Source organism: Puntigrus tetrazona, chromosome 14, assembly GCF_018831695.1.
Source record: "Puntigrus tetrazona isolate hp1 chromosome 14, ASM1883169v1, whole genome shotgun sequence".
NCBI lineage: Eukaryota > Metazoa > Chordata > Actinopteri > Cypriniformes > Cyprinidae > Puntigrus > Puntigrus tetrazona.
The window spans coordinates 9,694,977-9,767,065 of record NC_056712.1 but is presented as its reverse complement, the minus strand read 5'-3'; positions in this window follow the sequence as shown (position 1 = coordinate 9,767,065).

Here is a 72,089-nt window from a genome sequence, read left to right as displayed (position 1 = left end):
ATTGTAATGAACTAATTTACCCCTAAATGAAACATGGTAGTACATTAAAGGTATCACAAGCATATAAAGCATATAAATGTAAAAGTAGTACATAATAATGGTTCTGCCATTTTTTTTCTGAGAGTGTACCAATCAGTTAATTCTATTAGTGTAGCTTTAAGAATGGTTCACTTTAAATTATGAGTAGCTTTTAGCTTGGCAAGCTACAGTTTCAAAGTCCAGCACTGGAAAGTAGTCTGCCAAATGCATAAATGTTAGCGTGTTAGCGTCAGCTAGCATCTGCGTCCGTCTCGGTTCCCCATCTGTTCACTAAACTAACTGGTACTGTTCTGGACCTTGATCAGAAATCTGCAGACAAAATATGATGCACTGATACCAGAACCATGATCCTAATTAGCTCAGTGGAGCATTTAATGTCTGAAACCGTCAGCCGAGCAGTATCAGGACGCTCCGTAAGAAGCTACATAAAAGTGCAGGCTGTAACGCTAAACCTGGGAAAGTCTCACTATCGTCAGATCTGAGCAGAACACGATAGGTGTACAGATGGTGCTGAGCCGCGGTGGTTGGTGGTCGGTGAGCTGTTGCAGTACAGTGGGATGGAGAAAAAAGTGCTGGAACCAGCTGTCAGCCGCCTGCGTCTCCTGGACCGAATTCCTGAGATTCCCCTGCACCGGGCCGTCTGTGTTGTGTGGCATGAACGCCGGCCGAGCGCAGGCTGAGCTGGCAGACCATGAATAGGGTTAGTTAGATTTCAAATATCTGCTGATGAAAAGGGCGAGAGCTGAACCCAAAGACACAAGCACAAAGACACGCTTTCATAGAGAAAGAGAGAAGGAAAGAGAAAGGAAACCACAGGCTGAGAAAATGTAAAGTGATTCTTAGATCAATAATAATAATAATGCTTCATAAATAAGCAACTGTGTACTATTTGTGCACTACTATATGTACTATGTACTTTTTTGTCCTCTTTGCAGGACTTTGATATAAAAACTGAACAAAGTAGCATGCAGTATCTTTAGGAATTGTTTTAAAGGGGTCATATGGCATATCCTGATTTTGCTTATATAACCTGGAACAACATTTTAATCCAAAAGTTTTGTCTTGACCATATCTTTACACCTAAATTAACCTTACCCATGAGTACTGTCTTACTATAAAATCATAGGAAATTCTAGATGAATGACACTTCTGTACAAGCGCCAGACATTGATTGTATGCCTAAACTTCACAAAAACTACAAAATGATACAAAATCACAGATTTGTTCCAGGGATAACAAAGATGTTGATCCAGGAACAGCGTCGCACTCAGCAGAATCAGATTCTGCGGGTCATATGATGTTTTTTTAAAGATCATTATTTGGTGTAACAGAATATGTTCACATGCTTTAACTTTCAAAAAACTCCTTGTTTTTCAAATACTGTACGTTATTGTAGCTCCTCTATGCCCAGCCTTTCTCAAGCACATTGTTTCCTCATTTGGGATGCATTATGTAAATATTACCACATCTTGACGTAGACGTGCGGGGGCGTTTTTTTAATGAGGCATTTAAGCCTGATCTGGATCAGCCTTCTCTTTTAGATAGAACGGATCCTTTTGTGGGAGACTTTGAGCTTTGCACCAACAGCTACACAAAGAAAAGAAAAAAATTGAAATGGCATCATATGACCCCTTTAAAGTGAACAGCAGGTAATAGGCACAATACTGGGATAAACATAGATGTCTGTCGGTGCTATATGCATCACATGACTAAATGCATCATCTCAGTTTTCACACTTTGCCTTATAATGAAAAAAACAACATTTTAGTGTTGACAAAAGACATTTTTAAATAATAATTCAAGCCTAGTCCACTTGTACATTAAGTTTTTGCATAAACTTAGCATAGTTTAGTCAATCCAAGACATGTATGGGGAGTTAAGAAACTAGGTTTACCTGAAATAGTGCAGTCTGTATCATTTCTTGATGACTGTGAAAATAACTACAATTTTTGTTATTTCTGATTGTACAGAAAATAATAGGTTATTGTTTAAAACTGCAATGAGTCTACTTTTATTTGTGTATAGAATATAGTATATTATAGTAGTTATTTTTTTCTTACTAAATTGTATTTTTTTTTGTATGCACCTGGTCATAAGCACCCATGTGTGCGAGGATGTTTATTTACAAGTCATGGCAGTTTGACATTTAAATTCGGTCAACACAGTTGTTTAAAATAACTACATAGACGGACTGAACTCAAAAAGCCATGCAAGCTGTCTATTTCAGTTTTTAAAAAGTACCACGAACATCCAATGCACTCTCATTTTACAGTTTATAAGATTTAAATGAATTTTAAATTTTGGTGAATCCATAAAGTTTAATTCACTTTCACTATGATCTACCTTTCGGTTTAGAGATGGACCTTCATGCTTTAAATTTCTTTTAACCACGCTTTTCTTTATAAACAATATCAGACAAATTCAATCGCCACCTCGTAAAACAGTCACGGAATCAGGTTGGGACATTCATTTTTTACAGCATGATTTCAGGAGAAGAGTGCAAAATGTGGGAGTATGGAAGAAGAAAGAGGGAGAAAGATAGTAAAAGAAGAAAGACTGACATGGAGATGGCAGTGAAACGCTTGTAGGAACAACTGAACAGGTGTTAGATGGTGTAAGATTTCAACTGCACAGAGAGAGAGAGAGAGAGAGAGAGAGAGAGAGAGAGAGAGAGAGAGAGAGAGAGAGAGAAAGTAAAGATATGTTGATCTTCACAGTTGACAGAATCGAACAGGTCATGGAGCAATCTGCTTTTCTCCGGGAAAATATGTCGGCAGTATTCATCTTTACAAGAACAGAAGAATGAAAACAACTCATTGCTTTAGCATAAAAAAAGATTTAGTTTTTCTCATTCCGTATTCATTTTTATATACCGCAGACTTGTGGAAACTCGCATGTCTTTGTAGCAGCACTTTCATAGCTTATAGTTTGCAACAGGAATAAAAAATAATATATATATATATATATATATATATAACTTTTTTCAGATTTAAAATGGATAGCTGCTCTGATGAATAAGAGACTGAATATATGTATATTCACTGTAACATAAGATATAGATATAAAATCTCTGACTTTTGATCACAGGCTGTAGTACTTTATGCTGTAAAATCAAGCAAAGTTTGAGATACTTATGACATTTCCTTTCAAACATGTCCGCGCATGTGTGTGTGTGTGTGTGTGTGTGTGTGTGTGTGTGTGTGTGTGTGTGTGTGTGTGTGTGTGTGTGTGCAGGGTAACATCAACCGGAGACATAATTTGCTTTCAGGCTAATCTCTTAAAAGACCTCATTTGTGATTTTTCTTTTCTCTCTGAAGACTACAAGCAGTAAGACTTTTAAATGATTTTGAACAGTGCTTTATTAGTCCCTGCAGCTTTTAAGATTCAAAAAAGTATAATTTTTTATGTTGTACAGTTCTACACTGACATAATAGGTTCCTCAGATCTGTGCTTTGGTTTCTGGGTTCTTTTAAAGCACCAAACATAGATGTTTTCTACACAACGCTCTTAAATCAATATTTCTCCTTTGACATCAGACCGGAAAACCCTTTTCATTTCTAATCGTGGCTTTTATATCGAACCTTGAATAAATCTTTTATGCTCAAAATAAGAGCCAATGGCTTTCTTCCATAATCAGTAATTTGTAAGATAATCAAAAGCAGCTGTAGGAGTGAACTGTGAGATTCGGTGCATGTATTCATGTGACGCATATTAGAAAAGCAAGAGATTTACTGGCTGTTTGTAACATGTTCACAGGAATCCATGCCCAGATCTCAAGATGCTCAAGACACAATAAACCCAGGAAACACTTGACAGGCTGTGTTTGTTATACGGTGCAATATTTTTTCCATTAAAGTGGTTGGATACAAAGAATGTGAAAGATTTGAGGTTGACCTGTCTGCTACAGAAAGATAACAGAGGTTTTAAAAAAAGAAACCCATCAAGAGGTGGTCCATAAACACTAGCATCACTAAAATATACTCCATGACAATACCTTAGAGGAAAGTTTATAGACTGACACTTGGTTCTTTACACAAAATGTCTCTCATTTGACTTTATAGAAGTCATTTTCTGGTTCCGTTCCCATTTTTCTTCTTTATTGCAGTCTGCTGTGATAAGAAGAACCTTGTTAAGCTAAATTGTTCTTGCAAACATTCATGAGTAGTGCTGCAAAGAATCTGGGAAGGAGCAGTACTGATCTGATCTGAAGAACATGCAATATAACATAAGGACATTTTTAAATGTTCAAAGAACCATAGAAAAACAGTCTGGATCTTTGCTGAGCCTGATTTGAGAACTTTATCTATCAGTAATGTTTTTCAGTTTTAATATTACTTTTTCAGAAATATAACCAGTAAGCCATCTGTAAATGCTAGTGTCTCTATTGTGGTATCAGAACATTCATCTGCAACTTTATCTTAGGACCTGGTTGTCTGACCAAAAAAGTTCTCTGCATTTTTGTAGGTTAGCATCACCCTGGTTCGCTTTAATAAAGTCTAATAGGAATTTCCCATTGTTAGGATAACTGCAGAAAATAAGATCTGTGACCAATAAAAGTTTATGACTGATTACACACATTTTGTTCATCAAGATAACTTTCACAGCGGAACAATGAAACTTAATGATATTTTTTCCTAAATACAACTGGGGAAAAGTAAAAAGCTAAAGGCTGTTAATAAAACCATGGTCACTTGATACCATACAGCACAAAGAAATAAAGAAAGAAATTAAATTGAAAATGTAAAAATGACAAAAGTAAAAAAGTTTTAAAGTTTTTCTAACAATCATATATATATATTTTTTTGGAAAATTGTAAAAAAATTCCTTAAATGCGATCTGAGTTATTTATAATTGTTAAAGAGTTCTTGCTAAACAAAGTAAAAACAAACAAAAATAAATTAATTTAAATTAATTTAAAATATTATTATATTTAAACATTAAAAATGAACAAACTCGAATAAGTAAACATATTTAATCAGACTTTTTGTTGGTTGAAAGAAACCATATCTGTTGCCGTTAGGCCCAAACTTAAGTCCAACTCTGTTTATTGAAATAAAATTGTGTTTTATTAGGACCAAGAAAATGTCGATCCAAGACTTCCAACTTCCGATATCACCCTTGTTTTTTTTTTTTTTTGCCATGCATTGCTACAATTTGCATGACAGCGATTTCACCGTGATTAAGCCTCTCAAGTGCTTAGGAACACCATCTGAACTGCTGCAAATTCGCAGTCTAGCGGTGCATGTTGGAAACAAGTGCGATTTACAATCTCAGATTCCCCCGACCATCCCAGGAGGTACAGTAACAGCATGCATAACGAATGCGCCGGCCAAACACCTTGAGCTGCGGCGCTCTAATGACCCGCTGATGAAAGCGCCTGCAAGATGATTCTCTTTGCTTTTTTTTGTCCCCAGAAGCAGAAGCGTCACCTTGCGTTTGCTGACTCATCAGTCTGATTTCATGGGCAGCTGGACTCTGATCCCCCCCAACCGGCCCATCTGCTGGAGCGGAGTGTGTATGTGTGTGTATGTCTGTCTGTCTGGTCTGCTGGGAAAAAATGAGGAGCGCTGCTCTGGGACTGAGAGAGCTCTGTGTGTGTGTGTGTGTGTGTGTGTGTTTGGCTCTGATGTTCAATCAATGGACAGTACTGCTCGGCCAACTCACTGAACAGCTGCTGCCCTCAAAACCACCAACACAATTACAACTCACACAAACACAAACTCCTTTATAACCCGCTACACTTGAAGAGTGTACATATGAAGAGTTTATTTGCAAAAGCATTTTCTGTTTTATTGTGTTAGTTAGCCGTTTCTGTTTTTGGGGTCAAAGTGCAGTTTGATTGAGATAAACTGGAAAGCACAATAAAAAAAAAATGTTAGTATGTTAGTTTGTTGTCAAGACATTTAATAAAGTTACAACAATAATATATGCAAAACATTTCAACGTTAGGGAGAGATATAAACAATTTTAAAGGAATACATTAAAGAGTGTAATCTAGTTAACCCTAAATTATAACTTTCTTTTTAAAATTAATATTATTATTTAAATCGTGTGTCTGTTTAGCTTTACTTGTTATATATTTCCACTGTAAAGTACATTTTCATCAAAAATAAAATTGAGTATATGTCACAAAAAAAAATTATTTGGAGCTTGACTTTTTTTGTAGATAATCATAAAATTATTTTATAAATATGACAAAAACAAAGACTCTAAAAGATGCTATACTATCAAAACCTGTGTGTGTTATGTCTCCTTTAAGTTGACATTTTAAAATATTTATAATTAATTTGTTAAATTGCAATGAGCTCAAATTAAGTGGATTTTAATTTAAAATGTATTTATCTTACATTTATTTATGCATTCATATATGTGCACCATACCTCTGTTTATTTTCTTTAATCTTATGAGTTTGCTGAAAATGTTTGAAACAGTAACATAATGAAAGTTTAACTAGCGGTATAGTCTGTTGGCAAATGTAACCGATTTCAAAGTTTGTAGCTTAAACTGTGGTTGATCCAAACAGATTCCAGCGCTGCCTGTTTTAAAAAGAAAGTTCGAAACATCTTTACATCATATCGCTAATTCTCTCGCAGCAAAGCCTCCACTAACGTCCAAAAAAGCTTTTTAGCTCCGTAAAGCGACACCTGGAGAGAACCCAGTGAACTCGGCTCGCTGATGTCATGTGCTGTAGCATCAAGCGGAATCTGACTCAAAACAAGAGCGGAGCGTGCACGGGGAGTCGTGAGGCGATCCGAGGAAGCTCAGTCACCTGAGAGAAACGCTTGATTGTTTTGACGTCTGAACCGGATGACTTCAGTGGCTGGGAAGTCCCTACAAAACCACCCATTACCTCCCCGGCTCGAGCAGTGCATGCTGGGAAAGAGCGCTCGCATTCACACACGCGGTGAGTCTTGGGAAGATCAAAGGTGGAAGTGGACACTGATGCAGATCTGAGCGGATTATGGCCAGATCAAACCGCACTGGAATTTCAGCACTCAAGTCAAATCCCACGTCACACTGAGTGACAGACAGAAGGAGGGGGACGCAAACACTCATTATGAGTCTGAACACCTTCGGTTTCAATTAAATTATCATGTTACATGTCAACGACGCAATTGTGCAAATTCAAAATTAAACATTATTTCTTTTATTCCTGTGGAGGACAGGTGGATGTTCATTAATTAATTAATTAATTAATTTTGAAAAGTAGTAAATATTGTATGACCTGTAAAAACTATTTTTGGTTACTTTCAATTTACATTGTTCTAGTCTGAGACAAAAGCCCTGAATCATGCCTCTTTTGTTTTATTTATAACACTATTTAAAATATAAATAATTTACAGTAAGTCCCAAAGTCATAAGTCATGAAAGAAGATGACTTAAAAAAGAAGGGGAGAAAATTCATGTAGAACATAAGTACATAAAGAATATAAATTATGTGACAGGAAAGATAAAACTCATGACCAAGATAAAATACAGATAAGCACACGTATAACTTAAGATCTTAAAATCCACTAGTCCACAAGTACAAAGTACAACACGATCCGACCAAAATTTTATTGTCCTTCTGGTAGCGGTGAAAATATTAGCTGTATAAGAAAACAAGTTCTGCTGCAGCATAGTATACGCTAATTTATTCTTTTGAGAATGGACTATTTTTCAAGGTGGAGGAACTTGTTTATTGGCATCTGCAGCATTTCACTGGCCTTGCTGTCATTTAGAAAAGGCCTTTACTTTGTAATTTTCTCCAGGAATTTCTTGAAGGACACAATCTTTAGAGACACTGCAGACAAAACAAGTATTTTATGCCACTTATGGAAGAAAAAGAAGAAACACTTCTGTGTCCTTCACTGTAAACACAACTGGATGTGTGTGTGTGTGTGTGTGTGTGTGTGTGTGTGTGTGTTTGAAAGAGAAATTTAATTTGGGAATTTTTATATCTGGTACAAAGAATCAAGAGCAGATGGATGGTTTCAACTGTTTGTTTGAGAAGTGGTTGATCTCTAACAGATTACATGAATGAAAAAAACTAATCTTTCTATCTGAGGCAAAACATAGCTCAAAGCAGCAAGAACATAATGAAGATATGACAGCTGGGGACTGCACTTCACAATCATGATTATTATGCATATTGCTTTAGGTGCAAAAGTGACTCAACTTTTCAAGGATCTTTAGTTCTGAAATGCATTTCCATTTATTTTCTCCATAGACATTTAAAAACTTTAAGCCTTGAACCAAACCAACAGACGCTGAAAGCAACGTGAATCCAGATAACTTAGAATACATTTAAAGCTAGCTCAGTTGCTGTGGATCAGTTCAAATGCTGCTTGTTTGCAATTTTGACAGCATTGTCTGGTAATGTTACTGCTTATACATTTTGGAGCATGCAAATATTCTTTATTACCATTTAATACCTTAATAGTTCACCCAAAAATGTTAATAGTTTTAATAATTACTCAACCTCATGTTGTCCCAAACCTGCAAGACCTTCGTTCATCTTCAGAACACATTTTTTTAAGAAATGCGAGCGCTTGCTGACCCTATAATGCAACTACCACATTCAAGGCCCAGAATAGTACTACAGATATAATTCAAATAGTCCAGTGATGTCGTTGTTCAAATTTAATTTTATGCAGCTAAAGTACAAGAATAGTGCACAAATAAAACAAAAATAATGACTTTATTCATCAGTTCCTTCTCTTCTGTGTCAGACTTCAACACACGTTCACAACAGTACCATGATGTGTGTTTTTAATATGCATCAAACTCTTTTTTACACGAACCTCTATAGTGCAAATCTAATCTTGTACGAAACGATACTCAACAGCGGGTCTTGTAACGCGTTCAACTGTCCGAGTCTTGACCCTGAGCAGATGTCACGGCTTTGTGTGATTACTCTCAGCGCTCACACCAGCAGGGCCTCAAAAACCGGCCCTGAACCCATTCGGAGCCTGCTGATCCGTGAGCTGAGAGCCGAGCGGGACGAGGGCCGAGTGCTCCGCTGCCTCTTTTACACGTTGTGACAGGCCCTGATGGTCAGAGCCTCCGGGGGTCTGTGGATATTTATCTGAGCCTTTCAGTCCGTTGTCCGGCCTAGACAAACATCATGCCAGGAGCTCGGAGAAGTGCTGACGGAGTGAATACTTTTCTAGCTTGGATTAAAAGCTGAAGCGCACACACTGGCCTGAGGATGCCGTGCCCGGGTATTGAGATTGTTTGTGCGACTTCAGGATTCACAGAGGTGAGAGTGGTCACACGCTCGCGCCGGTTTTCCAGTTGACTTCAGGTGCAGTGGGTCGCAGACTAAATGGTTGTGTCAATGCACTGAGAGTGAAGGAGAATAGAAGCAAGAAGAGAATGGTGACAGCTGCTAAAAAAGAAGAAGAGGAGAGGTAATGAGAGGGAGAAAAAAACCAGCAGCGCCTCTCTGAGGGAATACAGGGCAGATATTTCAGGAAAGTAAGACTGCTGTACAATCAAAGGTGAAGGAAGTTATTTCTTCCTCTCTTACTTTCTTGCCAAAAGACTGACTGATTTTTGGGTAAAGCCACAAAAGAACTGTGGGAAAACCTTAAGATGAGTGTTTGAGTGAATATGAGCCAGATGAGATCAGTATAACCAGCTCTTTGAATGACATTGCTCTCACAAATGTTTGTGTTTACCACTATATAAGATATTCAGTTCATTTGACAAGGCAACTTTTGATAACACTTTATTTGAACAGTCTACTTTAGACATTCTGCTAATAGTAAGTGACTTTGTAACTACTTGTCAACTAGTAGACAACTAGTAGACATTAGATTATTAGTAGACTGTCTGCTTGAACAACACTGACTGTCAACTTATTCTACAAACCCTAAACTTAACAGTCTACTCTTACAGTTGCACGGGATTAGTATTACCTGGCGACTTCTAGTAATTTGTAATCATTGCAGAGGTTGTCTGCGATGTTATCTTCTAAAATTGCACACAAGTTGGTGATAAGACATTTTAGCAGGGGCATTGTTGGTGGACTTAACACACCATTTTCATTTTGCATTGAAATGCCTGAAACGAGGCCCACGGTGAGCACAAGCATAAGAGATTTTCACATTTTATTCTACAACATAAAATACATCCTTTGTGGCCCTTGTGATTTTTGAACGTTTTTACTTGTTTCATTTTTTTAAGGCAGTTAATAAATATTAAATAGGGCCACAGAGGTTTTTGGCAACTTTAAACATCATCGAAACAGGAAAACTGGCTAAGACTATGCTTATTGGAAGGTTTTACCGGCTAGTTTTTCCTGTTAAACAGCATGTCTTTGATGGCTCACCTATTAGAATAATACAAACCAGAATACACCAGCATAATCTTTCAGCAGCTTATATATGCACTGTCTAATATTTTGTTCAAAATGCATATTTATAGTGTACAATATTTAAGTTTATATAGCGTGCATTCAGTTTAGGAGTGCAGGGCTGTCATGGAGGTTCAGGTGACAGAGGGGAAGAGAAAATCAAGTGAAAACAGGCGAATTAAATCTTCAGAGGAGGAGGTCATGACCCCTGGTTGAGGAGATGCCTCATGACGGGACACCCCACAGAGTCCCTCCCCTAGAGCAACGTCCAGAGCGAAGAGGGGTTAATCGCTTCCTCAGCCCTCCTACAACACTCAAATATCTGCTTTCTCTCCTGCCTCCCTCAGTATTTTTCTGTCTCTCCATTTACTCCTTTTATTTCATTCTTTTCTTCCTCCCACCTTCTCCCTCACTTCATTATTTCTCCTGTCACTGTTTCACCCCTGTCTTCACCTTCTTTTTCTCTCGCCTTCTATATAATTTCATTTATTTGTCTTTCCCATCCCCCAGCCCTCCAATTTCTATATCCATCTCACCTCAATCCAGTTAATCAAGAAATGGTGGAGAGCCTCTCTCACTTTCTCTTGATAACTCAACCCTTTACCTTGATAACCCGGCCTCAAGGGATATTTTTGCGAATAGGTGTGTGTGGCTTTATTATTTATTTTATGTATATTTGTGGGTGAATGTCAATGTCTGTCATTTTACCCCAAGATTTTCAATACTATAATTTTTCATTAGACAGTTACAATAGTAAAATGTTAAAGGTTAGAGAGTGTGTGGTCTGTCTCTCTGTTTTTTTTTTAATCCATTAGCAGGTCAACATGAAAAAAATTGCCAAGGGCAACTTCCTCTACATGTCTTTACATTGCAACATCTGAAGAAATGTTTGTTCAGGTTGAATAAACACACTTTAGCTTTTTCAATGCATATTTTCATTAGTTAAAGATTATGCTTGCAACAACAGGTTGGAACTGCTGTGTGAAACATGATTTCGCCAACATTATGCAAGGTTCAAAGGCTACTCCAAAGTAATATAACTCTTTCATTTTTGCCCACTTACAGTAATCATCTTTAACTCTGAGTAACGCAATAGCAAACCTCTACTCAATAGTATTTTAAGCATCATCTATCACCATAGCTGAAATGATGCAGAATAAGTCCAGAGGTTACTTTAAGGACAAATGCAATAGCGCTTCTTTACCTCATGCGCTAATATTTCACTAGACTTAAGAGAGATGCTGTTTGAACTGTATTTTATTTTATTTTACTATGTCATATGAAATATCAGTTTATTAAGATTTTACAATTTGGTTTTTTTTTGTGTATTTTTTGTGTAATACTCTACATAAAACCACTTTAAATGAGAAGCAGAAACGTTGTTATCAACCTGACAAGCACCCACTGAATGTATAAATAGCTTGCACTGAACAATTTTTTTCTGCTGCAGTTCTGTGCATGATCACAAACAGATCTAAATCTCAGCCGTGCTTGTTCACTGTTCATTCATAAATCTCTAAAGGACAGAGCAATCGCAGACACCTGGAAGCATTTATTCAGCTCCTAGCACACATAACTTCATTACTCTTCACGGCTCAGATCTGGAGTTCTCTGCAGCTCTGTACATGCCATGAATGATTTGCGGATGCACCAAAGAGAAGAAAGAAAGAGAGAATACAAAAAAGTGAATTCAGCTGTAAAGCCTCTTGCGTTCCACATGTGGAGCTTATTATATGCAATAGCTTTCTCCGGCAGTTCAGCCTCGACTCAGATAATCTCCACAAAATCACTGTCTTTAGCAGTTCCTCTTGCTCCCTCGCCTCTCTTTCCTCATATCCCCAGTTTTATCTGAATCTTGATAATGATCTCTTGTCTGTGGCACTGCCAGGCCTGTTTAGGGCTACTTTTCAGACTTTAACAATTCTCATCTGTGCCACCAGAAATCCTCCTCTGCGGCGTTAATCAAGAGCAGTTCCTCTGTGCCACCCAGAGACATGCAGACAGAAATATATTGCTCCCAGAAAGACCATTGTGAGTGTGTATTACAACCTAAATCTTTTAATGCTAAATCAAATATTTGTTATACATCACATTTTAAATCCTTACATCCATATATACATTCTTTCTGTCTACCTGTTCATCTATCCATCCATCATCTGTACATCTTGTTTTCCATTTATCTTTCTGTCCATCCATCCATCCATCCATCTAACCCTCCTTCCGTCCATCCATCAATCCACCCATCCATATATTCATCCATCCATCCATCCATCTGTCTGGTCATCAGTCCATCCGTCCATCCATCCATCCATCCATCCATCAATCAATCCAACCACCAATCCATCCATCCACCCATCCATCCATCCATCCATCCATCCATCCATCCATCAATCTAACAATTAATCAATGCATCCATCAATCCATCCATCTATTTGTCCACCCATTTTACCAATAATCCATGGATCTATCCATCCATCCATTGGTCTGTCCATCCATCCATCCATCCATCCATCCATCCAAGTATCAATCTATCCATCCGTCCATCTGTCTGTAACCTACCCATCCAAGCAGTGCAATGACCAAGCAAACACATCAGTAATCTCAGTAATCTTGCTAAAACCAAGTTTTTAGTTGAGCTTGTAATACTTCCTGATATTGTTTCCCTCTCTTTCTCTATATAATTCCTTTTTCTTTTATCTGTAATTATGAGGCAAAAAAAGTCATAGCCCACAAGTAAATTGTATCTCTTTTCAACTGTAGAGGCCTGAAGTAAAGTGATCGTCTCAGTCTGTTCATATTCCACTGAGGGCACAACATGCCCGCTGAGAACTCCTGCAGGGAACTGGGAACTGAGCCGGAGTTGCAAAGATGTCCTAAACCACATTCGACAGACTGTTGTTTTATTTTCTAATTTGTTTTAAATGCAAATCAGCTAGTGTGTTGCTCTATAATAAAGTTTACAGAAGAGAAAAATAATGTTTTGAATACTATTAACACTTTCAAGCTAAGTTGATTTCTGCAATGCACTGGGGACAGATTTGATGGAAAAAATGTCTCTGAGGCAGGATTTTTTCCCAGGGGCCCAGCACACTTGAGACCCAGCAAAGTAATTGAAACCAAATTTATATATGTAAATATAAATATTTATGCATTACCATTCAAAGGTTTAGTGAAGATCTTTAATATTTAAAGATCGTCTATGCCCACCAAGGCTGCACTTATTTAAAATAATAATGTAATAATGTGAAATGTTATTACTATTTAAAATAGCTGTTTTCCATGTTAATATATTTTAAAATGTAATTTATTCCTGTGATGCAAAGCTGGATTTTCAGCTTCATTACTTTAGTCTTTAGTGTCACACCGTCCCTCAGAATGCATTATAAAATGCTGATTATTATCAGTGTTGAAAATAGTTTTTTTCAAAATTCTTTAATAAGTTAAAAAAAAAAAATTTTTTTATAACATTATTAAAGTTCTAACTCTTGCACTGACCCAAGCTTTTGAACTATTGTAGACACTGAATGTGCATAAAAGGAGAAAAAGTTACAGCTTGTCTTCATTAAAAAGTGTATAGTTATATGAAATGAAGGTGAAATTCACTATAAATATGATACTGTGTCCATTCCTTAAAAAGTTTTTTTTTTTTGTTTTTTTTTTTATAAAGTAAAAGGTTTTCTTTAGACTAAGAAAAAAGGTTATTTTATGAACTGTTCTTTGGTGATCCAAAAGTCATTCTTCCATCAGAACCCTAATTTTGGAAATATTTAGTTGTTTAGATGTTTATGCCAGTGTCATCATTTAGATGCTTGTAGAACGGCGTGTGTTTAGACATTCCCCCATCTGCTAGGTTGATCCTCACAGCTCCTATTTGTCTTCGATTATAAGGACTGGCACAGGGCGTTCTCTGTTCATCCCCTGGAGGGCATCTCCAGCAGGTGTTGGCGTCTGTTGGGTTTTTAGCTGTGATTGTGCTCCAGGCGCTCCGTGAGGCTGCGCCCGCTCCGCTGGGAGTTGCTACTGCAAACGGGGCACTTTGCTAAATAGGTTTCCAAAAGTTGCTCCTTGTCCTCCCTTGGGAAAGAACTGTCATAAGCAGGCTTTTCATCGGGATGTCTTGTGTTGTGTCCATTTTGTTTAGAGTTAAACTGCCACAGCCTCTCTGGAAGTGTGCTTTAGCTGAAATCAGAAGCCTAGCAGTGCACACAGGTCAATAAAAATCTTGTGTAATTAAGTTTCAAAGAGGACAACAAAAAAGTTTTACCAAGTTAAAATAACAGGTTTAATGTGAGCTTATTGATTGTTGAAGTCAGAATGTACACTGTGAAATAATGTTGAATGACATTTAATAAGAAAAATATATATTTTATTTATTCTGTTAAAAAATGTTTTATATGTGTTAAAGGCTGTTTTATGAAATTTACTAGCTGACATTTTTTTCAAAGCAAATCCTGTCGCAGTAAAAACAAAAATTGCAGAAAAGAACGCAGGTGATCAGCTTAAACAGTTAAATGAAAATACTTTAGATACGGAATAATTTATGTTTAGGACCAAATTTATTCTGTTTGTTTTTTCTTACTCCAGTGCAAAATCCCTCTCTTGAGTGTCATCAAGAAACACACAGACTAAAAGCTTATAATAAACACTTAAAATCAGGAATGAGCTGTGTATTGTAGCAAATCAACACTATTAATCAGTCCTCTCAAGCATTATTCTGGATTTTTCAGTGATTTGGGCTTGAGAGAAAACACTTGAGGACGTGTTCCTCTTTCATTGCCATTTTCAATGTTTTTTCTCATAGTGATAAATTAATTGAACCAGCTGCTTCACACACACACACACACAAATAAATGTAAAAAATATTTTGCACACATAGCTCAAAGTCAATGAAAATCCTGAAAAGTTTAAAATCTGAAATGAGTCATTTTGAAAACAAAACAAAGCCTCATGTTGATGTCGACATGAAACATTAGCATATTTCCCGCCCACTTGTTTTCGCGTTGGTCTAAATGGAAATAAAAAAAAGTAATTCTTTGCCTTGTTTACTAAAATCACACGGCTTTGGCAGTTTGATACACGTTCCACGATCACTTGTCAAAACAAATTATTTGCAAATGTTTTGAAGCTTTGCGATTTAATAATTTAATGTTAGTAAATTGGGGTATCATGCTGTTCACCAACCTATTTAGCAGCTCAGATCGGCTCTCTCCCTTGTTGAGGCTGCATGTAATCCTAGACGCATTTGTTCTATTTTTCAGATGTCTATTAAAAGCCTGACAGCTGATTTGGCATGGATCTGCAGTGACGTGTGCACACAGTAGGAGAGGGAATGATCATCAAGCCCTTGTTGTGAAAACGCACACGTTAAGATAAAGTTTAGGTTAGAACTGTCAAAACATTTCAGAGCCTTGCAGATACTTTATATGTTTACATTTGACGCTGGTCTACTGGGAAATGACATTCCAGTTCCGGCATTTTCCACGTCTATGGTTGAGGATGCCATAAGTGATACTGCGCTGCGGTAGAGAAAAAGCCTCCTTTTGTTCCCTTGCAAGAACCACATCCTGATTTTGCTGAGTTTGACGTGTTCCTAGATCACATTAGTCGACCAAGGAATAGCATTTTAATCCAAAAATGTTGTCTTGAGCATATCACCACACCTAAACCTAACCTAAAAGAGTATTGCCTAAAATCAAATTTAATAATAGATGAATGACACCGCCGTACATGCACCAAACACTAAACTGGTTCTTCAAATCTGATTGGCTAATCATAATGTTGTTCCAGGGTCAGCAAAGATGTTCTTAGTTATTAGTTATTTTTTAATGTACTATTCTAATGCACCATATCTTAATAGAAGTCTCTCACTGCAGGAATGACCAAAGCGGTGGTCTCCTCGCCTTCAGGGACGTTGAGCGAGGAGAAGTGGATGTCAGCTAACTGCGACAACTGCAAGGCAATTAATATTTTATCACTTGTCATCATCCCCTGAATTTTTGAGTCTCTGTTGGCACATTTTGTTTTGTAAAAGATATAAAAACTGGGGGGAAGGATACGGGGTGACAGAGATCATGGTGAATAATTCAGGTTTACCCACTCCAGACGGATTTGATTTCATTTATTAATTAAATTCCCCCCCTGCAGTTGCAAAACTGAATCACTGCTGTCAGCGGACTCGAGTCCATGCCTGCTACGCTCTCGCCGAAAGCATTTGAGCGCTGGCTCCAGACCCCAATAGCATTTGATTTTGAACGTTCACATTTAAGCTTGAAAGAAAAGAATCTCCCGAGGGATTCAGAAATAGAGGAAGACCCATCAGCTGTCAAGAGGAACTTAATAAACAAAATGAAAGGGGCTCAGGGGCAAAAGCAATAGAGAATAAAGTCCTTTACGCCTAGAGACACAATCGTGTAGCTCAGGACTGTCTTCTTAAAGGAATAGGACACCGAAAATTTAAAATCAGAATTTACTAACGTCGTTCCAAAGTGCTTGTTTTTTTTTAAGTTATCCTGGATTTATCACCAGGATTCATTCTGTAAATGACTTTGCATTACATCCATAAAAGAGGTTGTCTAGACCGTGAAATAATTGGAAGAAATAGTCATGAAATGAACAATTAGCATTTTGTGAGATAGCATTTTGTAGGTGAACTGCATTTTGTGATCCGGAGAATCATTTTAATGCAATGCAAATCTCAGTCAAACATGCGTTTTTGTTCATGAAAGGTGGTTTTCGTTATGCACAAAATAAAAAAAAATTATTCGGATATGCAGGAAAAATGGAAGGAACTTTATGTCCCAAATCAGCTTTCTGCACAAAATCCTAAACCTAAAATTAAGTTCTGAAAAGCATAAAATTAAATATGCAGTTGTAACCGGATCCACAAAACTAGTCAGATTACAGATGGCATGACATACAAAACTGGCATGTATGATTCACAAGTATTCTGACGCCATACGATAGCTTTGTGAAGAACAGACCAACATTTACTTCTTTTATATTTAGAGCCTTCTGTGTTTCAGGGAAGAAAGAAAGAAATTCAAGTAAGTATTAGATATATTAGAAGATAGATAGATAGATAGATAGATAGATAGATAGATAGATAGATAGATAGATAGATAGATACATAGATACATAGATAGATACATAGATAGATAGATAGATAGATAGATAGATAGATAGATATCCTGCAGGGTTAATGCTTCCTTTAAATGACATTAGACCTTTGACCTCACAGCTGTGTTACAGCTTTGGTGCATAAACATAAGTCTGACCCTCTTGGCCTTGAAGCAATGATTTCTACCTGTTCAAGTCCTCTGGGAAGTTCCTACTTACGAGTTCTGAAATTGTAATGTGGCATGTGTGCAGAGTGATTTTCATCAGAGAAGCACAGACACATCAAAATCAACATCACAATTTCACATCACTTCCAATATTATTCAGTTATTGACAAAGACGTTAAAAGTTGGGTCAAAATTATCTATTTTATTTTTTTTTAAATAAATGATAAATATATATATATATATATATATATATATATATATATATATATATATATAAAAGTAAATTTCCTACTATAAATATAATTTTTTTTGGTTCTGTGGCAGAAACAAGCTTTGATGTAAAGTACAGTTGCAGCGATTTGACTTTAAAAATGACAGATAAAAGAACAACATGTGTCATTTACTAATTTGATAAGAAAAGGCTCGGGATAACATTTAAAGGGAATCAAGTTATAGTGAACACATTATGACTTTTCTTCCCATTTCTGCTTTCCACATAAATGACTAAAGATATTAGCACTGCTGAGTAGTGTGACCTCGGCCGTCCTCCAACACACGGCTTCCTCCTCTGATTTCAGTGTTTCCATGGCACAGTGAGCTGAATGAGGAAAGTGCATCGATGAGAAAGAAAGCAAAGAGAGAGAGAGAGAGAGAGAGCGCATACATATTCACTAGAATCCGCCTCAAAGAGAATCTATTTGCAAATCCCCGACTGCTGCCTCCTGCACGCAAGACCATGACATTTCAACAAGAGGAGGGTCCCCACGGCTTTCAAGCTCGGAGAAAAATGTATTTTGAGAGCCATGTGTTTGTGCTGTTTGTCTCGATACATCTGTTAGAGGAACTGTAAATTAACTTTTTATTATTCATCCTTCCACGGCACGTCACTGGGTTCGGGAGGCCTGCGGTTTTCTGCGCTATTATTTAAATTTGTCCTGTAACGAGGTGCAGAGAATCAGCTTTCCTTTATCTTGTTCAGACCTGCCTGACACGTCTTTGTTTTCTCGCTGCTGGGAGGCCGCGTCCCATCTCACAATCCGGTATGGATGACACAGAGTTGAAATGTTCAGCTCTTTGAACATTCGAAATAGCTGGAGGTCTTTGATTGCGCATGATGTTTACATGGATTTGGAAATGAGCAGCATATAAACAGTTTAGTAAAGACCGCAATAATTGATGCATTTCATATTTCAGGCCCCATATGCGTGATTGAGAATGAAAACACTCGTGGAGGAATGAATCTTGCTCTCGGCAGCTTTGAGCTTTTTAACTTTATAATCATATTCAGTGAGGCCTGATTAGATTTATTAGATTGAACATGAGACGCTCTAGAGAGGACAGGCTAATTAGATTTGATTGTAATAATGGCTGAGAAATTTCCATGTTTATAATAAAACAAATATAGATTATGTTAATGCTTTGTTTCGGTGCGAGTCAGCATTTGAATTTATAATTGTGGATTCAGCACCACAGGATGTTTTATGTGTGTCTCAAGATCATGTCTAGGCTAGTATTCATTTATTCGTTAATATGCATGATATGTTTTTTATGTTTCCATTTTGACACCATAAAAATTACAATTTGTTGTAATTCATTTTTATGCTGATTTCAACGTTAGAATTATCGTAGGCTATTTCAAAGAATGAATGAATGAGTGAACAATATAAAATGAATAAAATACTTTTAACAATTTCCTATTACTGTTAAAATCAAATTCTTTCCTTCTTTCTAAAAATTAGATCTGGGCATGTTTGATATTGTATGTCTTCATGTATTTAGCTTTTATATTTTATCTTCTTTTATATTATGTATCTTACATGTATTTAGCTTTTATTTTTATATCATCCCCCCCCAATAAGACTTTCATAGTAATTATTCCTCCCAAGGCCGAATCAAACTCGAGCCTCACACTGCATGCAATTAAAATAAATGAACTCGCTGTGGCTCACGGGTCAAGCCAATTAGAACAATCAGACTCTTATTTGGAGCGGTTCTCCGCTGTCATGTTGAAGTACTGCGAGGTTTCCGGGTTTCAGTGATAAATGTTCTCCTCAAGAGCAGTTTCATGCTTATCTGCGTACTTTCATCTTATCAGTCACACACTAAACCAGCACATTCTTAAAGTCACTTCCTTTTCCTGTGTATGGCAGCAGGTGGATGTTAAGAGCCGCGTGTGCTTGTGTTTTTGGCTGGCCCACTTTACTTTAGCCCAAAAAAGGAGGAAAGCTAGAAAGAAAACACAACCATCCATCATAAGCACTGGTGTCAAAATTGGCCCAATAAAACAGAGGTGTAAATAATATGTGAGATATGTGTGTGTGTGTGTGTGTGTGTGTTGTGTGTTTGAGTTATTGTGCACCATTGGGAGATGTATGCCATAAAAACAGCAGACATTTCCTTCACGAGAATATATGGGCTGTTGTTCTTTACCCATAATGCTGTGCTTCAGTTAATGGAGAAGTGGGTCTTAGCTAACGACCCATAAACGGCACAGGCCTGAGAAAGGCCATCTCCAGAACACACAGGCACACACACACATACTCAAAAAGACAATAAAAGAAATGAAATCATTTCCCTGGACTTTCCAAATAGGCTTTATGTCTCTGGAGTGCTATTCTGGATTTTAATTTCTCTCCTCTTGCGCTGAAATCATTACAGCTGCATCTGAAACCGGTTCAGACATTACTTATGGATATAAATACAGCCCACTGGATGTCTCTCTGATGTCTAGCTCTCATTAGACCACCAGAGGATAGAAAATAAAAGACAAGGTGAGAGGAAAGTGTATGTATCCATCCTCTCGCTAATGAAAAGAACTAATTAATGATGACAGCTGCACTCTGGCTCGTAAATAACGAAAGCAAGGTCATCTCGGTACGCTGGTGTAAAAGGCAGAGCCCTCGGCATTCAGAAAGGCTCATTTGTTCTTTGAACGGTGGTAGTTCACCTCTAAGTTCGGGGAAAGTCTCCAGTAATGGTATTTTCCCGTGTTTAAACTCGGAGGAAAAAAGCGCTATTAAAAGTGACCTTTGACCTTTATTGGTTAGAACAAAGAACAAGCCAGAAAATGGTACTCTACAAATGTCGGAAGACAGAAGAAAACATTCGAGGAAAGACTTAGCTCCTTAATTATATTAATAATTTTATTCACCAGGGAAACAAAAGTAACAGTAAAGATATTTATGATGTTATGATTATGATAAAGGATTTCAAATTAATGTTCTTTTTTACTTTATTTATTAAAAAAAGAATTCTGGAAAACATTGTTTCACAGCTTACACAAAAATACTAAAACAATTCAATCGTTTTTAACGTGATAAGAAAAAGAATGAGAAATGTTTGTTAGGCAGCAAAGCAGCATATTAGAATGATTTCTGAAGAATCATGTGACATTACATACAAATATCTTATAGTTATGTTTTGCAATTCTACAGTTTTCTATTTATATTTTTTCAGCATTTTTGATCAAATAAAAGCCTTGGGGTATATATATAAAAAAAATGAATAAAATAAAAATGAAATCTTACTGACCACACACCACAGCAGTATAATGCAATTGTAGGCCTACAGGTCCTGAATGGTTGCTAAGGTATTCTAAAGCCCCGTTCACACCAAGAACTATAACTATAAACATGACAATATTGTCTGTTCTATTCTTAGCGCACATGCTTCTACCTCTTTAAATTCTTAAGCTCTTGAGAACAGGATGAATTCTGATTGGCTGTCAATGTTCGTATAGTTCATCAGCTGGAGACAAAAAAATTAAATCACACTGAAAGTGATTCCAACGATATTGTTGTGATTTTATTGTTATAGTTGCGCTGTGCACTTTGCTATTCTGTAGTATAGTGAGCACGATTTTTAGAACTATATCTTTATTGCTACCTTTATAGTTATAGTCCTTTGTGTAAATGGGGCTTTATACTGTACATAGTTCTAGGTGATTTTAAAGAAAATATGAGGGCAATTGTCACCTCTTTTGCAAGTTTATGTCATGCACTTCTGATGTTGTACTTCGCAAATTGCAAGTTTCAGTCAAGATGGTCTCACGCATCATCATACCTGTTTTCAGTGAGAGTTAAATAATGTACTTTGTGTGTGTTTACGTGTAGTTCAGCATGCTATAGTTTACGAGGCTCATAAATCAGACTAGCTTGTGTTTTACTGTCCGCTGTATAGACCTACCGTATGATGATCTTACAGTGCAAGAGCGGCTCTTCCTCACTGCCTCTCTCTCACCTGTAATAGAGTCATCCTGCATCCAGCGTCTGTCTGGTATACCAGCAGAGACAGACAGAGAGAAATGACTTCATCTCTGTTCTCTGGCATAAGCTCCGGCTCTCTTAATCAACACCCCCTGTGCTCCCGAATTAGATTCACACCTGTTTTGAATCCATTTGAAAGCCTCTTCTCGTTATTCTAGAAACGGACTGCTGTGCGCGCGCGAGTGTGTGCGCTTTTGTCTACCTTGTAAGCGCCAGCCAGTCGTCCCCATGAGGAAAATGGCTTAATAAATACACTAAACAACATCTTAATGAAAATCTAAAGATGCAGAATGGTTTGTGGGAGAGTTAGGGGATAGAAAATACTATTGGCTTTGTAAAAACAACAGTCTCTTAAATAATAGTGTGTGTGTGTGTGTGTGTGTGTGTGTGTGTGTGTGTGTGTGTGTGTGTGTGTGTGTGTGTGTGTGTGGTGTGCTGTGGACTGCAGAGCTGGATGCATGATGCACATTATTCACAAACATGAAAGAGCATGTTCAGGCAGCTCTCTTGGAGGAAGTTTGCTGTGCTCTTCAGAAACACTCACTAAACGGCGTCCTTGTGTACCAGACCAGTTTACATCAAATAAACACACCTGGGCAAATATAGCTGACCCGAGCTGAGGGCAATTTGCCTGAAAGCATTTGGAAAGTGCTGTTTGTAGATGTTCTCAATTTCGGTTCTGATACTTTCCTCTCTTGCATATAATGAACAGATGATTGTGTTAGAGGTACCTATAGAACATTTTCCTTGAAGCCATTATATATAATGCGTTCTTAATGCATTAAAGACACTCTTAATGTTTTATAATAAATTATAAAATGCAGTATTTTAGTATTTAATATTTAATTTTGCTTCCTCGCTAGATTTCCTTTTTTCATCATCTAATATGCACTTAAATTATTCAAAACACATTTTGCAATCAATAGCAAATTTCAAACAGAGTTTAGTATTTAGTGTCTCCTGAAAAACTGTGACATTACAATCATGAAATATACTGCAAGCTTAAAATACTTATTTATTATTAATTGTTCAAACAGTAAATAAAAAAAAAATCCAATATGTTATTTCAATTTATATTGGTATATAAATGGTATATTTATTATGCATATTGTTTATATTTTAGATATTTAATATAATTTACATAATATATATATATATATATATATATATAATAATTATCTGTATATATATATATATATATATATATATATATATATATATATATATATATATATATATATATATATGTAATAAACATAACACAGTACACATACATATATATATATATATATATATATATATATATATATATATATATATATATATATATATATATATATATATATATATATATATATATATATATGTAAACTACACATACTACACATAAAACTACACAAATTTATTTTAGTTGCAGGATAAAATTTAATAAAAAATACAGGGGTGTCTGAAAAATATATGTATAATGTATATTCATTTTAATGCATTTAGCTGTGGTTTCAATTATTTACAAGAACATATAAGGTATGAATGTATTTTATTGCATTTCTTTATAATGCATACGTATGTCTGAAGTAAACTATTTCTGAAGTGTTTCTCTAAGATGTCACAGTGTGTTATATGACTTTGTCTTGAGCTCCACTTGCTACAAAAATGCCCCGAAGTCTCATTTAAAACTCAGATGTACTCATTTATTTCTGCACAGCTGGATGGAAATGGAGTTGCCTCTATCCTGAACTGAAGTGCTGGACAGACCTCCGCCAGAGTTGAGAGGAGGATTATGGGTAGGCGCTCAGCCTAATACTTAAAATTTTGCCTGATGACATTGAGATTTAATGTGTTTAATAAGCTTGCGGGAACTGTATCTGGTACCCAGGGGAGCTGTGGAGAGCAGCTATGTGTGTGAGCAGTACAAGGTCAGGCTCTATTCTTTAGTCAAGTAGCCATGAAGAACAGTAGGAAATCCCTTTCCATAACACACTGTAAATCTCCTCAAAAACTCAGTGTTACATACAGAGAGAGAGAGAGAGACAAGCATACAGCACACAAATGCACTCAAATGTGCAGCAAGTCAACTTATTATTGTTTAGAATACAGTAAAGTACATTTTTTGTGCACATGAATTCATATTATATTATTTTTTTGTTTTGCTGCTTGACAGTATAATTGTAATATGCACATGAATGAAATTTGTAACAATATTAAAGACACACTAAAAATGATTTTTTTTTTTTTTTAAATGTATTTCTTTTTTTGCCTTTTCATTTTTGTGTATAGGCTTGACTGTTAAGTGGTGGGTGTGTGTGTGTGTGTGTGTGTGTGTAACGTGAGTGTGAGCGAGCAGAAAGGAAGACAAGAGTGAGAAATGTCCACTTAAATGGCCCTAGAATGATGTATGAGGTGGTGCGTTAATTGTCCGGCCGTCTGAGGTGATAAGGAGGAAGTGTGTCCTTTCTCTCTCTCTCTCTTTCTCATCACACACCGCTGTGTATTTATGGCACGAAGCAATTTTAGTGATGAAATATTTATGGCAATCACTCTCAGAGTAACATAGGCAGCCGGTCAATCATGAGGGCCCAGCACAATGTTCATCTCCTGAGGGGAAAAAAGACACATATCAGTGTCTGCACAACAGCGCTGTGAGTGTGTGTGTGTGTGTGTGTGTGTCTGAGAGAGAGCGAGAGAGAGAGAGAGAGCACCGCTTGAAGACCTCAGAAATAAAAACATCTCTAATTTAAGAGAACGGTAACCTAATTTGAAGGAGGAATTTCCTCTGTTTATACAGTGTCAATACTGTTTTAGCTCATTTGCCTGGGCTGTGTGGCTGAGGGACGTTTAGCCTGGATATTCCGAGCACAAAAGAAGGTCAAACACTAAATATAATCCAGGCTTCTGCCTCAAACAGTATCTGTCACTGCTGTGGCACAGGCTCTGTATAACACTCTGTTTGAACCAGGCTTGACGCAACAAGCTTTCAGCGTGAAGCAGATTATCCGTCTACAAGGAAAGTGAGAAAAATGCAAGGTCGAAACAGCAAATCAGAAAGATTGGCATGCAGTTTAGAGTGTGGTTTTTAGATCAGCTGGGTAGAGTTCATTGAGTGCAATGAAACAAAATGCATCCCACGATACAATGCTCTCAACTTGACCCTCTATTTTGAGTGTGAAATCAACCACACATGTAGCAAACCGTTTCACATATTATTTGTTGTATAAACATACATTTTTCAGCCTGGTTCTCATTAGAGCACACAGAGATTTGGTTTAGTTTATATAGTATATGAAATATTACTAGAAAAAATAAATCAAAAATAGTGATGATAATAATAGTATTGTACTTAGTTATTTTTAAATAAAATAATAATGCGTGACAATTTGAAAATAAAAAGGAATACTGAATGAAAGCTAAATTATTTTGTAGTTAGCCTAAAATTAAATGCTAATATTTATTTATTTTAATTGTTATGAATTTTCGTGAAGTTGTTTACTTCAATATCAGTAAGCTTTTATTTTGATAGTTTGCCGTGGCATTTTATTTTATTTTATTTTGTCTGATCAAACAATTAGGCAAAATCTTGGGAATCATTACTGATTTTATAAATCCACTTCAAATATAAGGTCAAACTGAGTGCATTGCCTCGTGATATACATGTTTCTGTGCAAGGTGTGCAAGTTTTAACTGCATATTTTGACCTGCAGCTCAATTAGTAGAGCGCTGTGTTAACACCACTAAGGCCATTGGTTTGATTACTACAGAGAATGCATTAAACAAGCAAACAAAAAGTAATGCGGTGTGAGTTGGCTTAAATAAACGAATCTGCCAAATGCATAAAAGCATAAATGCAGTTCAATCAGGCATTCTATCAATACATAATATGTGCACGCTATGCGCAGTGTGCATACTACAGTACGTGAAGCGTATGTGAAAGAGAGAGATGGTGAAAGGGGTGGTTTGGAGTTCAGTTTTGATCATCGGGCCGTGGTAATGCCTCTGGCTTTTTGACACTGCCAAGAGTTACAAACACATTCCCCTCACGAAAGCGGACACTCCTGCGGACGGTTAGAAAGAGGCCTGGACTCCATCTCAGCTCCTGCTGGAAGGTGTGTGTAAGTCACGACCGCCGGCGAGCGCTCGGCCAAACCAAACTCCACCGAAACAAGAGAGGGGATTGTGAGGAGCGGATGAAATGCACATTCGTGGAATTTTCGAACTCATACGTTCCCGTCCGCACAATGCCTGCTTTTCACACGTCTCCTCTCGGTCCCACCTGCACAAACCGCAGCGAGATCAGCCTCTCCCAGCCCGAGCTGACGGAGCTAAATAAACACACAGCTGTCGGTGAACGAACACGGGGCCAGTAATGGGTTTTAATTGATTTGTAAGGTGGCTGGATTGCAGCGCTGTTGCATTATTGATCAGGCCGAGGCCCAATCGCGGGTTCCACACCGGATCGTTTGAGCACGCTGATACAAAGGCTCAGGCAGTGAACAGGAACTCCAGATGCAGTATTTTTCCACCGTCTTCAGAGAGCATATCTGAACAGCACATACAGAAAATACAGTTCTTTTGGAGACTGGAGGCTTTCATTGTACGGCTGAGAAACTATAGAGAGTAGTGAAGGGAAGCGGCATACTATGGTGTACTGTATATTCAGAGGGGAAGCAATTTAAAAGCTTTTAAAGAGTTCTTCATCTGCTTGTTGTATAAATGCTTCACGTTTTTCTGGTGCTTGCTAAGAGATTGGGTTTTTTTTAAAACTCATTCCTTTTACCGTTTGAGACAACACTCTCAGAAATAAGGTTTAAAAGCACTAGGGCAGTACAGTACTTTTTAAAAAGCTACTAATAACAGATGCTATATGTAGGTTTATGATAGCTTTTGGACTTAATTGACCCTAGGCAGGAAGCTTGATTGACAGGTGATCTGACCAATCATATTGTTGATGCTGCCATTTAGTCCAAAAAAAATTAATCAGACAGAAGAGTAGATTAACAAGAAACAAGATACTTTATTTCATGCCTTAACTAGTAAATATAAAAAAGATGATCGGTTCATATGCCATACTGTGATCTATCAACACATTAAAGAGCAACTGAACAGTATTTATTGATTGTCATTTTGTAATTGTATTTTTTTTTAATATATCTTTGTATTTTTATTGTATTACTTTTTTGATACATTTTGATTATCGTATGCCCAAATTAGTTTATACAAATGAGGATGTCCCTAGATGCAAATTTGCTCAAATGTAGCACAATTCTGGAAACAAATTTGTCCCCAAAGAATAAATAAACTCCCACAGACATGTCTTGAACACACTTTAATGCATAAATGCTCCCGATACCATCAGCCATTCTCTCTCTCTCTCTCTCTCACTCACACACGCACAAACAAAACACACACACACACACACACACACACACACACACAAATCCTGCACCATATGGAACATTCTGTGCTTTCAGTTATAACTTATTTTAAGAGTTGAGCAAAGAAAAAACTTGTTTGTTTGTGCGTGCGTGCATGCAGGTGTGTGTAAACTAGAGTGCTGTGAATAATGATAAGGCACATATGTATGTGTGTGTGTGTGTGACAGAAAGAGAGAGGGAAGGACTGCTTGACTGCTCTAATCCCTTCATTCCTTTTGTTTGCCACTGCAGATAGAGTTCAGATGTTTCTTCTCATTTGTCTTGGAGCTGAGCATAATCTGTCTCTCAGGCTTTATTCTGTCTCGGCTCGTCTCTGGATCACAGAACTGTGAGCTCCTCCTCTCTCCAATGCTGTCAGATCACCACAGCATGAGGTTAGTCTCTTACACAACCCTCATCCCTACTTAACTTTACCATCGCATCACCATGCTATCAATCAACACACCTGTTTTTCTCTCTGACCTCTTAGAGGAACATTTTATTGCTTTTTAGAGACTTTTTTATAGCTCTGGAGACTTAAGTTGTTGGTTCTGTTTTACTGAAGTATCAACTTTGTCACCACAATTACCTTCTTAACATAAAGATGTATAAATCAATGTGAAGAGCCGCTGAGATATGACTGATGGTTGCGAAATTTTGCTTCTTTTGAGCACAGGTTGTTTTCTCATGTGATTTAGTCCAATGTTTCCATTTGATCCCATTTAATATCATTGCTATCTGAGAAACAACTGACATACGAGACATATGTTGCATTTTCGCTCATATCAAGATTATTTGAAGAAACATTTGAGATAAGATAAGGGTCTCCTGTAAGAAAAGACCTCCTAGAGGTATGTTTAAGTGTTAACATGTTTTTTTATTATTATTTAGATGTTTATCCTAAAGTTCAAATGTGCATATAACATTCTGATCATTCAAGTGTAGTAGATATTAAAGACTGCAATAACAATCATATAATTTGATTTTAAAAGAATTGTGTGAGAAACGTTCATATTGATACCTTTGATGGCAGACATTGGTGTCTTGGCAAATCTGAGCGCAGTTTGAGATCTACTCAGGAGAAAAAAAATCTCCATTTATTCCCTGTTTAATCTCATTGACATCAACTGTGAGATTATTTGGGATCTGTCATCTTGATGTAGTTTAATAAATATCCAATGATGCTTTCAGTTACAGTATGTTTAATTTAGAGATCAGTCTCGACTTGCATCTTTTGTGTAAATTTAAAATAAAAACAGACTGATAATTTGTGCTACGATATTGTCAAAAACACAAAATTCAAGGAGACTGATTTGATTTCATAGTAAGATCTCTAACATTTGATTGAGGTCCTTGAGCAAATCTGAGCACAGTTTGAGACATGTGAGATTACTGTGAGGTCGCTTCTCAAGAGACCTAAGCAAAAGTCTCCTTTTAATCCCCATTTAATCTCATCACTTCCTATGAGGAACAACTGACACACAGGATTCAATTTGTTTTTGTTCCTTGTTTGTTTTGTATTAAATTACATCTTAAAAAGTGTGAGAATGTGGTGTCTCTTTGAATGTTATTGCTAGATTTCATGTGCTTTTCCTTAAGTTTTCCTATCAGACAAAATCACTTCCAGAGGCAAATTTATTGATCGCTCATGTTTCATTGATTTAATGATCAATATCATCACAGACGTTTCTCCTAATGTCAACCTGGTGTTATAAAAATATGTACCTCTGTGCACTTTTCGTGCAAAACACCATTTTTACATGCCTTACTGTACATTTTGCCACAGTTTAAAAAAAAATGTCCACTAAGTGGCGCTAAAACAAAGATTCAATGCGTGAAACCTGGCACAGTTGTATTATGTTAATATAGGCATGTATTGCAGCAGTTCTAAAAGTTAATACTCTATTATGTTGCTCTAAACCAAAACTAAAATGCATTTGTTGATGCAACCGTGCCATTGCAACTATCTTTTACAAAGATCTGAATTGTTTTGATTCAAACCGGAGCTCCTCTCAAGTACATCTCTGTACTCCGTGAACTACCCAACAAACCTACCTCCTACAAAAACCAATAGATATAAAACTGGATATGTGGGATGCTAACGTTCAACAGCATCAGTTTTCAAATATCCAAGCATATTAATATTGTTTTGAAGTCATAAGTAATTCAAGCAAAAACAATGCTTTAATTAATCAAAACTCTGTACATTTGTGTAAAAAAAGGAATAAAAGGTGTCAGAGTTTTACTGCCTCTAGTGTTCATTTCTTTTGAAAACTGCAGTGATATGTATTTGTACCTGTCAGAAACCAAAGAAGAACTGGATGAGAATTATTAGAGTTCATATGGAGACTTTTCATTGCAGACTTTCTTGGCAAATATGAGTACAGAAACATGTCATTACTAAGAAAAATCCAAGAAGTGGGAAACTTCTTCATTTGATCTCATTGCTGTCTTGAAGAAACAACCAAAGACTAAAAGAGCTGGGGATTTTTCGCAGGTGGGAACTCTCCCTCGAGTCTCAATGTGCAGTCATTCTCTCCTAAGACTCTTTCTACCTCACATGCCTTTAGCTCCTTGCAGGAGGCGCAAGAACTCCGAGAGCCATAAACCTCGACATTGATTAGATGAGTCTGTGCGGCGGAGGGGAGATTGTTTCCTGATGGGCGGCAGAATCAACCAGGAGGAGCCGGCAAACCGGGGACACAGCAGCATCCCGAGCTGCCCTTTGATGTGCCTGATGAATGCGGATCAACAGGGAGTCCGAGAGAGAGAGAGACAGGCAGGGAGAGCTCTACCTGCTGGGGATCTCTAAAGGATTGATTCCCTGTCGCTGCTGCCTGGATGGTCGGAAAGAAAAAGGAAAAGCAATAGAGAAAAAGTGAGCTTAAAAGAACCAACAAAGGCCGGCCACTTAGCGCAGTTCACCGCTGTGCTCCGGCTTCTAGAAAATTCGCTCTTTCTGTTGGTGTCACCAGGTGAACAGAGAGCATGCTGGGAGCCGCAAACATGTAAAGGAGTCTTTCAACGCCACACAATTACAAAGAGAGGATTTGTATTGAGTGAATGGTGGTGGTCTGTATTTGTTTTTCTGAAAGATATCACTTATCAATCTGTGTGTAGAGGTGAATGCCGAGTGGAGGTCGGGATACTTGAGCAGAGGTCACACTCACTGGACTCTGAAGAAGTGTCGTGAGGGTAAAAACCTTCCCTCTTTGTCTCAACATACATAAAGCAGCTGAAGTATAGAACTCTCAGATAAATGTAGTTTTAATATGGCAGCCCATTACTGGCATTTGTTTATATGCTGGTAATTTTAATAACCTCACTTTCAGTGGCTCTCTTTCCCCATCTGACTCTCCTTGCACTTCTGTCTCCATCTGTTGGTCACTTTTTGCATCCCTTCAACTGAATGGAAATTCACCATTTGAAACGAACCCATTCTCCCACACTGCAGAGTCCTTTCTTTTTTCTAAATCAAAGTTATGTCATTACTGTCCCAAACCCAAATCGTATGTATTGTATCATTAATATATTTACACAGAACTGTGAATGTATAAGCCAATTCATTAATTAAATAATAATGTTTAATTAATTAATTATTTTGAACAAAATCCCAGATTTTTTTTTCTGTGCAGTGAAAATGAACAGTGATGTGGGCTGGCTTTAGCTTGTTTATTTGGGGTTTTAAAGACACTAAATAATACTTTCATTGGTTTTACACTGTCAAAAAAGAGCAAAAGTTGAACTGAATTGAGCTGAGTTGTTGTTCCATCCGACTGATTCGGGCTATTATTTTTTCAGCTTGTTGCTGAATTGAACATGTTTCATCATTTATGAACTTTACACAATTATAAAACTGAACTTAATCAACACTGGCCTTAGCAGAAAAATTCTACGCTATTTAATTTCAATTAGTATGTATTTTACAAGGTAAGTAATAAAATTGTACGATTTGGTTTAGCGGCAGGTTAGGTGTAGGTAATTTTTACAAATTCATCAAAAATTGTGCCACTCATAAAATTGCGTGCACTATAGCAAAAATTGTATGAATTTGTATGTGCGCGGGCATACGATTTAGCCACCTCATAAAACATGTGCGAATTGCTGTGAGATCGGACTGGAACGTTATACTTTATTTATAAAACTTGTATCACATCTCTTTTGCATGAATTAAAATTTGCACAATGCACCATTGTCGACATTATTAACTTCATTGGCTGCTAAAACTTTAATTAATGAATAAGTAATAATGCTTAGTCGAATAAAGTAATGCGCTATTATCTAATCAGTGACTATTTTTTTTCATACAAGCTACTAAGGACATCTGTATGCATGTTCATAATTAATATGAATAATGCATGATGTATAATTAATATAATTAATCATAATTACTACAGTTATTGATTAGCTATTGCTATTACTTACTAAATCATTAATCAGAGTTTCCTGTTAGGTGATAGTAGTTACTACAGTTTTACTCCCTAGTAATTACTAAAGTCATTATATGCTAAGTTTTTGTAAGGTTGTGGTTAGTAATTCATTTTTGCTATATTAGGTCATACTTGAATCACTTCTAGTGGGTTACTGTGATCTTCACTTTATAATACTGATCCAGATAACTAGTAGTTTCTTCAGAAGGATGTAGTAGTCATTACTATCAGAAACCTCACATACATCTCAAAAGCTTACACTGACGTCAGCCAATATTAGGTAGTTATTAGGTATGATGATTTTCACTTTAGGCTACTCATCCAAGCAATTAAAAGGATTTGGTGATACTTGTGTCATTGCTAGTGGGTTACAATTTTAATATTTTAGAATAAATTATTCACTACGCATCAATTATGAATCTGTATACGGTGGTTTTTAGGAGTTATCCAAGTTATTGATTAGCTAATACCAGTTTCAGCTGAATGCTATTACTTATTAAATCGTTGATCTGAGTTACTTATTAGGTAACAGTAGTTACTACAATATTAAGAGTGCATTAGTCATTTGTTCCAGTGTAGTTATTCATTAACGCCATAACAGTATTCTAATGTTACCGAACCCATCAGTTTCTTGCATGTTTTGTGCCATAATATTATGCTGTAATATTCAAGCTCCCTGCTAAGCAGTCTTCAGTTCCAAATATCCTGCAGGTGAAAACATGTAGTTTATATACTGCAGCAACATGTAGTGCAGAGAAACCTTTGATGGAGCAAAACATGAAAAATCCCCTCAGAGGGAGAAACCAGGATCAAGGCTGGTGTTCATACACGCAGGCCCTGGCGCTCCATAAAGAGAAAGGAATCTGCCGTCCTCGCTAACACAGAGAGAGGTAGTGAAAGATTTAAGTGAGGGGGAGCAAGAGAGGAGAGAGGGAGAGAGATCTTATGCTCTAATAACTGAGGCACATCAGGCTCAACGCTGAAAGCCAAGCATGTTGATTGAGGTGGACAGGTAGTTTCAAGACCTCTGATAAGAAACAGTGTTCATGGCAGGTAAAAATAGCATGTCAGTGTGTGTGTGTGTGTGTGTGTGTGAGAGAGAGAGAGAGAGAGAGAGAGAGAGAGAGAGGGAGGGAGAGATTCCACAAGCATATATGGCTCTGTCGCCTATAGTGAACTGCCAAACTAGACAGCATTTTAAGGCATCATAGAAGGGTACGTTTGCTGACAACAGTGAAAATGGATAAGGGTTTCCTTTGCATTTTTGAAGTTTTGAGTATAGATGACAATGTTGTCAAAATGATTTCCATCTGCAAAAACAAGTAAAAAAATGCTGTATTATGCATGCCAGGCCGGCAGTTGGTGTGATAGCACATATCTAGAAACTGAACACATAGTATGCATGTGTATGATGTCATAGTTTTCGCTAATTAGCATTTTTTTGTAGACGGAGATGAAAGCAACATCCTTTTGAAAAAACCTGGCATTTAAAATGATCTGAAATGCTAGTGATGTATGAGTTAATGCCTACATAAAATGCGTAAGTATTCAGTGTTTAGCTGAAAATAGTGTGGCGTGAAAGCTTTTTTATACATTCTAGTGTAAATTAAACTGCCTTTTAAATTCCTTCAAAGACAGCAATGAAGCCTGTAAGCCTATAATACGATGGCAACGTAACAAGAGCATTATATATGATCTTCTCTTGAAAGAAGTCTCAGCAAAGTTTAATTTGTTTGATAAAAAAAATACAGTTAAAAACTTACAATTTTAAAATGTAATGTATTTCTTTATGCAAAGCTGTATATTCAGCATCATTACTCATATCTAGCTTTTTTTAGGATTCTGTATACAATTTGAGGTTCTGTTTTATCAAGAAAAAGCCCTTAAAAGGTAACTTCGCATGTAGACGCCAGACAACAATCCCTGCCACTGGTTTTGAAACTCTTTTACGCTTAGTTTGATTTTCTGTTAAACCAGAAGATCCTTGTATTCGTAGCTTTTTCCCCCCTAAACCTCATGAGAAATATATTGTAAAGTGTTATTTCTACAGCAAAGTGGCTAAATGTGCTAGAATAAGCAATCGTCTCAGCAAAGCAAACATCCACCCCATCGTTCACAACTCATTCACCTTCTCTGAGCTGTGAAATGCATCCTCAACATGAAAGGACAACAATCTTTTTCCTTTTCAACCTGTAAAAGCCGTAGCCCTCTCATTCCCCCGGCTCTCCCTCTCCGTTGTGCTCTAAGGAGCTTTTCCGTCTCAATGGTTTGTATTTTTCTTTTAATAAAACGCAGTCAGCAGACAGCTTGACTGCCAACTTCAATGCATCTCTCAACAGGCTCCTGGTCACGTGATGCACTTCAAGGACTCCTGATTGGCTCTTGGCAGTTTCCATGGATACAGGTTTTGGTGCACCTTCCTGGGAAAATGTAAACAGTGAGTAGACACAGGAGGATTGACAGAAACTGCTTTCTAATCCTGTTCTTCATTTTAATGGTGGTGTTGTAGAGAGAGAATGTGAAAGAGAGGTTAACACACTTTTTACATGCTGCTTCAGCTCTTTTTCATCATTTAATCATCTTGAAATCAAAAACATTAAATGCACATGTTCATGAGCTGGACCAAAGCCATTTTCAGGATCACAAACATCAATGCAGAGTTTTTTAATTGGTATTAAAGTATTATCCATTACAGAATAAACAAAAATAAAGGTAACTATGACTTTTCAGCTTCTGAGAGATATATATATATATATATATATATATATATATATATATATATATATATATATATATATATATATATATATATACTCAATACTCAATCAAATCATCAGCTTTTATTTCATTGTGTTTTGACAGAGTCATCCAACAGAACAGCAACACTTTCAGGATTATAACTGGATCTTGTGATGAGCCATTTCTGATGCATCTTCATTCAACTATGAAACCCCATACTAAAACAAATTCTGTTGTTTTCTGTTAATGTTTTTTTTTTTGGAGGTTATCATGAAAAGCTAATTCTTTTGTTTTCTGTTTATGTTAGTGTTACTGTTATCATGAAATCTGTAGCCTGGGATGCCAATTTTTGGGATTTCGGATTATCATCCGGAAGACGTTAAGCATTTCCATGTGACACAGATTACAAGTCAGTGATGTGTGAAGGGCAGGAGAAGAGAGAAGAGTGGACACACAATAAAAGGAAGGACAGGAGGCTGGTGTGTGTGTGTGTGTGTGTGTGTGTGGCTCTTTCTCATTACTGTCATTAGGAAGAGCTGCATCGTCTTAAGCGGTCCGCTGAGCTCCTGTTGAGTGAGGGAGACCCATTTATAACTCATTATGATAAAGTGCTAAAAATATCTGAGCTGGGAGCTCGGCTCTCTCATATTCTCATTTCCTCTCTTATTACTTTTGTAATATAACCGAATGTGACTAGCTCTTAAACAGACAGCATAGAAACGTGTCACAATGTGCATAATTAAAAGTGTGTAAATCACCTGTTAATGTTATGTGTGAAAAGTATTTTGACACCAAGACAAGTGTCTTAATGTCAATGCAAAATCATATGTGTGTGTGCGCGCAAGTGTGTGTGTGTATATATATATAACTAATTGAAATGAAAACCACTGAGCTGAAGGAAAATCTTTAGAGTAACATTTATTTTTTAAATTAGTATTAATAGACCTTTGGTATCCAATTTTCTAGATTCAGTAGCTGTTTTTTGGCTTTACAGCATATGTAGTGGTGGAAAGATTACTAAGAACTTGTACTTAAGGAATAATTTCCTTGAGCACAAGTAAAAGTATACTGAAAAACAATATGACTCAAGTAAGAGTAAAAAAGTCACTGAGTTACAAAGTGCTTTAGTGTTATTTTTCTATTTCTACCCAAAATGAGATGATGTGAGCATTATGGAGCAGGGTTACTCTAATCCTAACACCCATGTACTGTAATGTCCGTTTCACAACTGAGACCCAGGAAATCCCTTATATGGACACATTATTGGTTTAAAAGAACCACAATTTAATCATACTCAGTAAAGTAGAAAAGTGTAAAAAGTCCTCAAGTTGTACAAAAGTATTTGTTATTGTTATTATATTTGTAAAGTATTTGCAATTAGTTCCTTCAAGTTAAGTTCATATCATCAACGAAGCAAACGTGTGGTTTATGGAAAAGCGTAACTCATAAAACATTATCACTCTCTGTATTTTTATAACAAAGCCTCCAGCTCGTTTTCAGGTTCGATCTGATGTGAGTTTTTTCCTCTGCTGTAAATTTATAATAAGTTACAGTCAAGACTTGACGGTTTGCAGCGGCAGCAGCAGGTCCTGTGGAAAAGTCTGACTCCAAAACCTTAAAAGGTGAAAGCAAAACAGCCACAGGACAGGAACATTTCCACATGCTTTCCTTCCTGACCTTTCATTATACAAGAGCTGCAGGCTGCTTCTATTCTCAGCCTAATACATAATCAGGTGAACAATCTTGATGATTTTTTCTTTCTTTCTTTTTAAAGAAACAGAGTTAAAATCTCTGAGCAACATACTGGAGTCTAACGCGTTTGGAAGCATTTTATTTATTTCTTTATTTATTGGTGGGTGGGGGGATGACTGGAAATCAGCTTTTTATTTATTATGAAAGGGAGCTTTAATGAACAGCTTTGGCTCCATATAAAATTATTTGTGGATTATTGTGGCATTATTGACTTAAAAAGGCGCTGAGATCAATGAGGCCAAATAAAAAGCATATAAAAAAATCCAAGATTTGGCAATAATATAGCATAATGAGAGATTTACAAGCAGTTTTGTGGGCCAGTTTTCTTTTATTGGGAACACCGCAAACGTAAGAAGGAGTGAGGGGTAAATTTTTCTTGGAGAAGTAAGTTGAGCAAAATCAGCAAGTTTTAGTTCAGTGTGATAACAATGACTAGCAATTTCAGGACAAACTAAATAAAAGGTACAAAAGCTGTCACCTTAAAAAGGTACATATCAGTACTTTAAGTGTACAGATTTAAACCTATTAGGTACAAAAGTGTACCTTTTGAAAAGGTACTGCCCCAGTAAGAGATTCTGTAAGTTTATTTCTGAGAACGTGTGGACTATATGCCTTTATGATTTCATTCATAACCACAGTGTGTATACCGTCCTCCCAGGCAATATGATTGGTTTTTCTCAGCTTTGAGTGTTTGTTTCAGTCGGCTTCTCCGCCACGCTCTTTTGCTTCTGTGAGCCCCACGTTAAAATGACTCCAAATCACCCTGACAGAAAAAATCAATTATGATGAATTGCTTGTAAATGCGCAAATATTCATTTACATATAAATTTGACAGAAACTTAATGCCGCATGCAAATACAAAATGCTAGTGTGGTTTTTTTTTTTTCCTTCATCAGCTATCTATCTTGATAAATAAAGCTCGCGAGTAAACAGGAAGCCGCAGCACGGTGGCAGAAGTGATTAATTAGTGAGCAAACATGCATGTGTGCTTTTCATTGTGTGACACAAGCCATGAGTGAAAACATTGACTCTAGCTGATCTCACAAACTGCTGGAGCCGAAAACGCTGGTTATTTAAACAGAGATTACGCTTTTAAAACAACCCAAAGGCTAAAATATTGCCAGGATTTGAGAAGAATTAGAAGTCATTTCTTAAAACATAATACTTTTACTTGATTTATGTTTCTTGTGCAGTAAGTGCGTCAACAATGCCAAGGTTGTAAAATGCGCACAAGTTGAATTTAATAAAAGTATGTGCTCCATGAATAAATGTACACTAAACAACGTATGTGTGAAAAGCATATTGCGATGATTAGAAGAGCTCATATTTTAACACCTATATATGATTTTTACATCATTTTTTTTTCATGAATATCTTTTTGCCAATCATCTGCTGTACTTGTATTGACTCAGAGATTTAGGATTCATTCACTAATTCTGATTCTGAATCCGTCTGAGATCTGAAGGTTTACTGTAACGTGAGGAATTTTACTGTTTTCAGAACAAACATCCGAGCACTTTGATGTCCTTCATGCCTCTTGAATCGAACATCCTGAAAATATCCCAAAGATTGATGCTGTTGATCTCAAAACACAAGCCAGCATCGACTGACTCTGCGCTGAGAGTAAACTGAGAGAGTGCTTCTAAACCGCAGAAAACCCCTTTGGTCATTTTTTGTGAAATATTACGAGACAGAAGATCAGTGAAGACAAAGGAACACGCGCTGAGATGTAAAGAGAGAAATCCTCACTTTGGTGAACTGGGGCAAAGCTGATGTCTGTTCAGACGAGCTCTTTGATTCAAGACTCACTACTATTTCTCAGAGGTGATCCTCAACAAGTCAGTTCTTTTAGACAGAACAAACTCCTTTTTTCTGTTGTTTTCTTCATCTATTCATCCCATAGGAAAGAAATCATAATTGCGATCTCTCTTTCAACATGAACTATCTCTAAAAGCAATGAAGGGTGAGATATAGATATTTGTATATTTATTACAGTCTACTTACAGACTACAACATAAGATAAAACATAATTCTTACCTACTGATATCCAATTGCATGTCTTTACTGTATAGGAGTTCTCTTACAAATACATTTACAATCGTTTTAGAGAGTACAAGAGGACTCTGAGTTTAATGTGTGTTTGCGTAGGTTATACCAATATCCAGGCTCATCTTGGGTGTTTTTTATACCTCAGTTCCATATGGATCCACAGCACCCAGCATAACTAAAAGGATCACCTTTAAAAACACGCATACACTCACAGGAAATAAAGATGAGGGGGGGAAACATTATGGAAATAAGTTAAAGCAAATGTGAGATGTCTGAAATGGAATATATTAAAAATGCAATTTAAATTTAAATGGCAATATTTCCAAAGGCTTGCCGTCTGCACAGTGAACTCATTTCAGACTGATTATCTGGTTAATGGCAGAGCTAAAGAGACCTTAATGCAAAGGAACTGTCAGTCTTTGAAGTATATGTGCACGGCGTTTCAAAGAGGCGCGCTGTGATACACAGATGTGGTAGAAGTGTGATAATAACCGGCTACGCAGAGAAACAGATTCACAACGGTGTGTGAGGTGCTTTTACTTCACATCTGTGCTGCAGTGTTTTTTATGTACATGCTTGAAAAAAAAAAATTGTATTATACATACATGCACATATACACATATACATACATATATGTTTAGAATCCTTTGCCTTAAGTCTGGAACTCTGGACATCACCAAAATTGGGTTTCCTCTTTTGCAATGTTGCAGTTGTTGTTAGTTTGAGTCATTTTGCTTTAGTTTTGTCTTCAGCGAGTGAAATTAATGCTCAGTCGGGTTGAGATCAGGAGATTGACTTGGCCATTGCAGAATATTCCACTTTTTTACCTTAAAAAAACTCAAACTGGGTTGCTTTTGTTTTTTTTGTTTTGGGTCATTGTCCAGTGTGAAGTTCCGCCCCAATCAACTCACTGATTTGCATTTGGCTGAATCTGGAGAGACAAAATATCCCTATATAGTTCAGAGTTTACATTTACAAGCACAAAACATACATTTTGCATGTTTCATACTAAAGCATGCAGATGTACTTGAATATTTAAAATGAACAAATCCCTACATTTTCTTAATTACATAATATAATTACTTGTACATATGCATTTTTATGGTTTCATTAATAAGCCATTTTTAGAGCCTGTATCCTACCTCCAAATCTAAACCTACCCATCTTATAGCATATGCATTTTTATTATTTTATCAATAAACAATTTACCAACCCCAACCTTTACCTATTTAATAGCAAATATGCATTTTTATGACTTTAATCAATAAGTGATTTAGATTTTTAGACCCTGAACTTACCCATTTTATGATCCTCCATTATCATCCACCACCGTATTCCTCTGTGGATATAAAGGCCTTTTACATTGCTGTTTTTTGTTTTTTTCTCAGAATGTAGCAAACTGTTGATTTGGTCAATCCTATCGTTCCTCTCTGACGGATTTGTTTTATTTTTAAAGCCAGACATTGTCTGTTTCGCCCCCATGGAGGCCTTCCAAATGCAAACGAAACGCTTAAAATCAACTCCAGAACTTTTACCTGCTTAATTGATGTAGAAATAGCAAAGGAACAGACCATCTTTCATATCATAAACATTGGCTGATCTTATGGGAAATATATAAAAGACAGCCAGAAACCCTGATTAGTTGTTTACTTTAGTGCTTTCTCATAAATGACTGTCTAAACCCATCTGAGCTGCCAGAAATAAATTCCCCAGGGTTTCTGCTGCTAATAGCATAAGACACAGAATTAACTGAAGCTGCTACAAAGAGTCAAAACATAATTTTCCAAGCACAAAAAAGGCAGAGTGGCCGGTATGATGTTTGAAATAACTGTCATGCGGTTTAATAAGTTCTGGGTTCGGATGGGTCAGGTTTTATTAAGAGCATCCTGCCCCATGGGCTTTGGACCACACAGAGCGCCAACGCTGCTCAATCTGTGATTGTGTGTGTGAGAGTTATGTACCAGAAGCCAAAGAACAGATGTTGGACAACGCTTCCCAAGCAATGGTAAAAAAAAAACAGAACACACACACACACACACTTGTGCCATCTGGAAGGGTTTATTTGAAGGGCAAAGACATTACCAGTACAAGCGGTGCAAATGGGTTCGCTTAAAACTCTGACACACATCGTCAGAGTACGGTCAGACCTTACTTGTGTTTGTATGTTAGAGTAAATAACGCAGTATAAACTCAAGCATGTGTTGTTTATTAGGCTAACTTTTACTGGAAATGTGATACAAACAGGCATGGCGATTTTCTTTTTGGATTGAACTTGCTTGTGTAAGACACTATTGTCTAGCATTCAACTAATTTGTTGAAAGACTTGTGTTTTAAGACAGCAGTGAACACGTGTTAGTAAATATAACCTAGTATCAGTTTACTGTATCTATAGCATGATTTCATGCTTTTGTCTGGCATGTTATGTATAAGATGAATACGTTTTGTCCACAACGCACAAAATCCATAATATTTTAAATTAATCTCTAATCAAAAGGCATTTCCTCTTACACTTCCTTTGCATTTTCTTTACGTCTGCATTTTTTTATGTAACGTAGATGCAAATCTATTATTACCAGCTTTTTAAATAATGGTATTACATAACATTTTGTGCAGTATTGCCTTTATTGTTGTCTATGTATGATAAATTGCCTGTTATGTTCCTCATGTTTAATTCACAAAAAATAAAGCTCTTCTGTATAAATAGATGCATTATAGCTATCTGGGATGGTAAATCTAAACACAGTCTGAGATCTCCTGAAACTCTAGAGGAGACGTGGTGAGATTACTTTGACTGGGGTCTTTTACTTTTTCCTCAGGAGAAACATCTGTGAAGCAGCAGACTTAAGCGAAAGACTCCAATTAATTTGCTTCTCACACTTTTTCTCTTTTGAATGAATCTCTCTCTCTCTCTCTCCTCTCTGATTAATTGCATCTAAACGTTTTCCTTTACATATACATATACACATACACACACATATATAAGAAAGAAAAAAGAAAAATATAAGAAAAAAAGTTGTGTATATGAACTATTTATAAAATATATTATTATTATTATTAATAAATTAATATACACACATAAATAATTTCAAGATATATAATGATAATGTATTTTGTGTGTATATATATATATATATATATATATATATATATATATATATATATATATATATTATATTTCACACACACACACACACACAATAAATATACATAGTACACACAAATATATATTATATAAAAAAACTTTTATTTTGGAATGCGAATAATCATGATTAATCATTTGACAGCACTAATTATTATACAAATTGTATAAATACTATTATATAAAACTACTATTATATATTTTCACTTCTTTGGGTAATGCAGCTTTTAAAAAATGGTTGCGTAAATAGGTTTACTTTATTAATAGATAGGCCAGTGTTTACTTTGTGTTTTAGTGCGTGATATTACATTCACATGTTTCTATGACATTCACTCTTCCTTAAAAAAACGGACATGGTCTCAGATGTTTGCCTTTAAATAGCGTGCCCTCTCTTTCTTTCTGTATCTTCTTTCCGTGTCTCTGTACTCTTTGCACGCAGTCAGGTCTAATGCGTTGGAAAAACGCGTCCCTCTTGCTCGGTGCGTCTCTGTTGACCTGCTGGTGACTAATGGCATGTCAAGCCTCGCTCCAGCAGAACAAAGGCCGTCCGTATCGCTCTTGAGGCCCACGGCGCCTGCACTTGTTGGGTTACAGCGTTTCAAAGGGGTTCTGTGTAGTGGTGCAGTGCTGCTCTGAATTTTGTCTCGGGCTGTATATCACACACTCATATGAAAGGACTGTCAGAGAGCCCACCGCTTGTGAAATAAACACCTCTTGACACCGGCTTCCCCAAACATCAATCAACAGAACGCTGCTCAACACGCAAGCATGCGTTCCAGCGCAGGAAGCGTAACGTGCTGTGCATTAAGTGTCGCTGTAATTATAATGCTGCGTATGAGAGATTAACTCCAGTTAATTAGCGAAGGACCTGAGCCAGCTTCTTTTTTTGCTTACATTCACTGCGCAGTGATACTCCTCCATAAGGAGTCATACATCAAGCTACAGATACGTTAATAGCAGCAGAGCTTTTCCACACAGCCAAGGTGCCGTCTGTGTTATTGCTGTATCACACAAGGACTGAAATAAAAAGAGCTTCATTAAGGCCATTGGGTTGGAAAGAATATCACTGCATATGGTCTCATTTATGCCAGCGTAGTTGGACTATGCAGTACGCAACAGCAGCTTTGTGTGGAAGATATACGATTATTGTAGCTCAAAAGAGGACCGGAAAATTCACACTAAAAGCTTAGGTAAGCTTTGAGAAGCATCATATAACCTAGGCCTCTGCTTGCATTTTTGCAAGACTTCAAAAACATACCTATGCATTCAATTCAAGCTGCTTTCAGTGCAAATGAACAGTAAAACTTCAGTCTTGCGAGGCTAAAGAGTGCTTTTTTTGCGCAAAGAAAACAAATGACATGATACGAGAACCATTCTTCTTCCCTGAGCTACGTCTTCCTCCGTTTTACAGAGCATCACAACGCATATGCACGCATTGGCTGAGTAAACTATATTATTTTTGTATTCTTTGCGCAAGAAAAAAGTATTCTTGTAGCGTCGCAAAACTGAAACTGAGTCAGTGATGTCACATGGACAGTTTTACCAATGTATTTACTTTGTTTCTGGACCTAGGAACATTTCAGTTGTGTTGCTGTCTAGGGAGGGACTTTAAAGTAGACGGGTTAAGTTCAGTTCTGTTTAGGCAAATGGCAAATTTCAAAAGGTCCTTGAGGCCTGCAACAGCAAAAGAACTCAAAATGACACTAACCAAGCAAATAATATAGTGAACAATATATAACAAAACTTTTGCCACAAAAGTTACATTTCTCCTGCTCTCTCTCTCCAAAAATGGACACATTTCAGCATAGAATAGTTCAACAACTAATAAAGCTATCTCATTTTTCACAAGTGCATTTTTGCCATTAGTAGATGTACTCTTGGCAAAAACTGTTGAGAGGTGCACAGAATCAGGTCAGTCTCTCTCTCTCTTTCTCTCTAATAACTTCATTATTAATTGTATTAGCTCAAGCCTCTGTGGTCTAACATGACATTTTGGAATTAGCAACGGAGGCTTGGGATGAGATGTATAAGAAATTAATCCTACTCACAAGAGCTTTAAAGGACAAAAACCTGCTGATTGTCTAAAAATACAACATCTGAACAATATTTTTGAGGTGTGGTAAACCCACTCTAAGTGTAATAAATGATACTGTCCCTTATTATTGGAAAATAATGAACACCCACTTTGTCTCATGGCTGCATCACTACCTTGGTTGTGCATTATTTTCTAATAATTGTCATCAGTTATTCCTTGCATTAGTGAAAACCAGCATAATAAAACATTGCCATATACACATATACACATCTGATCTGACTAAACTGACTAGACATTTCAGAATTAAAGTCAATAAAAAGAAAATACTGCCAGATTCACATCTGTTTTGGATAAAACCGCTGCTTTTAATATGCTTTTAATGCCATTTCACTATATAAATATCAGCAATGTACAACGACCAACGTAAACTGTCGCCAGATTCACATTAATGCGTTTCAGAAACACTGAATGGATTTTTATCATCACTTCCTACTTCAAACCTGTTACGAAATGTGCAAGATTCAACACGTCTTTTTTTTCATTAAAAAACATCTGCAAAATATCTGTTAGAGCGCTTTATTTGCAAAACATCTGCTGTGTACAAACATCTGATAGAAGTCAGTTTTACATCCATTCTAAATAATAAACATCAAATATGTCTTCGATACTAATGCGGACGTAAAACAGACGCCTCCGTGATGTACGTGTGCTACCAGAGAACCTGTGTTCCCATCATTGGTTTTAGTGCTTTAATGGACGAGAATCTTTGAATTTATATAAAAACACTCAAACCCAAATGCATGCTACTGGAAAGAGCCATCAGGTCGACCGAGAGGGCTCTAGCATTTACTCTGCTCTCTTCCGTTGCACCACGGTTGGGCCGCAGCAGTTGTCTGCGTGATTTATTGTGATTACCGCGATGGCAGCCGCTCCATGGAGTGGAAGGGCTCCGAGATTAACGAGCGCAGTGATAAAAGTGCTAGCGAGTAGCGCGTTCGCTACTTAATAGCTCCTGAAATGAGGCGCCCCGCCACGCCGCGCCTCCCGCCCCTCCCCCAGGGATTTCATTACTTTAAGACAAATGGATGAATACGCGTTGAAGAGGGGTTTGAGGAGCGGGGAGAGCAGAGATTTTTTGTAATTACCCTAATCAGAGTGAGAGCATCTCTAACGTGCCAGAAACATGCGCTGAGGTCACAGCAGGAGGACCGAGGGGCCAGACCAAACAAAACAAGGAGCACAGAAAGTCACCTGCAGTTGACAGGATTCTCAGCAGGCAGCTGGAAGTCACTTTGGCTAAAAACAGGAGCTGTAGGTATTTGTTTACCCTCCCAGTAGATGGGAAGTGCAGGATGCTCTAAGGGCAGTCTGAACTAGAGTTAATTTCTGTTTCTTATCGTTTATTTATAAGATGGTTTTGTCCAAAGAGAATTACAAATGAGAAAAATCGCAAGCAATTTCACAACAGTGGGTGAACAATACAATTAGTTCATTATACAAACTGCCAAGTGCCTGCCGTAAATGACTCTTTGTCTATCTTGGTAAATGCTGGCAAATTTCTGTTTCTCAGGAAGGATGCATAAAGACTTTGACACAAACAAAAATAAATACAATGAGGTAAAGATCACATTAAATGCATAATGGTTTTCACAGAAATATTAAGCGCAACTCTAAGTTGAAAAAATAACACTATACACTAAAAAATTGTGTAAAAGTAGTGTATATAAATGTACCGTATTAATATAAAGTAATCTGTTTAATATTACGTTAATCCAATAAATGCAGCTGTTGGAAATGTCAGGTTTTACTATTCACTACCCCACAATGTAGCATAAACAAGCACACACACACACGCTTTAATTATTTCTTTCTGAGGAAATAGGCTCTTTTAGATAAATTAATTCCTAGAGCTGTCAAACACATTAAAATTTTCTCTGTATGCACAAGCAGACCATGTGTCAAACGGTGTCTGATGAATCACGCACGTTCGGAAAATATCTTTCAGACCAGCCAAACATGTCTGATGTCAAAGGGACTCTGCATCAAAATCTCCTTGTCACTTTGGATAAAAAGCATCTGCTAAACGACAACTTCCTGTACTCTACAAAACATGAAAGGTGAAAGAAAATAAGTGCTAATCTCAATCTTTTGATCATTAAAATGAACTCTCCATTGAAAGGGCCTTAAATGTTATGGTTTATTGCTTTTTAACAACTCCCTGCCTTGTGGCTAATGACCAAATCGTACAGCCGGTCACTGGGGGGCTACAGCCCTCTTTGTCCGACCAAAATGGCTGCGTGTTGGTCTGCTAATAAAAAAAAAAAAAAAAAAAAAAAGGTATAAAAGAAAATCCTAATACTTCCCATTTGTACCCTCTTCTCTAATCTGGGTTTTAAATGGTTCCAATGGACTCTTAATTGTTTTTTTTACTTAAACAGGTGCTCACAGTCTTTTAGTGGCCTTGGTTTAAAAAATGAGAGGGGGATGATGGGATTTAATGGTCCACACCAGTGAACAAAGCTCGGCTTCATACAAAGGTGGAAATCTCTGGCTGTGTGCCAGTCCACAGTCAATGCCAAAAAAAAAAAAAAAAAAAAAAAACACGTATATGAACGCTGCCTGCTTTGGATGGCTTTTAGAAATGAAAAGAAATGGAAAACTCGCTTCTGGGCATTTTTTGATCTTTAGATTCTCCATCTCGCCATTCCTCGCCACTCTGAATGGAAGTTTTTAATCCCATGGAGATTTTCCTGCATGTTAGTAGGTCCTTTCATAAAGTGTGCAGGGCTTCCCCTCCCTCGCCGACCCACAGAAACAGGACTCTCTCTGTGCCTGAGAGGGCCTGCTGGAGTTTTGAGGGCCGTTTCTCCGCTGTAAGCCTTTGAGGAGGCTGGCCTTTGAAGTCCCGCGGTCCACCAATAGCTGCACTTTAAATGCCTGACATTAATTGTTCCCAGAGAGACACAGAGGGACCTACAGCATGATGATGAGTGGACCAAAGCACCCACCTACTGTACACCTGTGACCCTCCATCACCCCTGAACATTGTAAGTGAACTTTTGACAGGTTATTTGTGCTAGTATTCTTAAAGGTTCTGGATGTTTTGAGTCTGAGCAGGCTTAGGCTGCCAAAGCAGGTACCATGTACAATCACAATTTGAATTTAATCTTTTATCTTAATCTTAAACCAGTGATTCAGAGCACATATCGAAAGGTCACATAATTTCCGTAAATATGGTTTGTTGTGTCATGACGGTTTTGAAATAATTAAAAATTGCAATGTTTCATCATCCATTGCCTTGAACCAGTGTCTATACGGATTTTACCTAAATCTCAGACAAGGGCCTGATTAACCAAGTTCTCCATTAAACAAAAATAAGCAGCAACATACATTATTGTTGTTATTGTCGAAATGTCATTCATTATTTGTTTAGTTTGAATTATACTACACTGAAAAAAGCGATATGGCTGACACTAGACTATTCACTATAACCATAGTGTACACGACATGCAACATCACACACAGAACTTAAACTTTGCTAACTAAGAAAAACACTCCTGAAACCATTTCACATAATTTGCAAGCATCCGGACCCAAACCTTGCCAGAGAACATTTATACAATGCATGCTGGGCAATTGGTGCCACTACATTGTTTTTTGACATTTAAGCCAGCATTAATTTTTTTAGATTTCATGTTTTTGCTAGCAGAAGATAAATGAATCAAGTCCAGGAAACCTTTACATTATTTACATATTTACATTCTAATAATCGAAAAGCATTGTTTTTCCGCCATTAACTGAAATGCTAATGGTAAACCTAGTTAGCCTGTGTAAAAACTAGCATTGTAAACACACAAATGTGCATGAAGGATGTAACTGTGTTCCAGCAACAGGCCATGAACACTCTAAAATGAAAGTACATCACCTTTAATTAAAATTAATTCTGTTTTATCATGGCTGAGTTGACACAGTGAAATGTTCTCCGCTCTGAACCGCAGCTATTAGAGCAACACAGCCGGAGGTAAATCAGTCTGTCATTCCACTTTGATCTCTCCAAACAAGCAGCGTAAACACTGTGAAATTAAACACATGACAATTTCACATCAGATTTTGTTACATGTGTATTTATTGATTTTTATCTCATCTTAAATCACAAAATGTATAATAGGTTTTGTTTTTTCTTATCGTTTAGTTTTTTCATGTATTGTGAATTAAGTCTCCTTTTACATGAACAGACGGACAACGATTGCAAGAAATGTATTTCTTTGGGGCATATACTGTATGCTTTATTTATTTTTAGTTTCATTACACGGCCCTATACTTGCTGAATTCTCTACTTGTGTTATACTAATTTTGGGTTGGTGGTTAAAAAAATAGTGCCTGATTTGCTCGAGCATGTGCTTTTCAATCAATCGATCAATAAATAAATTAAATATAATGCATTTTGTATAACCTTTTTGATTTCAGAAACTCTTGGTAAGGTGAAGTCATCTTGTATCATTCCTAATCTGCCAAAAAGATATGATTGCCATCCTCCTCTGAGCCAAATTTTCAGCAGATTTTTACAAATATGACCTTATGTCTACACTTTTAAAAATAAAGCTTTCATGATGCTATAGATTAGAAGAAACTTTCTTTCTAAATAGTTCCATAAAGAACCGTTATGAAGAACATCTGGTTCTTTGTGGTGAAATACGGCTCTTCACAGTGTAAAAAGGTAAGAAAGAGATGGTAAGAAAGAGATATATATATAATAACTTGAAGTGGGTTATATGTAAACCAGCAATCACATAACATGTACATATACTGAGGAATTTTCTTCTGATACTATCACTATATTGTGCGACGATAAGAGACATCAGGTTGGCATTGTCCTTCAGCTCTTGGCTACTAAAAGTGGGCTCCATTCGCTAATCAGAAGCTGATGACAGAGCGACAGACACATTTGCAGTCTGTTAGTACAGTATGAAAATTTGCACACTGTCACGTCCTTCTGGCCAAACTCTAATTGGACGATCAATCTTCCTGAAATTGCAGCAGTCCAGGAGCCGCTGTGGTGTGATGACATCTTCACAGCCTCTGACAGTTCACGATTTCCTCCCTTCATCTTTAGTGGGTTTCCTGACCTTCAGGGGTCATGGATAAATTTATCCACATACATCATCCTGGCTGGTAAAAGCAGTCACCGGAGGCATATATGATTGGATGTGTGTGTCTGGTGGAGGACTGAGTTATGTGCGTGATTTATATCAGTAAATGGTTGAAGGGGAAAAGCGTTTGCTTGCTTCCTGTTACTAAAAACCTTGGCCAAGGCCTTTAATGAGTTAATGAGTTTATCTTCATCAGGATTTGGAGCACAGATACTCGACCTCAACCAGCTGTGTATAGAAAAGCCAAGAATCGGTTCACTATGCTGATGTGATCCAGGTGGCCATGTTTACTACGATCAGCCTAATGGGGCTATCAAAATGCACAAAACATTATCATTTCAGTTACATTTCTATTCAGTTTTTTCTTTTTTTTTTTCTTTTTTACCTAAGTTACCTTTTAAACATATCATTCAGTGTGTGCTCCGAATCAGTAAAAATAAATGTAAATATATATATATATATATATATATATATATATATATATATATATATATATATATATATATATATATATATATATATCTGGGTGATATACTTTTGCTCTCAAACTAAAAATGAAATCCTTTAATGGTCAGCGAGAGTTCCCAGAGAGGAGGAAAATGAATGGGCTTTAAGACAAGCGGAGCTGGGGTCCACATACTTCATCTTTACAATGACCCATTTTCAGCTGGAAACATGGCAGAATAAATGTTGGACACCATCCCTCCCTTCAAAATAAAGCTTCCAGTCTGAAGTAAGAGTTCTATGGTCTGATGTCATAAGAGAATAGTCTTCTGTGCAGTTCTTTAGGATCTATACTGGTGATGTGAAGAATCTATATGTAACATCAATAGCTTATTGACTCTCAAAGAACCATTTAAACAACTCAAGAAGCCAGAAAAGAAGCCTTTATTTATATATGTCTCAACGTAAAGTGGCATTTGTAGGATATTTTTGTCTCTCAGAATATCTACCAAGGGAATCCATCAAGAATTGTAGTGATTGTATAAAATGAGCTTTTATTTAAAGGTTTACTCCACCTCAAAATAAAAATGTTGTCGTTCCAAACACGTAAAAGCTTTGTTTCATCTTCAGAACACAATTTCAGATAGTTTAGATGAAATCCAGGAGGCTTGTGATTGTCCCACTGACTGCCAAGTAAATAACAACGTCAAGGTCCAGAAAAGTATGAAAGACATCATCGGAATAGTTCATCTGCCATCAGTACTTCAACTATAACGTTATGAAGCTACAAGAATACTTTTTGTATGGAAAGAAAACAAAAAACGTCTTTATTCAACAATTTTCACCGTACCATCACCATAGTGGCATTTTGGTGAGTATCCTCTGAACACAAGTGCATACATTGCTCTGTTTCAGCCGCGCCACGCAGATGTTTTTGATCAGATCAAAGTGACAATAGACATTGAATTAAGTTATTTATGGGATTATCTGTACGCTAAACATTTTAAAAAACGCAAACCTTTCTGTTTTTAGCATGTTTCACGTTTCATGTGAATGAAGATGTACATATACAATATCATGCAGAAGAATTTCAATCCTAAAGATAAACTAAAAAATTCATTATTAGAGTGGTTTTACCCCAATGACAGTAAAAAAAAAAAAAGTTTCAGTTGCACACGAATGAACTCTTCCTGACTCAGAGCCATATAACTCACGCAGACATGCACACATGCAGGTGCTTCAAGATCCAAACTTAGACAACATCACAACCTACTCCTCCTCCTGCTCCAAAGATCAAAAAGACTTGAGGCTTTATTAGATCTCCGCTCTTGAAACATAGTTGAAGCATAAAGAATGCTGTTGCTGTTTTTTGTCCTGCCTATGAATGCAAACAACTCCAGAAAAGGCAGCTGCGAGAATATAAACAATTTTTTTTTTCTCCTCTCTGACCATTATATGTTTGGCTTATGGTTTGAAAGGCAATGGGTTTTATTTTTGAAGCAGTAGTGGGAAAGGGTCAGGTCTCTGAACTCTTCCCTGACAGCCTGTCAGCACTTCTCATTCTCTCTCCTACAATATCCGCCTCCATCCCTGTCCAATACATCACTCTCTCATCTGACTCTCACACTCTTTCGGCTCGAACGGTCACCTTCACATATGTGACTCACATCAGAACGCACGTTTAATTACATTTCGGAGGAAGTCATGCTGTGCAACGTTTCCACCATCTGCGCCAAAACGGAAAGCACATACCAATGTATCGCAATAAAAAGATACACCACATTTACATTGAAAATTGAGATTGTGAAGGGCATTAGATCCGTTTGAAATTATTTTAGCTTCATAACATTTCGGTTTTCGGTCACATGGACTATTTTAATAATGTCCTTACTGCCTTTCTGAGCCTTGATTGTGGTAGTTAAGTCGTTGTCTGCAGGGTCAGAAAGCTCTCTTATTTCATAAACAGTATCTAATTTGCCTTTTTCAAAGATCTAACGGGATTGTAATTAATGACAGAATTTTCATTTTTGAACAAAACTACCCCTTAAAAAAATAAAAATAAAAAAAATCAAATCAATCATCGCTGAAAGTTATAGGTGATGCTTGCCTTAGCGTGTCAAAAACTATTTTTTTTATTTAAAAAATGAATCTCTTGTTTATGATTAGTCAGTGCATGAGAATGAGGGGGCGTCACTTGACTTCCCATATTCCTAAAGTAACAGACAGGCCTCATTTGCATGTTCCAGCAAAATGCAAAATGTCAAAGTGCTCTCCTGGCCTCATTAATAATAGAAGGAACATCATTCAGCTCCAGAACTTGTGTGGCATTCCGGCAATTAAACGGATGGGCCGTTATGATTTCAAATGCTGCCCTTCAGGATAAAATGGGCACATGCTGAATATTTAAAGGTGATGTGACACAACGGCAGTCAGAGATAACAGGGGAAGAGACAGATTACACCTCTATCTCACCCTCTTTTATTCTACAGCTCTCTCTTTCTTTCCCTCTTTTGCTCTTTTAAATGTTCGAAATGAAAGGATAACCACAAAAACATCATTTGCATACCATTCCCCATGCGTGCATGTTTTCTTTTCTACTGTCAGGTGTCTCCTCGCAGCACGACACCGGGGGAATCGTTCATCTTGTGTCTTGTTTGTTTTGGTGGCACGCCTGCAGGGACGAGGAATCGTGCTAACGGACTCGTTCCAGATGCCACTTCCCATTGCAGGGTCCGTCTACCGGGTCATAAAAACCGAACAGGATTTCATTATCAGGAGATTCCAGCTTCAGTTTCCAGCCCATACGTGTCCGCGCAGCTCTTGGCTAAACGACGGGTGGAGACGTTTTAAAGCTCTCAGAGGAGAGATGGGCCACATGTTCGCGCGGTTTACCGTTCTGAGCATCTTTTCCAATTCGGCGAGAGAGGAAAAATCTATGCAAACGGCACGGCCTCATTGTTCGCACCAAAGCTGGGCAAAGGCTGCTTTCTCTCCTCCGCACACATGCAAGCATTATTGTGTTTACCGGGAGCGCCAAACCAATTCCTCCACCCCCCGCTATGGCTTTTGTGCAAAATGGTAAAAGCAATTACTGCTCATTTTCTAGGAACAAAACAGAACAGCGAGGAGCCCTCACTCGGAGGAAAGCAATCAGTATGTTTTCTAATTGCATTAAATTTCTTTTGTTGAAATGTTTTGCTGATTGTTAATTTGTTTAAAATTTGCAAGCAAATTCCATATTTAGTAAATCCATTTAGGATATCATCCAATGAGGGAAGCAACACAAAGGTCAAGAGGTTTTTGTCAATGCAGCGAGAACAATATATTAACAATGTTGATTATGTAAGCTCTTTCATCTGATCAAACAGGATTTTTTATATTTTCTTCATAGAAAATGTGAGTGGTGCTTACAGTCCCGTTAACCATCATTGGTAACAACAATAAGGTCTCATTTGTTATTATAGCCTTGCATGAACTAACAATAAGCAATGCATTTTTGCAGCATTTATAAATCTTTCTTAATGTTAATTAATAAAAATGCAACTGGTTATTGTTTGTTCATTTCAGTTCAAAGTGCATTAAATAAATCTTAGCAGATAACGTTTTATTAAACGGAATTAATATAAATGAAAAAAACAAATGTTGCTGAATTCTTTTAGTGCTGGCAGGAAAGGGAAGGGGGTACTTGGTATAGATTTTTTTCCTTCATTCATAATATCGAAAAAAGAATACGCATTCAGATGAAAAATCAATTTGCTGAACGTAATAGTTCTAATAATAACAACAACAACAACAACAACCGAATGAGTAGCCTAACATCCTGTTTTAGTTTGTATATAAGCGAACTGAACACCATTCAATTATGGTGCTTATATTTGTTAATGGTTCTTCCCATATTTACATGCATGGCTTAGGATGTTATGTTTTAAAATAAAATTTAAAAAACATATTTTTTCAGGCGCCTAATATATTGTCAACAAACTTAGAACTTAAAATTTAAATCACACAAACATTACAGTTTTCAAATGGGGAAATTTAATAAACATAATAACTTGTATCCGTGGTGACTGCATAATTAAGATGACCTGAGTGAAACAATGAAAACGCTTCAATGGTGATTTCAGAACTCTCTTGGAAGTCGTTTGGGCGCCATGGCAACCAGAGTTCTCTTCATCTCCCAGCGGCTCAGAGGTCAGCCGTCATTGGCTCTCGTCTGCTGTTCTCGCTAACAAACGTGTCACAGTACATCAAGATAACATTTATAACCCGTCCAAACAACAGGGGTACGGCACAGAGCTCCGTCCCAATGACAGCCGAATGGGGAAAAAAGACTTCAAAAGTACTTCCTAAACTGCCTTTTGGGATAAATGATCAAGTTTGTGATTATTCAAACGGCGTCGTCTTTTAAATAAGGTCAAAGGCAAGTCGCCCTCATCTGTTTTAGACAGATCTAACTGATGGCACCCACAAACCCTTGCTTTTTATGCAAATGAGTCTGAATATCATTTCGATTGGCCCGTGTATTGAGCGTTACCTGAGGCATCAACAGCCGTGTGTTGTGTGTTTTAACGCGCCGTGAGAGACGCTTTGGAGACCTGTGTAAGAGAGCGTCTGAAACGCACCTGAGGGGGAATGAAGATGGAAAACGGTTATTCTCCACAGGCGTTGGGCTAATACTTCACGCTCGCTGATGGGAAAACTGCTGTGACCTTTAGAATTGGCAAAATAGAAGAAAGACGTCTCTGAGGCCCTGCATGCGTGTATGTGTGTGTGTTTGAGTGTGAAATATCTCCTCTTAGGCATGATGTACAGAGAAAAAAAGATAATTGAGAACGAGTCAAAAATTTCCATTGCACACATAATCTGCATTCATAGCGCCATTCACACCGTACAATGGTTATAATTGCTTCAGCGAAGGTACAAAATAACCAGTCAGATCAGGGTGGCTATTTTTTCACCACCCCTTTTGTACTGCTGTTGTTTTCTCTGCTTTGCATTTGTGTGGCTTTTTCAGAGCTCAAGTTTTCCCCGTTTAATCTAATTCATTATCTCAGACCTCTTTGTCATCCTATCGAGTCACACAATGGTGCCTCGTTCACTACGGACATGTGATTTCTTTCTTCTAGGCATTCCATCCTCTCCTCCCCTGGGATGCAGAATCCAGGAAAAATACCTGAAGCCGGGGTCCCCTTTTGTGTCTGGGAGGTTCAAGATGCAAATGGCAGAGGCGAGGGATAAATGTTTTAGAGAGGCGCTAAACGTGACACCTTTTTGGCCCCACGGGGCCTCCATATGCATGCTTTGTGCTGATGGGACTCGAGAAGGGAATGAGGGACTTTTTTGCCTTTTGACTGAAGGTGTTGTGGACACAATACAGAGAAATGAGAGAATGGTGGTGTTTTCAAAATGTTAGACTAAAAAAACAATCGGAGTGTCCTTTTAGACAAAGTGCAAATAGCCCGTCTTGTTGGCAGAGTCTATAGACAACATCACAAAAGACGATTGTTATACGACAGCCTCGGTGGTCTGGAGTGTAAAGTGCATGGTGGTATATTTTCACATGACTCGAGTTCAAATCTGCCTTTTGAAGAAGGAATTTGAGGAAATGGAAATAAAGTGGCTCACAGGTATTTCATGATAAAGTGTTTATCATCAGGTAGGTTAAGGGGTAGGTGGGGAGGGCTTTATTCTCCCAATATAACCCTGCATCTAATGAGTGATCTTAGGAAATATACTTATTTACACTTACTTAGTGTAAATAGAATCCATTTCTATTTTTACTGTGGTATATAGCTATGAAAAAAATGCCATTTTCACTTAATTTGAATGGCATCTATTGCTATATGCACTTATTTTAAATAGCAACTGTTGTAGCAACTGCACATTTCTAAACAAAACAACCTTGCTCTATTCTCATATTAAAACGGTAATATGAATAAAAAAAAGAAAAAAAAAACTTCTCAACGCCTGTTCAGTTTAGGATTTATTTTTGCATTATGGAACATTTCGCCCATGTTGCCATATTTTTTTTTTTACCACAACGCAAATGTTAAATATGTACAAACCAATAAAAAAAAAATTGTATTGGCATTTGACAAAGTTATAGGCACGTGCAGTTAGAAGCACTGTAGTGTTGCAAAAATGGTTTGATCCCTAACTGACTTCTCTTCTCAAGAAAATCTCCCACCAAGCCAGAGACAGCCACTTGTGCATCCAATCCCATACACTCTGATCCTGCTGTATCCGTGAGTAGGAGCATGATTCTCCTCATCGTTCCTGCATTCCTCTCACAGTTCCTCTCAATCACTCTGTGCTTTCTGTTTCTGCTCTGAAAAAAAAATGTTATGAGAATAGTGCACACATTAGAAAAGTTTGAAATGACTTTCTTTCACAGAACACAAAATGAGATGTTGACCAGAATGCATGCAGCCCTTCTCCATACATTAGTATATTATAGAAGTTTCTCTGGTAACGACTGTACACAAAGCAGCACTGCTTACAATTAAGTGGTATGGAAAAAAAATAATTGTTGAGCATCATTTGGGAGTCGCTGAGCAAATAAGGTACAAAATAAATGCATATTATGAAACAATAAAAGTGTCTGTGACCTTCCATGCATGTCAGCCTGTTGTTGGGGACTCAAAAAAAATGAACCTTTCATTACCCATATTTAGGGCACTTTAATATTAACACTTACTTTCCACTTATTGCTTGAAAGCTGCTTTTATATATAAAAAAGTGACTTGTCACGATGCATCTAAACGTCACAATATCTAAAGAGTAAGATTTTCAGTAACATCTTCAATTTAGTATGGACTACTTTAAAATTCGTGTAGTCATCTTTAGAGCTCAACAACAATGAACTAATGCATCTTAGAATGACTTTAATCATGAGACAACAACTCGTCCTTCAATTCAGAAATGGCTCATTTCTGTAGCAACACACACATACACAATGTCAAAATGGATCCATTAAGTGCAGCGCATTCATTTACCTCAAACACTAAAAGAACAAAGAAAATGCACCTGGTGACTCTGGCTATAAAAAGGCAAAAATGAGTAGAGATCTACGGTCTATAATAGTTAAAGCTGCTTTTGTTTTGTTGTCCTACATGTCACAATATAAGTGAGAGAAGCTGGAGCTTTCATAGTTACAGTTTTTTTTTTAAATATATTCATGACATCAAAGTCATATATCATTTAAAAACAAAAGGGAAATTAAGGAAATTCCAGTATAGACATTCTTATTGCAATGTGTTACACTTTGGAAAGTTGACATAATTCATGTGCATTTAGATATTACACTCCAATAATGATTAAGGATCTTCATCTTTTCTTTTTCTAGAAATCGTGTGAAATTACCACATCATAAAATAGTTACGATTCCTCAGTAGGTTTTCCTTTAAGATATATGCTAAGAGATCAATCAGAAAAACTTTCAGTGTTGGAACATGTGCACTTTTCCAACTAATGGTCGTCACTGGCTCGGTGCACAGACCTTACACTATATTTATTGAAAATGTACCAAAGATACAGCTCAAGAGGCCTGCTGTCAGTCAAGCTTTGTGTCGAGGTGGTGTGGAAGATCTTCTCTCTCTAATTACACTCCATGAGTGACGGGGAGACGAGAGGAAGGGTTAGAGAGGCAGAAGGGCGACTGCTACAGTGGCACAATTAAAACAAAAAAGGGGGAGCACACAAGCTCTGCCGCACACACTTCGACCACACACACATACACACGCTCAATCCATCACTCACAGAAACACTCACTATTCACTCCTTTGAGACCTCGGCGCTCAATGGCTGAAGGCTTTCTGTTGCTGTGAGCAGGAAGACACCACCTGGTGCCTGATCTGACAACTTCTTCACTCCTGAGAGTCTTCCACTTTTGATTGGATAGAAAGGACAAGGGAGATATCGTTTTCTTGACATATGTCACACACAGACACAGACATACTCACATTTTCAATATCAGTTCTGTCCTGAGATCCTAAGAAACTAATGGTGATATGCAGGTATTTTACTATTGAATTCCTCCAAGATTAAAATTTGAAAGAGACGAGATGTGAAATGGGGTCGTGAGGGAAAACTAAAAAAAAACGTGCAAAAATATGTGCAAGAATTAAATATATAATCATGCAAAAAAAAAGAAGTATTTAAAAGAATAGTTATGTGCATTTATATTTTTTTAATAGAATAAATAAGCAAGTATTTTAACAATAATTCAGCTAATAAATTAAGTAAAATAAAAGCAAATACAAAAATAGTTAAATTAAATTGTAAAGAGGATAAATACATTTTAAGCGAATAAATGTATCATTTTAATAAAAACAAAATCACTTTTAATATAAATAAACACAAATACAATTTTGAAGATAATAAATTAAATAATTTTAACAAGAATAACCAAATATTGATAGATAGATAGATAGATAGATAGATAGATAGATAAATTATTTACTATAAAAATATACTTCTTTATGGACTATATAAAGACCACTATTGGCAAGTATGGGCATCTTTTGTTCATCTCTGATGTTTTCATGTAATCATTGATGACTATTTCTGAGGGAAGTGAACCTTAGCGCATTTCACGAACAATACAAACACTACCATTACATCCAGAAATGTTTTTTATAGCACTATTATGAACCCAACCGTCGCACTTAAGGTCTTGATGTGCTCACAGCCGAAAACTCTCTTTATTACCAAGTGCAATAACAGGCAGATTAAAAAAAAAAAAGAAGCCATGTGACAGAAAAACACATTAACTCCATAAATTAATCTCCCTCCAACCCATTTTAATGATTTAAATAAAAAGAGAGATCAATCTGCTAATGGTGCATAGCCATTTTTATTCATTATGGAGATTCACAGCAACAAAACAACACACAGCAATCTTTCACTCTGACAATTAATCCCAATTTGGGACTCATAGAAGAACAAGGAAGAAAGTGCCCCTACCAACCCCCCAACCCCATAACAGGGCAAGTAATAGCATTTCATTTGCGATATAAATTTTATCCTACTCGACAGCGTCTGCTCTCAGGTCTCTGATTACAGCCTGACCACACCGCCATAAATCTCGTTTGCGTGTGCTCCCTATCAGCACTAAAATCTGCGTCCTATGCTAATGTGTGGGCGGGGCTGAGGAGTGAAAGGCGGGGTCAGAAACCTCTGGTCTCTTTTTGATTTCTCAGTGTAATCTACTGCTCTGCACCATGAATGCTAATTAGATTCGGCGTTGAATATACATGCCAGAGACTGCTGTTTACTGAGAGAGCAAGGGGTAGTGTTTTTTATTCCGCTCACGTCAGCAGACACAAACACACACACACACACGCGCGCATTTGTGTATCTTTCCCTATCATTCCTGCGACTGTATCTCCGATGGAGTCACAGAGATTATTATAGCTCAAACTATGATTTGAATGACGAATACTGGATACTCTTGGAAAAAAAAATAAATAAATACAAGCAGCATGTGAGCAGGATTCCAATCTCCAATCATAAAAGATGTCTCTATAAATAGCTGATAGGTCTGCTAGCCATGGCAATGGTATTTTTTGCAAACCTTGTCTCTGACGTCTTTCTTCTGAGGCAATATTGCTCATGAACGAAATTGTTTTGCTTAGAGTGTCATCATAAAATTATTGTGAACCATGTACATGTAGGTATTTTTGTTCAAACAAATAGATCCAAAGCAATGTAGGAGAAACACACAGTAGTTTCTGAATAAATCTGACTCGTTGATTCTTGTGGAGAATGGCATCATGTGGCTATGTCAATGTATCTGGAGCCTGTCCTCCAACAAAAAAAAACGACTTGTGTGTAAAAAAAATAAAAATAAAAAATATCACTGTCATTCCCAAAATTTATCCTCAAAATGTGTGATTATTAAAATGTAACGTTTTAGTTTTTTTTTTTTTTTTTTTTTTACACCAAACTCGTGGTAATTCATACATGTTTTACTAGGTGTAATTCATAGAAATGACCACATACATTTTATGAGTGTGCAGGACCTGATTTTGCTGAGTTTCGCAGTGTTCCTAGTTCAGCATCTTTGTTGACCCTGGAACAACATTTGTGATTAACCAATCAGATTTGAAGAAGAATGTTTTTGTGAAGTTTAGACAATCCATGTTTGCACCTCAGTAGCATTCCTCTATCAGATTTTAGGCATTACTCATAAGATTTTTTTAAGATTCCGTAACTGAGCATATATGCAGTCCCTTGAATTTGTTCCTGAATTAACATGATTCAGAGTCGATTCACTGATTCTTAAAATGGTTACATGTTGCTACCTGCTGTAAAAGCTTGAGGGATATCTAAACATCTTTTTAGGCAGCCGCTATAACTGTGAACCAGTTTAAAACCGGTCATATTTCATATATTTGTCTTCATATTAACTTAATTGATGTTTCATTTCCCCTTTAATAATTGGTTTTTCTTCATGTGAGTGAGTCTGTCCTTCCCTCTTCTCTATTTCTATTTTGAGATAAACATGCAAGCCATTCAATGAACCCAGATACAGTAAGAAGACCAAAGGTCACATCCAGCAGGGAGTTGAGGAGAAAGGGTAAGTAATATCCTGTCTATCATAATCATATATAGAAACAGCACTATCGTCCCATAGGAGCCATTTCTATTCCTCCCTCGAATACACACACAGTTCTTCCACTCTGCCGTTGAACAATTAGCAGAGATGGGTCACTAATGAGCCTGAACATTTGATGAATAAGACTTGTTTATGCTAATTAAAAAATGGCTAACGAAGCGACATAGCCAATTATGTACCGGTTCCCTCCAGTTCCTCCATCACCAGAAAAGAGACACGGGAACATGGCCCATTACCAGAATCACCTAATGAGTATCTTTTCTCCCAGAGATTTATACTGTTATTTAGTGCAAATGAAAACTCTGCGCATGAACATGTTGCACAAACGGCTATGAACAAGTCAAAATAAATCATCACGCATGGTTACAAGTTAATTAAATAAATGCCTTTAGGATTTAAATTAAAAGCTACTCAGATGTACCCATGTGGTCAGTACTAAGTGATTAGTACTGGTGCAAATGGGTTTTTTTTGGTTTGTTTTTTTTTTCTAACTCATTGCAAAGACCTAATTAAAGCAATCTTAGTCAGCTAAAAGGCCCGTTAAGATCTTCTGCGCTCACTATCGTTACCATGATAAAGCCAAACTTTTTTTTTTAAAAGAGAGTACGCGAGCCCCCAGGACAACAGAAGTAAAACTACTCGAATAATTATCTGTGGCCAAGGGCAAAAACGGGAGGAAGGTTGTTCAAATGTATGAAGATCCTCTGGGAGTGTAGATGATGGTCTCTTGTGGAACGTCCTCAGGCTGTGTTGTGCTCTCATTACATAATTTGGCTGATTTTGAAACGGCTTGCTAAAGGCCGCAGGACTAGAGGTGCAAAAAGTGTATATGTGCAACATGTACAATGCATGTGGGTGGGTGCCGCATGTTTTTAATGCTGGTCCTACATCCTTGAAATAACCGGAAAGTGCTAAAGTGTTGCCGCATTGCGTTAGCAGGGTCAGACAAAAAAGCGACTCTGGAACACACCGCACAGACTACAGCCGACGGCAAACTAAACGCGTGCGTCCTGGGCCAAAATGGAGAAACCGTGACAAAGATACGAGAAAATGCAGAAATATAAACTGTAAACAAAGCAGCACTCGTGTACCATTTTGTGCGCCATTTGTTTTTCCCTCTCTTTTATTGTGTCCAGCTTACTCGTATCCGAACGCTGATGTGTAATGATTATAGTTCTTGAACTATACCTCTGAAATGGATAGCTGATAGTGTGCTGTAGTGAACCTCTTTTTGTTTCGCTCCTTTCTCTCTTTTTTTTTTTATTTTCCTTAGGAAAGCAAAACAGCAACGTCAAAGATCCTCCATTAACGCAGTGATTTTCCTGAAGATTTCTCAGTTGGATTATACAAGCAGAGGAAGGGAAAAAGCAAGGATGGGATTTGTGTTTTAATAGGCCCGTGCTGATGAGAGTGGTTTCTTTGAGCGAGTTGTAGGATTTTGTTTCTCCAGTGAGACGGAGCCTCCAGGGGCATCTCGACTACAGTATGAACACTCTGATCTCAGCCTCAGAGTTTAATAATAAAATACTTCATTTTCTAGAGAAAATACTTGCTTCTTAAGGGGTTTGTCCAAACAGAGTATTTCTGAGCTGTTTTTTTAGTCCATAAATATTAGATGAGCTGTTAAATGTCATGTTTCTAAGCCATTGAAATTCCACTTGTTATAGAAAAGTCCTTGAGTGCACTGGTCTGCACTTTTACACTTGTTGCATTGATGCAATGAGGTTCTGTACCTAACGAAAGCAAAACGAACTTTGCAAAATATAAATCCTTCACCATTTTTGTCTTGTGGTTTACCACATGCGCATGGTGCATTTTCCTGCTGAAAGGATAAAGACAGATATGTTTTTTCTTCAAGAAGCCGCATAGAGAAGCAGAAGTCAGCAGATTGAGCCAGCAGACGCAGCACTGATGTGATACCGACCCGGCTCACAACTAAATGAACAGCAGAATGTGCACAGAGGGAGTGGATGATGGTTCGGTGCAGTTATCTTTATGTCTCCTCTCCATATTACCTCTTACAAAGAAAAACAGCAGTCTAAAAGGCAATAAAAGGAAAGATATGATGATGGAACTGCAGAATCATTGTTTTTCCTGGGGTTTATGGGATAAAATACAAAAACGCGTCACCACTGCTGTTGAGCATCTAACCAACGCTAACTAGCTAAACCTTGACCAGCCTCAGCTCAAAATCATAAAATGGTCACGTCATTTTCTGGCATATCAGTATCAAGATTTAGGAACACAGTTTTAGATTAACGCATGAGGTAAACCGATAATATCATTGCATCAAAACGTCACTCAGACACTGCATTGTGACACGCTGCTTTCTGAAACTTTTTTCAAGGATGTTTTAAAATAGCTTTGGAGAGTTGTGTGGCTCTGATACGCATTAATATGACACCCAGAGACAGCATGAGTTTTTCCTCTTTCTTCAGTTGTCTAAACTCACTGTATCCTACGTTCCTCTCGTCTCTCCCCCGCAGGCATTTTCCTTTCAGCTGCATTCTGCCGCACGGTCTGAGAACAACAGTCTGTTGTGTGAAGACTAAAGAACAGCGAGCATGAGATGCTCCGCTTTAGAGGTGAAAAGAAAATCCCGCCTGTCAAAACACAGGTTATTCTGCATGAAGGAATTCATGCTTTTGTGTGGCCTGAGGAGATGACAGGAGGGTGTGTTCAGATGCACCGGATTTTTACATTTTGTGAAGAAAGTGGGAGAGGTGTTGCCCTGAAAACTGTCATAGAGCTGGAGAGTTGTGTGTGGTTGCCAAGGTGTTACTATGCAGTTTCAACTTTAAATTCGTAAGTAGGTAATATAGGTACACACACACACACACACCTTTATCCATTAATATTTCTTTTCAGAACCCAAGAACAATTCAGTTCTGTCCAGTTTGGCTGAAATTCTTGATCAATCCGGTTTTGATTTTCCTAAAGCTTAATTATCAATATATTGCGTTTAAGAACAATGAATGAACTGATGTGTAATTTCCATTAAATTAATTATTTTCATGGCATATGACTCAATGAATGAAGCCAGTATATAAAATAATTTGGTGCATATAAACTTACAATTAATAATATATATGAAATACATAAATGTATTTAATTTTCATTGATAATATTTTTTGCATAGCACCTTTAAAAGAAAAAACACTTTCAAAGCGCTTTGCAACACAAGCATGTCACTGTGTGGTTAGGAACGAAGGCACAAAGACGAATAGTAATCATTTATAGTATTAAACAATTCACTGCGAATCCAACGCAGAAAAGCAAGAGCCACGCGCATACACAGAAAACACCAAACAATGAACAGAAAGCCAGTTATAAAGGGGAGATAATGGGGATAATTAAAGACACACACCTGAACATAATCATGCAATCAAGGGAAGACCGAAACTAGGTCAGAGAGCCCATGATAAATGAAAAGGCACAGTCCAGGGGTGTGACAAAGTAAGCGTAACGATGAAAATTAAAACATAACATAAATCAATAAGTAAATAAATAAAAACAGAGCAAGAAAAAAAACTAATAATAAAGAAATAAACAAGTAATTAACATTAAAATAAAAATTAATAAAAATAAAGGCAATCCTGAAATATGACGTTTAAAGACAAAATAAAGAAAAATCCTAATTAATTTGCTTCCCTGATCTCACCCCTATAGAACGAAGGCGTGTTTTGAGAACCACTAAAAGACTACTCTGGGAAGAATGCAAATTGAAGGTGAAGAAGGTGTTAAGCTCGGCAAAGCGCTGAGGAGTCAGGCCGTGCATAAGGATAAGGACATAGCATAAGGATATCAAAATCAATGGAATCTTAATGGGAGCCAACTCAACAACACCTCAGCAAACAACTGCTGAATTTTGCAAAGCGAAGTCTAAACAGTGTTCTGCGTGAAAGCAGGCTGGCATCAGAAATAACTCCAAGATTTTTACATTTACGTCATAGTTTCAGCCCAACACCATCCGCAAACAGCCAAAGAACCAGCATTGCCAAGAACATTGCCAAGAAGTTTTAGAACTATTTGAGCACATAAAACTGTCAGACATCTACGTCTTACAATCTCTCAACCCCCGAAATACAATCTGAAAGATGGGATAAGTCATTTGACCTAGTTTTGAATGCATGTGAAAATACTGGTGTCATCAGCATTAAAATAGTAGTTAAGGTCAAGAGATCTTAATATTTGATAGAGTGGAAAAATATAAATGCAAAGGGCCAAGAACTGAGCCCTGGGGGACACCAGTACTAACCAGACCGATCTCTTATCTGTGACCATAAATACAAACAAAATGAATGTGATTAAAAATATCTGAGTTATGATATCAGAGTTATGAACCGATCTAATGCAGTCGCCATTATACCAAATAGTAGTATTGTGTAAGCAATGGTATCAAACCCACATACATTCGTATATAAATAATTACATAATTTGTCATATTAAATAAAAGAAATACATACATTTATATTCACACGTTATATGAAATACTGGGTGTGTTTCAACTGATCTACAAATGTCGAGTAATATTGTGTAATACTCATCATTTACCGTGGTTGAATATTTGTCACATACTGTAGGCGATTTTGAATTTTATTAATTTATTTATTGGCTAAGGGAACAAAAATGATGTTGTTTATGTTTATTTACGTACACACAGACACAAAAACTTTGGTAGAGTTAAACACGGTTCTGTTGGACACAGTGTTATTGTCCAGAGCCGTGTGTTATCAGGAGATGTCTAAACCCTGTGCTGTATTTCTCATTGTCTCTGGGTGGGAGGTTAACCCCGGTTATTAATTCATCACTCTGGAAGGGATGTTTGTGCCTCTGCCCTTCGCCTGTTGCTTTTAAAGGATAAAGTGGCATTAGTGAGGGCAGAGATGGCTATCAGGATTCTGTGTGTGTGTGTGTGTAAAAGTAAAGAGAATGCAGAGTTTTGGAAGACATTGATCAATATGGGAGAGTTGAAATGTGACCTAAAATGTAAGAAACAGCCTGTAGGATGAAAAAGTGACTTTTGAGGAAAAGACGGGGGGCATTTGAGGTGATTTAGTTTTATATCAGGCAGGGTGTGAGTCTGCTGACCATCTCAGTCACGACAGCTCTGTGGGGAAATAAAACACTGCCTGTATAACCTTTCCTGTGACAGACAAGAACTCAGGAATTCTGCTCTTCTCTTCCCTTTACACACACCATGTCTTTCTCTCATTTATTAGCATTTGGGGGCCTTCGCAAACAATTTTTTACAACTTTTCTTAAATAATTTGTGCCAAGGTAGAGACATTTTTTTTTATTTTGTGATGCAAAAAATGATGCATGTGTGAACAGTATTGATTCCCAAAAAAGTTGTATTAAATCTTTTGCATTTAGTTTAGTTTTCTCTCAAAGTATTTTTAACATCTTCACATTGTGATGTGACATATAAAAGTACAAAACCAAAACTTAAAAAAACATACATAAAAACCATACATAGGAATGCTAGATGACAGTGAGATGTTTTTTTAATTGAAAAAAAAAATAATAATAATAATAATATATATATATATATATATATATATATATATATATATATATATATATATATATATATATATATATATATATATATATAGTATTAATATAGTATTAATTCATATTTACAGCTTTATTGTAATAAATGTGTGTGGGGTAATGTTGATAAATTATACATTTATAATTTATTATTCAAAGTATTTTAAACATCTTAATATTGATATGAACAATTAATATATCATTACTATAGCAAAAACATAGTTTATCAACTATTTCACATTTCAAATCAGAATGACACCTTTGAAAATTGTTCATGACATGAAACTAAAACATGGTTCTGAATGTTTTTTGTTTGTTTGTTTTGTTTTATGACTCAGATGTTTGCCTCATATTTTAAGATGACCTACAGTGTACAGTATAAGTGAGTGTGTCATAGATAAAAGTTTCTTATACTAAACAATCTCCGTTAAGAATGCCTGCATGCGTCGACCTCAATCTGACACAAAGCACAGAACGAGCTCTATAAGAGCTCTCTGACTGAACACTCAAGTTTCAGTCATAAATTAAGAGGCCCATCAGGTTGTCACGTCAAAAGAAAATCCATTCTTTAATAAAACTGTCGCAGTCCATAGCTCCCAGAGACAGGACGAAGGTTACAGAGGCACAAGTGACTCGATTGACAGAAGGATGTGGCTTCATTTTTAAGCGGGAACTAAAAATCCTTTTGTTTAGTGTTTTGTTGATCCTTTTAATATTCCAGACCATATAGATCCAGTAGTTCCATTGCTTGATGCTCAGAACATGTGCACAAAGTATGACGTTTACCATAAATTCTCAAAAGTCAGTTAGCAAACAACTGCATGCCTATTAAAATGTTAGCATTTGTTTAGCATGTTTTTAATTAGCATTAGATAAAGAGAGAACTTTAATCCCATTCTTCATCCATCTCTCTGCACAAATGTATGTTGAACAGATTCCTCCCTGTAGGATCTTTGGCTCACCAGCCACATGTGTCCATCAGAGATCTGAATTCAATTTAAAATCAGAAAGCATAGGTCACATGGCTGTCACAGGACTTTATTTATATCTTAGAATAGAGTGCACGAATGACATATTTCTGTAGGCCAAAACCCAGAAATAAGTTAGCATTTTGAGTTTCAGTGAGTCTTAGAATTTGTGTTTTTTTGAATGGGTTCTTGGTTAAATGCTTCAAATACGATCCGTAATAAACACAAGTGCATGATATTTTCATGTTATATTCTGCAATATAAAATTCAATTGTAATGAATTGAGTAATGACTTGTTGCTTTTTTAAAAAAACATTTAAAAAGGTTTTTGAGGACACTACATCATCATACCAGACACATAAACTAGCCACATTCACAGCCTCATTGTGTTTATAATCTTTCAGGGTTTGCATTTTTCCAGCACTTTTTATGTAATACCCCAAACTTACATCATGCATCAGGGTTACTCTTACAGATCTTGGACGTCTTTTTTCTTAACAAGTAATGAACAATGTTGATTTTACTGATAGCACTGAGCCATTTTTCTAAATTAGCCTCTTTCTTTCCCCCTCTGCAATCTTCCATATCTGTATTGTTCTGCTTGTGTCTTGTGTTGCCTTACTCCAGACTGTTTCTTCCTGTTTTCTCTGTTCCCGGCCCCTTGCCCATGCAATAATCTTTATCTCTTTGCAGCGAAATAAAAGGCAAGCCAAATGGCTGCATGAAATATAAGACTGTAAACATCTGATGCTGTGATAAGGAGCTGAATAGTGTAGGAGACTCTCCTGAGGGACGCTGTAAGAAGATCCTCCCGCTGTGGGCCTGCGCGGACGACCACCCAGACAGAGCCAAATGCATTCACTCATCCCTTCATTATGTAATGCCGGTCGCTTTGTTGACGATTCTATTCTTAGCAGGTTGTTTCTCTGCAGCACTCGTGCAACCGAACATTGTTATTTTACAGTATAAACACTAAGAATCGCAGCGTTTCGATGGCTTCAGGAGAGCCACAATCCGTGCGTTTTACGGGCAATAGCTCGGTGCGCATCAGCTTAAATGAATCCTGATGGAAACGTCTCGACTGTTTTAGTTCCCAAACAAGGCCGAGCTGAAAAAGGGATCACGCGGGCCAGCTGCTAAATGAGATTGTTTTAAAAAGAAAACCTGAATAAAGCCGACACTGCAGCGCCTCCAGATGTTGAGGGTTGGTACAGCACCGGTGTTTATTTTATTTATTTTTTTAACAGAATGATTTGTCATTTTTATTAGTTTTTAAAAGGTGTGAGACAATCATTCTCAAATGTATGACTGATTGATTTTCATCTTTGAAATGTTTATTTCTAATAACAAAAGCCTCATACATAATCAAGAAGTGTTATTTTAAATACCCTGAGATTTTAAAATTAATATCTTAATAATTCCTATTTTTCTTTTGCATTAGGGTTTTAACAGAATATTAGCGTTTAAACAAACATTTTCATATCCTTTCTCATTTAGGCATCAATATATATAGAGAGAGAGATTTAGCAGAAAATTGCTTTAAAAAGCATTAAATGGCATTTCTATTTTAATAATGCATACACAGTATAACGAAAAAATAGCTAAATAGTTAAGGAAATTAAAGAGATGTATCTTTTTTTTTTAAAGGGAGAAAGACTATTTTCATATATTATTTCATATATATGTTCACACAGATGTCAAAATTTTGTCTTTGCGAGCAATTTTAATCACGCTTAGACAGGATAGGAAAATAAACAGGCTTATCAGCTTTTAAGAGGGAGGAAAAATCAATTTCTCATATCTTTTGTCATTGACGTCAGAGGCTATCGAATTCCCTAGACAGACTTTCACTTACCAAACTAAGCAGATGTCAACATGGACAGGATGTGTGACATGCCCTCATTTTCAAAAACCATGAACAAAACCACACAACAAAATAAAACATGATTACCAGCCACCAACACAAAACGTTCTGTCAAAGAGCCACTTTAAAAAACATCAGCGTTACTAAACTGCCTAGAAGCCGTGCGTTTCTCCTTTAATCTTGGGTTTCAGAGTATCTTTCCTCTGTCTGTCAGTGATGAATAGATTACGTCTCATTTTCAGCTGGGTGGTCATGATCGAGTCCATCTTGCCTGTGAATGTGTGTGATTTATATTCTTGTGTAGGGCGTCTCGGTGATATGAGTGACGATAGAGAAAGCAGATCTATCCGAAGAACACAATTGTGTCGAACGCTGAAGCTGCTGTCATACGACTTCTGACTGTGTCTATATGTCTGTTCAACACAGTGAAATCAAATCCATTTTAGGAGTTTCCTCCCTCGCAAATACCTACTTCAATATCGCTTTTCAAGTACCCAAGGACACTTCACAATCCATGTTAGAAAACAACTGGAAGTGAAAGAATGAAGACAAACCACATAAATAAAAATGCGTTTTTTTTAAAAGAAGGGCAACTTCTGCCAAATTTGAAAATCTAATTTTTGAACACTTGAGTAAAACAAACAGTAAAATGGCAAGATAAAGGCTTTCAAGTAGTATGTGATATTTAAAGAAGAGGGTTATCAGCCTCTGTTTATTTCAATCACTTTTGGCATTTCGTATCTCAATATATTTCTATCATTTCGACTTGTGTACATTTTGGTGCAAAAACAAGCATATTTTCAAGAATAAATCTCAACTGTGATTAGAACTGGGCTCTGGATGCCTCCATTCTGGGAAATGATTTATTGCAGTGGAGATATTATGCACTTTCTACAGTTTTCCTAACAAATATGGCATGAACTGATGACAATCAGAACAAAGAGTCTGACTGCATAAATATTTGAACAACAGAGCACACAATATGGGTTTTCAATTGAGTTTTGAAGAAGGGACGAGATGAAATTTCTATGCAGAGAAAAACCAAGAGGATGATCTGAGCTCAGGAACCGTTAATGAATTGGCTTTTAAAGGAGAGAGTAGAATATGCTGAATAATACTTAGAACAAAATGTTTATTTTTCTATTTGAAAAAGCATACGTTTTGGTTGAAAATTTTTTTCATAGTGCATTGCGATCAACTGTTTTTCAGTCAACCGCATCTTTTTTAACTGCATCATAGACCGATGCAAAATAAAGTGTAGATAAATTCGAGCGGGTTCCTCAAAGGTGCAGTCAGAGCAAAAACACCCACTAGTGAAGTTAAAGTGAAGACCAATGTTCAACCACTTAAAGCAAAAGAGATGGAAAAAAAAAACCAGCACAGGGAGGAAAAATAGATAAATGAAGAGAAAACAGACTGACTTTTATCAGTTTCCTAAACACCGGTCCAACACTAGAGCTTTATAATCTCCTCTACCAGCATCTTTAATCGATAAGTGCTCAAATGCTCTGATTGGTGGAAACTAGAGCAATCGACCAATGAAAAAGTGATCAGCTCTCACTAGATAACACAGTTAACTCTCTCCGGTGCAGAATATATAAGATGTACAACCAGTATACACTACCGAATATAAAATGTGCATTGAAATATTGAACACCTGGACTGGGATTTTGAGACTAGGAAATCCATCAAGTGCTGTAGAATGAGAATCCGACCTGCTGATGGCATTTAGCTTGAACTTCATAAATATAAATACTTGTTAATGCACATGGTGACTGTACCGCAGGATGAATGTTCCTCTTGTTTTCTCACCTTTAGACCCTCAGAGAGAGCTGTCTGTCTCCACTTCTCTCTCTAGGAGAAAAAATGAGGCTCTTGACTTTCGGCGGTCTGTTCTATTTTTAGCATCTATGTCATGGCCCTCATCTTTGAACTCTCTTGAATAATGCCGAGCACTAAGCACACACTCCCAGTGCCGTTCCTACTGGATCTGATCTTTCAGTCAAAGCTAAATCCGAGAGCCTGGTTGGTATGTGGTAAAGCAACTCATTCAGTGCATAAATTCATATGCCAATGTAAGGACACTTAGATTCTTTTTTTTTTTTTTGCTCAGACAGGTGTTCTGTCACAAGCATCTTTTTTGTGTATAATACAGTGCATATAAATGTTTATCACTTTTTTTTTTTTGGAAGTAAGTGACATTTTTTGCACATTCAATAATTTACTGTTCATGGCATAACTGCAACAGTTTCATGGCATAAATGCACCTTGATGCACTTTTTAGCGAAACAAAAAATATGTACCAATAAGTACATATCACTGCAGTTTCCAAAAGAAACACTAGAGGTATGAAAAATCCAACGCCTTTTCTCAAAAATTTGCACAGTTTTGATTTATAAAGCAGAATTTTCGCACAATTATTTGAAGAGTATCATGTTATGACTCCAAATTATTAATATGCTGGGAAATTTGATGCTTTTGAACGTTAGCGTCACACATATCCAGCTTCATATCTATGGGTTTTCATGGACTGTTTGTTTGTTTGATAGCTCACAGAGTACATAGATCCACTTGAGAGGCGCTCCGGTTTAAAATCCTGTGGAACTACGGTACAGCAAAACAGCTCAGGTCTGTGTAAAAGTGGGTTGAAATGACATGGTTGCATTTTTAATTTGCTGTCAGGTAGGTTTATTTGTTGTACAGCATATTTCTAACATGATAGAGCATTAGCTTTTAGTGTCATGCCGCAGATATTTGAATGCTTAACTGCTGCAATACACATCTATATCAACATAAAATGTGCCAGGGTGCAAACTGCGTTTTAGCATCACTGAGTGGACATGTCTCTTGTGAAACTATGGTGAAATGTGTAAGGCACATAAAAACTGCACAGAGGTACATATTTTTATGAGAGCAGGTTGGTATTGATGCTTTGATTTGAACAAAAACAGCACATCCTTGTGTTGTGGCTAAAACAGAAGAACGTACACTATTTGCTTTTAGTGGATATTCTCCAAAACGGTGCTAAAGTGACAAAATGTTGAATAAAGTTGCTATTTTTAAATTTTCTTTACAATAAACTCCCGGTTTTCATCCAAAACATCTTTTTTATTTAGGGGAGGTTTTACCATTTACAGTACATGCAGATATAGCCTCCTTACCACATTAGAAGCAAAAACCCTCTTAGGTGTACAACCCCTGGCAAAAAGTATGGAAATCACCGGTCTTGGACGAGCCCTCATTCAGACATTTCATTCTGTAGAACAAACTCAGATCACAAACATGAAACAATCATGAAGTCATTCCACAGTGCAACTTCTTGGCATTCAGAAACACTAAAAGAAATGAAGAGAAAAACATTGTGATAGTCAACAAATGATACTTGTATAGAGCAAGCACAGGGAAAAAAATATGGAATCATTCAATTCTGAGGAAAAATAAGGATTCATTCAGTCAATTTTCTTTCCTTAATTGTGCACCTGTGTCAGATTAGATCTGCTCGTTAGTCTGCAGTTATCACACCTTGGAGGGCTGCTAGACCAAGTGGATTGGCAAGAGTCATGGCTCCAACAAGTGAGATGTCTCTTGAAACCAAAGAGAGGATTGTCAAACTTCTTGAAAAAGGTAACTCTTCACGCATGGTTGCCAAAGATGTGGGCTGTTCACAGTCAGCTGTATCTAAGATATGGACCAAGTACAAACAGCATGGAAAGGTTCTTAAAGCCAAGCGTACTGGTAGACCAAGGAAGACATCCAAGCGTCAAGACAGAAAACTGAAGGCCATAAGTCTTGAAAACCAAAAATGCACAACAAAACAAATGAACAATAAATGGGAGGAAGCTGGAGAGAAATCGCCTAAAGGAAATGGGATTTTCATACAGAAAAGCTAAAAGAAAACCATCATTGACACCTAAACAGAAAAGAACAAGACTGCAATGGGCTAAGGAGAAGCAATCATGGACTGTGGATGACTGGATGAAGGTTATCTTCAGTGATGAGTCACGAATCTGC